Consider the following 72089-nt stretch of genomic DNA (forward strand, 5'->3'; position numbering starts at 1 on the left):
CAAGAAAATATGGCTAAGGAGAAAAATATAAATATAAATTGTATATATTATATAAATATAAAAAATATAAATTATATATATATGTATTATATATATATATGATTATATTCAGCATTGTAAAGGAAAAGGTTAACAATGAACAGGTAGTGAATCTCAGAAAAAAAAAAATGAACACTGTATAGCTGAAAGATACATTCTGAAATGAAAAACTGATTAGATGACCATAAAAATATACAAGAAGATAAGATGAACTTGAGGGCAGATTAGAAACTCCAAACTGAAAGCACAGAGGTAAAAGGATTTAAGAAACCAACAGACCTAATAACATAGGATAAATAACAAGGGGCCTAACATGTACAGCTGGAATCCAGAAGGAGAAGAGAGACTAGGGCAGAAAAATACATGTGGAGTAATGAAAAATGTCCAAATTTGATTTCAAAAAAAAAAAAAAAAAAAAAAAAAAAGCACAGATCCAAGAAACTCAAACCGCAAACAAGACAAAGGAAATCTCACCTATGCATATCACTATCAAACTGCTGGAAAACAGAGTGGAAATTTTAAAAGCAGACAGGAAAAGACTCATTAACAATTACAACAAACAACTGACCAGAAAAAACGTACTGAAGACAGTGGAGCAGTGTCTTTATAGTGCGTAAGTAAAACCCTGTGGAGCTTTATCTACATAAAATTCTAGATCCTTTAAATTTTATGAAAGCTTAGAAAATTTGACTTCAGAAGACCTGCACTACACAAAATATTAAGTGAAGTTCTTCACATTGGAGGCACATGAGATCTGATGAAACATGTATCTTCATGAAGGATAAAAGAGTGCCAGAAATAATTTAGGCCCCAGAAAAATAATTTTTATTTATTTAAAATCCAATTAACTGTTTGTTGAATGTCATAGTGTATAACCAGAAACAATAGAAAGCAAATTTAAGATTTAGGACATGGATTAGTAAAATATAATTACACCATAAATAATGGGATAGGTGGAAGTACATATTTAAAACACACATTATACAGGCATAAATGGTATGTTAAATTAAAATTTTTTTAAGGTTTACTTTTCAGAGACAGAGCATGAGTGGGGGAGGGGCAGAGAGAGAGGGAGACACAGAATCTGAAGCAGGCTCCAGGCTCTGAGCAGTCAGCACAGAGCCCAACGCGGGGCCCGAACTCATGGACCATGAGATCATGACCTGAGCTGATGTCAGACACTTAACCAGCTGAGCCACCCAGGCGCCCCATAAATGGTATGTTATTTAAGGTAGGCAGAAATAAGTGTATAACCTTACAACAGTAACCTTACAACTGTAAGAATCAGTACAGAATTAGACACACCCTAATGCTCTTGTCTCAAGTCTCTCCCTGAAAGAAGCCTATTTGCGTATTATAAAAAGCTGTAGCCTAAGGGTCAGGCTTCTAATTTATCTTGCACCTAGGGAGAGACTGCCATCCTGCTTAGAGACTAGGGAAGCCAGCAGACACCATGCCTGCATTCTCCCTGTAGCCCAACCCAAATCACTAACCTCACTAGAAGGAGCTTGTGTTCAGGGGTCACACAGGATTGTAGCTAAGAAGAAACAATTCTTAACTAGCTACTCCTCTCTACGTTCAGCACAAAAAAAGACAAACATCCAGCTCACAGGTCCATGAAAGCCAGCCACTTGAATACTTTAAAATACTTCTGAGGGTCCAGCTTCTAAACAGCCTGCATCCAGATGCTAAGATTCTCCTCTTTAGGACACTTACAGAACTTGGCACACCCTCAACTATGTTATCTAATACACAGAAATCAACACAGAGTTCAGGAAAATGAAGAAATATAGAAATATGTTCCACATAGAATAACAAGATAAAAATTCAGAAGCAGACCTTGGAGATTAGTAATTTATCTGATAAAGAGTTAAGATAATGGTCACAGAGATGCTGACCAAGTCAGAACAATATGTGCAAAAAATGATTATTTCAACAAAGAAAAAAACATCACAGGGCTGAAGAAGACAAAACTGAACTGAAAAATTCAACAGAGGGGTTCAAAAGAGACTAGAATAAACAGAAGAAAAAGTGAACTTAAAGATAGGACAGGGAATTAATCTAATTAGAGGGGAAAAAAAAAAGAATGAAAAAGAATGTAGACAACTTATGGGACTCATGGGACCAAGATCTGCATTATAGAGATCTCACAAGAAGAGCTAAGGAGACAGAAAGCTTATTCAAAGAAAAAAATATCTGAAAATATCCCTAACCTGAGGAAAGAAACTGGCATCCAGATCTAGGAAAACCAAAAAGTTCTTTAAAAAAAAAAAAAAAAAAAAAAAAAAAAAAAAAATGTCATTTAGAGAAAGAGACAGCATGAGCAGGGGAGGGACAGAGAAAGGGGAGACACAGAATCCCAAGCAGGTTCTGTGCTGTCAATGCAGAGCCTGTTACGGGGTTCGATCTCGTAATTGTGAGATCATGACCTGAGCTGAAACCAAGACTTGGATGCTTAACTGACTGAGCCACCCAGGCACCCCAAAAAGTTCTAATTAGAAGAAGCTCAAAACACCCACAAGAACACATTAAATAACTGAAGAGTCAAAAGTTGAAGTAAGAATCATAGGATGCCAGGATGGCTCAGTTGGTTGAGTGTCTGACTTTTGACTTCAGCTCAGGTCATGATCCCAGGGTTGTGGGATTGAGCCCCTGTGTCAGGCTCTGCGCTGAGCATGGGGCCTGCTTAAGACTCTCTCTCTCAAAAAAAAAAAAAAAAAAAAAAAAAAAGACAATCTTAAAAGCAGAATGACAAAAGTCATTTGTTACTTACAAGGCAACCCCCTACAAGATTATGAGAATTATTCATCAGAAATATGACAGGCCAGAAGGGAGTAGAAAGACAGATTTAAACTGCTAAAAGAAAAAAAAAAAAGTGCCAATCAGGAATAGCCTACCCAGCAAAGTTGTCCTTCAGAATTGATGGAGAGATGGAGTTTTCCAGATACAAAAACTGAAGTTTATGGTCACTCAACTAGCTTTACAAGAAATGTTAAAGGGACTTCTTCAATCTGAAAAGAAAGAATGGTAATTAGTAACAGAAAATAAAAATCTCACTGGTAAAGGTAAATACATAAATTGAAAATAATGTTGTAATGGTGATAGGTAAATCACTTATAAATCTAGCACGAATGTTTAAAGACAAAAGCAGGGATGCCTGGGTGGCTCAGTTGGTTAAACATCTGAAACTTGATTTCAGCTCAGGTCATGATCTCACCATTCTTGAGTTCAAGCCCCTTGTTGGGCTCTGCCCTGAAAGCATGGAGCCTGCTTGGAATTCTCTCTCTCTCCTCCCTCTCTCTCTGCCCCTCCCCTGCTCTCTAAATAAACATTTAAAAAAAGATGAAGGATTTTGTAAAAAAAAAAAAAAAAAAAAAAAAAAAAAAAAAGTAAAAAAATAGGTACAATTTGTTAATAGTTACACAAGGTAAAAATATGTAAATTGTGACATCAGAAACAGCATAGAGGAAGAGTAAAAATGCAGAGTTTCAGTATGCATTCAACTTTAAGTTTTTATCAGTTTTAAATATACTGTGTGTCTATAAGGTATTTTATTTAAGCCTCATGGTTTACACAAAGCCAAGAATCTACATTAGATGTGAAAAAGATAAAAGGAAAGGAATCTAAATATACCACTACAGAAAATTATCAAACCACAAAGGAAGAGAGCAAGAAGAAAGGAATAAAGGAAATATAAAACAATTTACAGAAATTAGCCAGGTAACAGCCAAATGACAATAAGTTCACACGTATCCATAATTACTTTAAATGTACATGGTCTAAATCCTTCAATGAAAAGACATAGAGTGGCTCAATGGATTAAAACAAAAGAAAACAAACAAGACCCAACTACATGCTGCTTATAAGAGACTCCTGTCAACTTTAGGGACATACACACTCTGAACATGAAGGGACAGGAAAAGCTATTCCATGCCGATGGAAACAAACAAAAAAAGCAGTAGCTATACTTAGATAAAATAGAGTTATATCCTGAGTATAAAAAAGCAAAAGATCATTATATAGTATTAATGATCAATCCAATAATAACACATAACAGATGTAAATACTTATGTACCCAACATAGAAGTAGGATATATATAGGCTATAAATATATCCTATAATATATAGGATACATTTAATAGACTTGAAGGAAGAAATGGAAAGCAATACAGTAACACTAGGGGACTTCAATGTAATCGATAGATTTGACAGAAAATCAATCACAGAATATGGAGCTGAGGTGATGCATGAGATTAGATGAATTTAAACAGACATTTACAGAACATTCCATCCAACAGCAGCAGAATATATATTCTTCTCAAGCACACATGAATATTCTACAGGGTAGATCATATATGTTAGACCACAAAGCAAGTCTTAAAATTTTTAAGATTGAAATTCTTGTATTCAATCAAGATTGAAATTCTTGTATTCAAAATCTTGAATCAAGAATGTATTCACATTCTTATCACAATGTGAAACTAACATTCAATTACAAGAAGAAAATTGGAAAACTCACAAATAGGTGGAGATAAGGCAGCACACTACTGAACAACCAATGGATCAAAGAAGATATCAAGAGAAATGAAAGTACCTTGAGACAAATTAAAGCATAAAGAAAGCATACCAAAACTTATGGGATGCATTCTAAGAAGGAAGTTCATTATCAGTAACTGCCTGCACCAAGAAACAATAAAGATCTCAAACAACCTAAATTTATACCTCAAGGAAACAAAAAAATAACTAAGCCTAAAGTTAGTAGAAGGAAGGAAACAAAGATCAGAGCAGAAATAAATGAGACAGAAATACAAAAGATCAATGAAACTAAGGTTTTTTTTTTTTAAGGATTAACAAAACTTTAGCTAGACTTAAAAAAAAAGACACAAAAAAGTTACATTAGAAATCAAAGAGAAGACATTCCAACTGATACCATGTAAATATAAAGGATCATAACAGAATATAATAATGATAGGCCAAAAAACTGTAGAATTTAGCAAGAGTGGGTAAAATTCCAGGACTATACAATCTAAATATGCAATCATAAAGAAACAAAATATCTGAATAGATTAAGTATTACTAAGGAGATTGAATCAGTAATCAAACATCTCCCCAAAAAGAAAAGCCCAGGACCAGGTGGTTTTACTGGTGAATTCTAGAGAACATTTAGAGGAATTAAAACTAATCCTTCTCAAACTCTTCCAAAACACAAGAGCGGAAAAAACACTCATTATTGAGGCTAGCATTATTCTGATGGCAAAAGCAGAAAATTACACTACAAGAAAATACAATTACAGGCCAGTATCTCTGATGAACATAGATGCAAAAGTCTTCAATAAAATATTAGCAAACCAAATTCAACAATACATTAAAAAGATCATACACCATGACCAGGGATGCAAGGATGGTTCAACATTGGCAAATAACTCAATGTGATACTTACCTTTAAGAAAATCAAGAATACGAGAAAAAAAAAAAAAAAAAAAGAAGAAAATGAAGAATACAAACCAGTCATCTGAATAGATGCAGAAAAACTATTTGACAAAATTCAATATTCATTCATAATAAAAACTCAACAAAGTAGGTATAGAGGGAACATACCTCCACATAATAAAGCCATTCATGACAAGCCCACAGCTAACATCACACTCACTGGTGAAAAGCTGAAAGTTTTCCCTCTAAGATCAGGAGCAAGACAAGGGTGTTCACTCTCACTATCCTATTCAACATACTATTAGAAGTGCTAGTTAGAGCAATCAGGCAAGAAAAAGAAATGAAAGGTTTCAGAATTGGGAAGAAGTAAAATGGACTCTATATGCAGAAACATGATTTTATTTAAAAATACTAAAGACTCAACAAAAAAATTGTTGTATCAGTGAATTCAGTAAAATTACAGGATACAAAACAAAATTAACTTACAAAATCAGTAGCATTCTGAAAAAATAAGTAGATCCCATTTGAAATGGCACCAAAAACAAAATACTTAGGAACATTAACTAAGGAACATTAACTTAGGAACATTAACTAACATTATCTACTCTTAAAACTACAAAATACTGATGACAGAAACTGAAGATACAAATAGAAACGTATCCTTTGTGGAGTGAAGAATTAGTATTGTTAAAAGTGTCAATACTACTAAAAGGCATCTAAAGATTCAGTGCAATTCCTATTAAAATTCCAATGGTATCTTTAGGATACCATTGTAGGAGTATTGTAGAAGAAAAAGCACTCCTACAATTTATATGGAACCACAAAAGACCCCAAATAGCCTCCCCCCAAAAAAATCCTAAGAAGAACAAAACGTTAGGCAACACATTCCCTTATTTCAAGCTAGATTATAAAACTATAATCAGTACAACAGTATGGTACTGATATAAAAATAAATACATCAAGACAAATATAGAATCAAGATCCCCAAAATAAACCTAAGTATATATGGCCAACTAGTATTTGCCAAGGGAGCCAAAAACAGTCAATGGAGAGGGGTCTCTTCAATAAAGAGACTGTTATAATTGTTATAATTGGATATTCACATGTCAAAGAAGAAAGCTTGGACCCATACTAAAACTCTGAACAGCCAAAGCAGTCGTGAGAGGGAACAAAGCTGGAGGCATACTTCCTGATCTCAAAGTATATTACAAAGCTATATTAATCAAAATTATTTGCTATTGGCATAAAAAGACACGTGGATCAATCAAAAATGATAGACCAGAAATAAATGCATTTATGCTCAATTTTTGATGAAGGATCCATGAATATATAACAGGGAAAAGATAGTCTCTTCATAAATGATTATAGGAAAACTGAACAGCCACATGCCAAAGAATGAAACTGGACTACTATCTCGCTCCATACACAAAAATCAACTAAAAATGGATTAAAGACTTAAATGTAAGACCTGAAACCATGAAAACTCCTAGAAGAAAACATAGGAGTTAATAAGCTTCTTTGTATTAATCATGACAATGATAAGTGCAATTAATTACATCAACCTAAAAAGCTTCATCAAAAGCAGCCATCAACCAAACAAAAAGGCAACTTATGGAATGGGAGAAAATATATGCAAGTCATATATCTGATAAGGGGTTAATATCCTATATAAAGAATTCCAACTCAACAGCAAAAAACAATCCAATCTAAAAAACAAGCAGAGGAGCTGAATAGACCTTTTTTCAAAGAATATATACAAATGGCCAACAAGTACATGAAAAGGTGGTCAACATCAATAATCTTCCATGAGGATCTAGCAATAGTACATTTATTCTTTTTATTTTGATGGGGGGGGGGCAGCAGGAAACAGGCAGAGAGGGAGAAAGAATTCTAAGCAGGCTCTGCACCAGTAGTACTGAGCCCAATACAGAGCTTGAACCCACGAACCATGAGATCATGACCTGAACCAAAACCAAGAGTTAGACACTTAACCGACTGAGCCACCCAGGCACCCCAAGGCTATTACAATTCTAATGTACAAGGTTGTCTTTATACAAAATTTGAAAAAAGGCATTTTTTTCTGTCTCCCTTTAACATGGAAGACAATCTTATCACTTACCCTTTGCAGATAGGAAAACTAGGACTCTAAGAAGCTCAAAACAGAGGTACACCCAGCTCAGTAAGATCACCAAGTAAGTCTTCCCATTATACAAGCTTGAAGAAGTCTTCCATATTGTCTTTTCTAGTACTAGAATGATATGTGGTGACATCTTCATCACAGAAATCCATTTCATTTGGGTCACTTCAGCTCAAGGAAGGCTATGGTATAGTGGGCGGGGGGGGGGGGGGGGAAGTATGCTCTGATACGTGTATGATCTTCCAATCTATTCAGCAAGGTGCAGAACAGTGTATATATTATGCTATCATTTTTGTAGGAAATTACTGAAAATAATATGCATAAAAATTTTAATAGGAAATCTCCAGAAAGACTCATAAGAAAGAAGGATCATAGTTGTTTTTTGTTTTTTTTTTTTTTTTTTGAGGGGAACCAAGTAGCTAGACCAGTCGTAGAAGGGAGACTTTAATTTCTTATCCTTTTATAGTTTTAGCATTTTGAATTGTGACTATGTTAAGTATTCAATAAGTAAACAACCACGTTTAAAAATGAAAAAATTACCATAAGACATGAGATGACAAAGACTGGAAACTGAATAATACTGTCACACACAAAAGAAATGGGAATTCTGTGCATTTTATTCAACAAATCTAGGGCCTAAAACATTTGTAATTTAAATCTCTTCTATGTACTTTACGTATATATCCTAGAGGAAAAGGACATAAATGCTTGATGGAAATGTTTTCCTGTGACTTCTTCATAAAATCCTCAGTTATCTTCTCCTCCTTACATTAGGATTGTATCTGCAAAGAAAAAAATAAAGTTAAAGGATTAGATAAATGATGGCATTTCTTTCACTTTTAAAGTTAAAGAGCTTTCAAAATATAGTTACACTCTGGCAAACAATGAGCATGCCAATTTTATCCTTAGGATCATACATTAAGCACTGATATTTTTACTTTCTTTTATCCTTTTGATGTTGGTTGGATGAATATTTGGTAAAAATAAAACATCATCAACAATAACAAAAAGTCCTGTAAAAGCATTAAAATAATTAATGAAAACAGTTTAAAACTAAGTATGTTTCCACCTTTCCCAGTATGGCTTCAGACTCCTCCAACTCCCAACTAAAGTATAACATCTGCATAAGAGAGTATAATGAGCCAAAAGTAAGACTTATTTATAAAATTTTCTCCTACAGTATTTCAACAAATTTAGCTGGCAACCATATATTCTCCTTTACTTAAAAATCAGCACCATATGTCACCATTTTCACCAATGATATATACTGTTAATAATAAAATTAAAGAATCAAATTGGCTGCAAAACAAACTCTGAGACAGTACTTCTCGGTTCTGCCTTTAAGTAAATTTGGGAAAATGTTATTCTCCCCTAGCCAGTATCTACCTAGCAGTAGGAAAAGTAATTTTATCTTATACTATTTGTGAGTATTTGAGAGCTAATTATTATAAGGTTTCCGGCCTGCAGGAATGCTGAAAATGTGTTAAGTCAGAATTAAATTATAATCATCCATTATAAAGCCTCTAAACCTCCCACAAAAACCTGATTTGAAACTCTAATCCAGCCTCTTGTTTTTATGCTTGTGCCAACTAAAACTAAACAAATGCTCTGGTATTTTGTCTTAACTCAAAACCCATTCATTCATAATTCTACTCAGAGCTGAAAATCTCACAAATGTATCCAGCCAAATTCACCCAGTGCGGGACCCTTCTTTTGCATGAATGCCCCCATACAAATTTTAAATATCATGTGATACAGGTTCAACTGAATCAACCCCAAACCTCAAAGACATATCTAGCAAACCTAATTAAGAGGTGCTCAAAGTAAAAATACATACATTAAAAACAAAACATTATTTAGGTGAAGGGACTAAACGTCTATTTCTAAAGTCAGAAGAAATGAAAATTTAATCTCTGAGTAAAATGGTATTTTATATACATCTCAAAGATTCAAGAGAAAACAAATTAAACTTTACCTAAAGAGATCATCAGCAAGTGACTCTTCTTTTGCATGTTGATTTTGTACCTGTCAAAATTGACACAATATCAAACATTTGTTTAACGACAAATGTATGGTTCATCAACTGCTATATACTGGGTAGTCACAGTTATCTTTGAGATTTCAATATCCATAAGGTCACCAGGTTTACGAGTTCTTGCCTCTACCAGTATCTCCCCCATTCACCAGATCCTCTCCATTTTCACTTCCTGCCAAAAATTCTGCAAATGTCCTCTAATTAAACAGCATATTCCAGTTAATCCCTTCCCAAAGGCAACCGACATAAGTATATATTGCTAGCTTATTGAGTTTTTAAATATTTTTTTCCAACAAAATGCTTTAAACAAATTAAGTGTTTTGCGGTCACAGGACTACTGAAGGGGCTGAGATGGCAAAATCTACCCCCATCTTCAACCAGAGCAGCCTCCAGCTGCAATGGTTTTCTTCCCCAAGGTCCCAAGTCAGACTCTGAGGCTGATGCTTAGTTACTTTACTGACAAAAAAGTATTTTCAACATAAGCTTGCCAAACTTCTAATGAACCGCTGAGAGGCAGGAACAGAAAAACTCTGTGCTGGGTACCTCTTTCTAAAGTGTAGCTATGATCCTACCATGTGCCATTCAAAACCCTTCAGTGACTTCTTCCACCTACCAAAGGAAACACAAACTCTTGAGTTTGACCCCTAAAATGGGAAAAGACCTTCATAATCTGGCTCCATTCTACATTCTCAGTCATTTCTTACCTCCCTCTTCATAAACCCTGTATGTCTGTTAAAACTCAATCACAAAACAACCAACCAACCAGACTCACCTCCCAACAAATATCTCATCCCTCTCTGCTTTTGTTCATATTTTTCTCTCTGCCCAGAAGATTACCTCTTTTCTTTCCCTCTTCCCATATCTGACAATCTTTCAGTGTGCATTCATTCAATAATAATTTAGGGCCTACTATGTGCCCAGGAACATGTTCACCTCTTTACCAATGATTATCCAATCCTCTTCATTTAAAAATAACGTCTGCTATGAAGAACCCCCATAAAACTTCAGCTCTACAACTCAGATTTGTCGTATCAATTTCCACCCTGTATCATATCTTCCCTAAAAGACCAGAAGTTCCTTGAATGTACATACTGTTTATTTTTATGTTAATAACTTACATTTGTGTATTTCCAGACACTATCTTAAAAGTCTTTATAAAAAAAATCTCATTTAATCTTCATATAACTTCATTACTACTATTAGACTATTATCCTAGTTTTAACCAATAAGGGAACAAAGAGTTAGGTTAAGTAACTTAAGGTTGTCGTATGAAGAACAGGATTTGACCAGGTCTTCGTAAGTAAGAAGAGCACCACCAAGTCTTAACAGGCTATTACAGAGCTTCTGAATCTGTGGAAAGGGCCTAGATGAAGGACTTGCAGGGATTCTTCCAGAATGGTTTTCTATTCATAGAGGGAAATATCAAAACGAAATTACATCTTTCCACATTTTCTAATAGGTATAGCAGCACATAAATGGGAAGATAATGATTTTTATCAAGGAGCTGTCAAAAAAGTGGATAGTATCATTATCATAATTATCCTTAAAGGCTTCCCGGCAGGGATGCTAATTTTAAAGTTATAATAAAGAACAATTGTAAAGAAAAATCAGCTTTATTTCATGTGTCTTAGTAGAAACATTAAGTAAAATAGTATTAAGAAATAGAAATCCTCATATTACTGACATTTTTTTAAAGGTTTGGGAGAATGACATCTCCAGTCTTTCAAAATTCCAATCAGGTTGGATAATGTCTCAAAGAATTATTATGTTTAATGCACAGAATGAAAATATCCTAAACTGAAGAACACTTCAGGAACAGATTCAGTGATTATGAAAACAAAGACTGGTCTACAGCAGAAGCACCAAAGGAAGAACTGACAAAGAATGAAAGAAAGGCAAAAGATACTTAAGAACAGTGGCTGGGACCAGCCTGGGGAAGTATGATGTCAAAGCAGTAACATACTTCTATACAGACAGTGTAGTTGCACAACAAAGTCAACTCTATTATCTTAAAGAGTGAATCCAACCTAGTTCACCTAAAATTGTTCTAGCAAAGAGAGATTTGGTGGAATAAATCTGGAACACAGACTCTACTAATTCTAATCAAATAAACAAAAGACCGAAAAAAGTCAGCAGCTACACTGTCATTCTCTCAACCCTCCCCGTCCAAGAACAAGTTAAAACCTTACAGCCATAATAATCAAGGAGCCACAGGCTTGAAAAAAGTGGCCTGCAAAGAACCAAAAGATTGATGCAGATGTTTCTAACACTGCCCCAGCACATGAAACAATGCCACAGAACTAAAACCAACCTGAGAATGCTTACCAATACTCCAATTTTGGGAAAAAGCAGCCTGAGCAGGCAAAAGAAAACACCGCTGGTGGGCTGCTGGGAAGGGACAAATGGCACGGGGAAGTGAGTGGTACTAACACTGACCAGGCACAGGCTCCACACATCCCTGACAAATTAGGTAAACAACCTAAAATGGCAGGTGATTGTCTTCTGGGAGAAGATACACTCCCTGGTACACATTTAATTCCAACCCCAGGAAAGCGATGCACAGGTCCAGCTGAGCCTTTCCTTTCCTGGATTCAAAGTCTCCAGGCAACAGAAACCAGATGCGACATGCACTGCAGCCCCAAGCACACTGCCACACTGACGGTACAGAGGCACGAGGGTCATTCCGTTCTCCACCAGAAAGCTAAGAGCTCGGGTAGGAGTAATTTCAACTACATTCACTTTTTGCCTCACAAACTGTCTTTAGATTGTAATCCCTGCATAAAATAGCACAGGATGCTTCGCAAAGCAAACAGTATCTGGACAGGGTATTTCACTCCAAACAGCTGCCAAGATCATAGAAAACCACAAACTGCTCCACATACCAAAGGGGAAACAAAGGACAGCAACTGGAAGAGAACATGCAAAATAAATGAAGAACTTAGTCTGCAAGAAATAACAATCCAAGGATCAAAAAATAAAGTTAATAACAACATGAAAGCAATAAAAGGAGAACCAAAAAGTGAGATGACAAAACACAATGACAATGAGAAGGGAACAAATGCTAAAACACTGAGACCTATTAATAACACCATTTCAGAATCAAATAAATTAGAAATAGCTAACACTGACTCTTTCCATGGTTATAAATGCTTTATAAATAGCATCTTACTTAATCCTCACAAAAATTCTGTGAAACGGAGGTACTATTATTATTCCCATTCTACACAGGAAGAAACACAAGCATAAAGTAATCAAGTAATCCACTCAGGATCATATAGCTGACAAAGAATAACACAGACACAACTGAAATTTGAATTTTTGACACAGTGAAAGAGCTTAAGAAAACCACAGGGAGTGCGGAAGAAATGGGTATAGAGAGTAAAGGTGATCTAATAAAAGGATGGTTACGTCTTAAATATACAGAACCCAGCAAATAGAAAAATGCTTTCAAAGATGTAACAGAAGAGTTCCTTGAAATAAAAAGAAATGCATCTGCAGATCAAAATAACATACTGTATTTCAGGGAAAACAAATGGAGAACTGGGCAACACCAAGGCACATTCTCACTGCTTCTGACTTGCAAGTGCAAATCACCTTTAAAAGGGAGGTAAGAAAGGACTGTCAGAAGATGGGCGGGGGCGGGGAGAATGGAGGAAGTACAATCTCCTCACTGTTGACAGCAGGGAGCCAAAAACCATCTAAAATCAAATAGGCAGTTTGAAACAAATACTGATTCTAATCTGATAGTGGTTTTTTTTTCGTATCTATCACCCCTTGGTCTTAGACGCATCTCAGAAAACAAAATATCTTGAGAAGAAACATTTGCACAAATTCAGCAATGCTTTCAGCTTTACTTTCTTCTATCGATCCTCCCCTTCTCTTGCACGCTGTCCCAGCTATTACTCCTCCTCAATAAAGAGACATCTGGAATAGTTTACTGAATTTACATGGGTTATTTCTGGACTTCAGGATTGTAACCTCATCATTCTTTTGGGCAGTACCATAATTCTTTGAAATGCACATTTTAAATAGTAAGGCCATTTATTCTTTCAAAAAAGAAAGGAGGAAAGATGTCATTTTCATTCTTCCATTTTTTGACACTACATATCCTGAGTGACCTTAAACCACCTCCATTTTGTGGTGACCTTTGTAACAATTTTTTAATTAAAAAGCATTTTTAAAAACAAATTGCTAAAGACATTAAACCCACAATGAAGAAGAATAAAAACCCTGAGAAGTTAACAACACAGCCAGCTTTTGCCCTCCTCTGTGGGTATCCACAAACCATAAAAAAACTGGGCTCTGCCTTTGATGTCTGCATGGGTGATGAGTGATATGAAAGAAAATCAAAGATGAGGAATCTAAGAAAAGACTCCAGCATTTAAGGGAGAAAGAGGAGTAAAGTCTACAACACAAAAGAAGGTAAGAGAGAAACTTGTCTGCCCTGACCCTAGCACAGGGTGAAGGAAAGAAAAAAACTATCAAGTTTATAATGACAAGCTGGCCTTCACTCAGGTTTCTGAGTACTTTAGGTGATCCTAGGAATTAACTACCTAGGTAATCCAAGAAAATCACCAGTTGAGGCTAAAGTGGTTTCCTAGTAGTAGAACAAGACTGGCAGACACAACATATCTTTTCTGGAGGATTAGAACTCAAGGAATTCCCACAGATCAAACTACAAGGAAAATGAGTGGTTCACATAAAAAGATCACAAAATATGTACTTGGAAACAAGGCTCCATAGGAGATGATTAGCACAAACATAAATAGCAACAAGCATTTTAGGCACAGAAAACAAAAGAAGAGCTTACAAATATCAGCAGGGAACAAGAAGATTTAGAAATGAATGAAACAGACATCCAAAATTGAAAAAATACAATAGGCTAAGTGAAAACTTAATAAATGGGTGGGCATACCAACTAGACAGAGTGGAAGGGAAAAGTACCAAACTGGAAGACAATGTGGAGAAGTTACCAAGAAATAAATTTCAGAGAGGAAAAAAAAAAAAAGATAAAATATATATAAAATAAGATAAAGAAAGGGATATAAAATTGTAGAGTTCAGGGAAGAGTTATTATCCTCACCCCTCAATTACCAAGTGGCCCTACTTCAAATAGCCTGCTGAGACAACTTATCTGGAGCCCACCTTTGGGTTCCAGGAGCACTGGACAATCAGGCAATACAAAGACTAAGAAGAAAACATTCTAACCCTAGAGGAGGCCTTTGATTATCTCTCAATTCAATAGTCCTATGTTTCTGAAATCTTAACTTCCATGCAGTAACTTCCTCTATAGCAGAAGTTGTCCACTTTACTTAATTTTATTAAATTCTCCAGTTAAAAAAAAAGTCAGGGGTTGAAAGAATTATGAATCAGGTAGATGGTCTTTTTACATAATATCCACTAGGACTCAAAACACCTAGGAAGAAAGTAAAAAAAAGAGAAGCACAGGGGACCCTGAGGGGGCTCAGTCGGTTGAGCGTCTGTCTGACTCTTTATTTCAGCTCAGGTCATGATCTCACAGTTCGTGAGATCAAGCCCCATGGGACTCAGCAATGACAGCATAGAGCCTGCTTGGCATTCTTTCTCTCCCTCTCTCTCTGCCCCTCTCCCACCCCCATGCACACGTGCTCTCTTAGAAAATTTGAAAGAAAAGAGAAGCTTATTTTTTTAATCTTTCCTGTGAGTTCTCATTATAGCAGTATATAAATATATACAGCTGTTATGTGTAAACAGTGAGTTCTTGAAAATCACATTCTAACATGGAGAGCTGTAAAGCAGTTTATATTTTCCCAAAAGAGCAATGTCATAACTGAGATTTGGTTTCCTGAGACTTAGGCAACATATTAGTTGTAGATATGATTGAAGACATGCCATAAGGCAAGTATGCGAAATTATAAAACTTTAAAGCAATTTCAAGTATCAAAATTATGCTGCTGATCCTAGTTTAGGGTTTTGAACATGAATTGATTATATTAAGTACCCTACTGTAAAGTGATAGGAAGACACACTCTGACATAATATGTGCTTGATCAGAAATCTGTATGTTTGAACATATAAATAAAAATGAAATGAAAAATGATTGGGATTTGCTTTAAAATATTCCAGAAAGAAAAATACTCCAGAAAGAAAAAAAAGTTGAGAAAGGCAACAGATGAAGCAAGATGTGCAAATCCTGATATCTGTTGAACCTGTGTTTGAGGTTTGTTTCATTCCTCTCTTTGTGTATGTTTGAAAACTTTTCATAATTAAAAGTTTTAAGAATATGAACTAAATGTAAATAATTACTACTTAATAATCAACCAACATTATTTAATGATTTCTCTTACCTTCTTAAAACTTAGACTCTGGGGAAAAATGAGATGGATCAGTAACAACTGCCCATGGGAGGAGGCATTAAGGCAAGGTTCTCACAGCAAACAGTTGTCAATAGTATAACTGGCTTGAGATTCCCCCACTTCACCATCGAGATGGTATGTTCATGTATCATTGAACCAAAGTGTGAAAGTGTAACTAGAGAGAATGAAGTTGGACTCTAACCTTACACCCCTTATGAAAATTAACTCAAAATCAAAGATCTAAATATAAGGGCTAAACTATAATACTCTTAGAAGAAAAAAGGGAAAAACATCCTGACATTTGATTTGGGAACGATTTCTTGGATATAATACCAAAAGCACAGGTAAGCAACAACAAAACTGATAAACTGAACTACATCAAAATTTAAAATTTCTGTGCATCAAAATACAAAATCAACAGAGTGAAAAGGCAACCCAGAGAAAGGGAAAATACTTGCAAATCATATATGTGATAATAGGGACTAATATCCAAAATATACAAAGAACACCCATAATTCAAAAACAACAAAAGATAAACAATCTGATAATCAGAAGAGATTTTTGAATACATATTTCTCCAAACAAGATACACAAATGGCCAATAAGCATATGAGAAGATGCTCAACATCATTAATCATTAGCAAAGTGCAAATCAAAACCACATTGAGATTCACACCAGTTAAATGTGCATTATCAAAAAAAAAAAACTAAATGAAGTGCTAGAGAGGCTGTGGAGAAACCGGAACCCTTGCACATATTAGTGGGAATGCAAAATGGTGAAGTTGCTATGGAAAAATTATGGCAATTCCTTAAAAAATTAATATACAAGAAAAAAGAGATACAATAGAAAAACAGGAACAAGGTAATACTAAAATAAGGACTGAGAAATTCTCAGAACTGCTGAAAGATAATTCCAGATTTGGAAAGCCCAGTTCACTCACATACTATATAACTGATATTACTTGTAATATCCCCCGTATGACTGTACAACCATCTTTTAACAGTTATCTTTTAGTATTCTTTTATTTTTTGCTGGTTAAATCTCTTTTCTCCCCTTTACATTAGGATGTAAACTTAACTCATTTGTCTGGGTTCCATCTTTTTTAACTAATAAATCTAAAAGTCTCTAAAGAAGCATTATGTAAAGATACAAATTAACCTTAATGCTCTGTAACTCAGGAATTTTCCTTAATGAATGACCTTAGGCCAATTATCTTAAGTTTGGTTTTACGAAGGATGTGCTCTAAAGAAACCACAAGGGACCAGAATGTAAACCAAGCAAGTTACTAGGCCTCACTTCCTACTAACCTCCATTTCCTGCTTTAACCACTCTTCTAATTCTGTATTCTTCCGAGCATGATGAGCTATTAGATCTGATCCTCCAATGATGTGTGGAAGTTTTCCTGCTCCAGGAAATATGACCTGTTAAAAAAAGTAAAAGTAGTAAGATTAGGGGCAACTGTGTGGCTCAGTCAGTTAAGCGTCCAACTCTTGATTTTGGCTCGGATCATGATCTCACAGCTATGAGACTGAGCGCTGAGTCGAGCTCAGTGTGGAGCTTCGAGCCTCTTGGGATTCTCTCTCTCTCCCTTGCTCTTTGCCTCTCCCCCATTCACCCCCCTTCAAAATAAACTTCAAAAAATTTTTTTAATAAAATAAAATTTTTCCAGACTGCTTTCCAGAAGTTTGTACTACTTTATAGCTCTTGGCCATCCCTGGGCCAACAGGCATTGCTTTATCTTTGGTAACTTCATTAATAAAAAAATATGTATCAGGGGTGCCTGGGTGGCTCAGTCGGTTAAGTGTTTGACTCTGTGATTTTAGCTCAGGTCATGATGTCACAGCTTGTGGGTTTGAGCCCTGCGTCGGCTCTGCATTAATGGCACGGAGCCTGCTTGGGATTCTTTCTCTCTCTCTACCCCTTCCACGTTTGCGTGCTCTCTCTTAAAATAAATAAACTTAAAAAAAAAAAAAAAAAGGTATGTCTTTTGAATTTTGATTCAACAATGAGACTTGGTAACATGACACTGAACATGAAATAACCATGCGGTTAAGAATAAATAACCCTGTGGTATTCATGTGCTACACCTGTGGGATGGAAAAGAATTAAGTGGGTGCTATCTAACGGGAGGTATTTCCATCTTCCACTCTAAGTAGAAGAGAGGGGAGTTCAGAACCTTTTACACATTGTCATAGTAGGCAAAAAAATTAACAAATGTTAATAGTAGCTCACATTAGAGAGAAAAAGCTACAAAATACCTCATAGCCACAGCAAGAATCAAACAGATCATATTCTAGTGAAAGGCAGTCTTCCACAGAAACCACTTTTGAAAAAATTAACTGTATTCTGATTAATTGCTTAAGCAAAAGGTAGTAGTAAGTAGTAGGTATGGATCAAGAAGCAAATATCCCAGCAACAGACAACAAAATACAGACTGGATCGGAAATATCCTTTCAGTCATATTGACAAACTAAATACCTTATCAGTTCCTTAAAAAGAAGAAACTCTGGGCTGATGGTAACACTCAGGTACATATTTATATTTTTTGTATATACACATAACAGTAAAATGCCTACTTTTCATTATTTAATGTGCTCAGTTATTTTAAACAGATCTATTATCTTCATAAAGTCCTGAGTTAAGGACTTTCAGGTAGCCAGAGATCATTATTATAAGTAGAAGAACCCTTTCAATATAGCCCAAAGCCTGCCCCTTAAGGTGGAGAAGACCAGGTAAACAGCACCCTTTAAAGAATTCAGTCTCAATGAAATTTGTTTCCATGTATTCTTTATATACTCAACATATATTTTTTCACATATTCATTAACTGTCAGTTTTATGTTCTTACTAGAATAATTTTAACTGTTTTAAGCAGAAGAAATAGTATCAGTTTTCAACATGAACTGCTTTTACTATTTAGCATCAACAGTATTTCTAAAAACATTTCAAACGCTGCCCTCTGGTGATATTGTAGTTAAAGGAATACCGTACCTTTTTGAATTTCTTGAAATTCTTTAATTGACCATAATCACTATTTACACAGGATGTATTTCTGGAGGTAAAGTTACTAACCACCAGTGATCTAAATTCAGTCAGTAACACCTTCCTTGGAAACATATCACCATCACCCTGAAGCTCATCTTTGATCTTAAACGGGGTTACGACGGATACATAAGCAGAAAAGATAAGGAAAAGAAAATTACTTGTTTGGGCATCTACAGAAAAAGTTCAAATACCTGAGAAAAAAACAAAACAAAACAGTAAAAAAGGTTTATTTCTGGCACCCAAACTCTGTATTTGGAAATCAAATCATAACTACTTCAAAACCAGAATATTACTTACTCAAATACTCTATACACTCATCTATGACAGAAGACTAAAACTATCTAGCATTTTTAATTTAGTAGCTTATTCCAATGAATATCATCTCAATACTTCATATTCTATATATTTTCTCAGCAAGGAATCTGTTTTGTCTACTTCTTATCATAAAAACCATGAACTAACATTAGTGTAACAATCTGTTCTACAAGTTCTCATCTATTATATTTAACCTTCCTTGGATTTTCAGTAACATTATTTTTCACATCTCCAAAAATCATTAGTTCTGGACACACTCATTACTCATTAACTGAAAGCCATTTTTTAATTGCAAATTGACAGTATTAAATCAGCCTGAAGATTCCTTCCTGTTACTGGATGAGATTCTTTAGGTCATTTTCTATTAACCAACTAGTTACATATCAACATCGTCAGAGCAACTCAAGACTGACCATCTAAGTTTTTTACTCTTTTACTGCCTATTCAAATGGAAGTTGCTAACAGGACTAAAATAAAGACAGGGAGAGAAAGAAAAAAAGTGGAAAGTCAAAAGACAAGGTTCATCTATTAGTGACAGAATGTAATTAGGAACTCTAATAAATTAACAATGACTTAATACTTTTGTAAATGTGTTTTAGCATTTAGAAATAATTCACATCCATTCCTCTATCTGATATAAATGATCACCCTGTTGGAAAAGTGCTGACCTGATTTTATAAAGACCTGAGGTCCATAACTGTGAAAGTGACTTTTTCAGGATCACACATTTATGCAGAAGGCAGGGAATTATACTCAGGCTTTTTTCTATCCTCTTTTTGCTATATCATGATTATAATATGATCAAATTATTCCTAGAGTAAGCGTAACTATGAAATAGATCAAAATTACACAAAGGGAAATAATGAATCCTAAGAACGTAAACTAATAGTAATTGATCAGATGTTGGTCATGAAGTCAAATCTTTATAAAAATTAAAGAAAAATTTCCTTACAGATAGTTCTTCTTTAGTTGACCACAGTGTATCTTTCTTGAACTCACATTTCTTTCCAATTTCATTTTCTTGCTAAAGAAATAAAAAATACTGTTCATAGAAATTATAAAATGGCAACTTTAAAAATATTCATGTTCTTGACCCAGTTATTTGATTTTCAAGTATCTTTCCTAGAAAAGCTGAGATGAGAATAGAAATCTATGTAAAAAAAGACACTGCAGTAGGAATTACAAGAGCAAAGAGGACACAATCGAAGTTCATACCAGTTATTTTACAATGAGAAGTGACCATAGTATAAATGAAAAAAATGGCTATGAAATTACATTAACAGTTGATTCTAAGTTTGCAGAATAAGAATAAATAAAATACAATATTATCGATGGTTATCTACAGATGGTAGGTAGGATTATCAACAAATTGTTGTTTTGATTTTCTATATTTCTACATAGCTATGTACTACTTTTATACTCTAAAATAAAAACATTTTTAAAGGATTCTATCTAAATTTACACTTAGTATTTAATTTTAAATTGCCCTTAATCCAGGAAAAAGGAAATAGGGTTACGTTAATTACACAAGATATATGTCTGCAATTAAGTGCAAACTGCCTTGTAGTTTCCTTCACATCCAATATCCAGACCAGGTTCCAGACAAGAGCATATTACATAGATGGCTTTCTGACGCTGTCAGTAAAAACTATAATCCCTTGGGTACACTAGGGGAGCATACGATTTTACATCAAATTTTCAATGATTCAATATTAAATCCAGAAAAACTGTAATAAAAAGTTGGAAAGAAAGGACAGAAAAACAAATGTACATTACTTTGTTTTTGCTTAGGGACTAAAAAGAATTAATACTTTTATCAATAGTAAGGTTAAAAATTTATACTAAGCCTACCATGTGCCCTTTCACTACTTTCATATACATCACCCACTGCAAGTTAATCACAATCAGAACATTTTACACCCCCGCCCTTTCTCCCTTATACTGCCCCACTCCTTCAAACTTGCTCACCCTCTTGAGCAGTTATTTCCCATCCCAGAGAATCATGTTACAACCCACCCAAGCACTCAAACTCTAAACTTGGGAATTACCCTATATTCTTTTCTTCTCTCTCCATTTCTCATGCTGAATCAATCACCAAGTCTTGGAGATTCTTTTTTTTTTTTAATTAATTTATTTATTTTGAAAAGGAAACAGAGTACAAGTTGGGGAGGGACAGACAGAGAGAGAGAGGAGAGAATCCCAAGTAGGCACTGCACCATCAGTGCAGAGCCCAACACGGGTCTCACACCCACAAACATGAGATCATGACCTGAGCCAAAATCAAGAGTTGGATGCGTAACCGACTGAGCCACCCAGGCGTCCCTGGAGATTCTACCTTTTAAAGGCCTATCAAACTTATCCTCTCAGACAGCCTTTCATGTTAGCATGCCCGATGCCTGGAGTAACTGGATAAATGAATGTCATTCTAAGAAAGCTGATAAAAGGAATTGCCAGAAGAGCAGAGTAGCCCTACGTTTTCGTCCCAGTTCAAAACCTAGCTAAGCAACCTTGCCAAGTTACTTAATACCTTACTGTCAATTTCCTAATCAGTTCAATGTGTATAGTACTGCTTCACTGCAGAATTGCTATAAACAGAATGATGATATCCAGTAAGTGGTAGGTATTACTGCTAGGTTTTGGAAGATACTGTAGTTAAGAGAAGTGGAAACCTTAATTTAGAACAGGAGGGTAGAATGAGGTGAAGAAAAGATGCTCTGCACTCAGTGGGTGCTATTAAGAAGAGGAAATGTTAAGAAGGATGAGTCATGTTTGCATTTTGTGAGACTACGAAACTGTAAGGCCACGACACAGGCACAGCTGTCATATATGTAAGGATAAACTTCTAGCAGGAATATCTAGTCAAAAGTTTTCTATTTCAGCTTATAAAAAGTATTATAAATGTGCTAGAACCTATATTTAAATCCCAAAATAGAAAGAGTGGTTCTATCATCAACAGATTTTAGAAATCTAAGGAATCCAATGTCAAAGAGATGTTTCACATTTTTGCCTTAAAATTGCATTAAGTTTTTTAAATGAAAGGATTAAGAATTTTTTTCCTGATAATCACTTCCACAGCTAAAAAAATTAAGTGCAATTCCTTTATTCCATGAACATCTCATCTACAAGGACTTTCCAACAACAAATTCTTAAAACAATAAAAGTGAAAAAATTAAAAATAATCTCCCATTGTTTAAGGTTGATGAACTGCATCAATGTCAACTTCCTGGTTGTGATATTGTACTGTAATTATACAAGATGTTACAATTAGGGGAAACAGGATGAAAGGTATACTGGATCTCTCTATATAATTTCTTACAACTGCATGTGAATCAACAATTATCTCAAAATAAGAAGTTGTCAAAAATTACCTTACACTGAAAGCAAAATAACAGGCTCTTACTAAATATGTACAGTGTTAGAATACAGTGACTGAACTTTTAATGTACCCAAAAGTATATCACAATCAAATCACTATTTACTCTCCAGAAGATTTCTGTAATTTTATTTAGAATGTTATGAATTCTAAAGTAGTCAAGTAAGGACAGAGGAAATTATGCTACAGAACCACAGAACAAAATAAAGTAACTGTATGCCCTAGTATCAATATACAGCACGTAAAGCTCAGCTATTAAATGAAAGGTCTTTTCAGATACACAAAAGACTGTTTACTAAATCCCGTATCACTTCCTGTCTCTCCCACTCTAGGATCAAATGCCCAACCCTGAGTGACCATGAACCCTGGGAGAATGTGCAGTCAATGCAGAGTATTTCAGAATATTAACAGCCATACAGGAGGGCCAAAGAGTTCTGCTATTAAAACCATAACCATTTTCACACAGAGCTGTAGCCACTGTGAACAGTGGACCAATCTGGGATAGAAGAAAAAAAAAAGGCTATTAAAAAAATGAAAGCATGTAATAGCACAAGACTAGAGAAAGAAAATAAGAACATACCAGAAAAAACTAAAAACGAATACAGGAGGAAAGATACACTGCAAGGGAAATGCATTTCCACAGTGTAATGAAAATAATATAAATAGAGTCTAACTTTCTAAAGATTAAATGCTTATAGTATTAAGTAGTCTGAACACAAATTTTGGAATAGCCTGGAGCTAAAATAACATTGTAAATTCATAATACAAATAAACATACCTTTATAAAGAGATATAAATTTATTAAATGTAGTTAGGAAATCATCCCTTGGACTTCACCAATACCACATGAAACCAACGTGAAGTTCCACTCTAGTGGAAATTGCTAAGCAAGTAACTTACAGAATACATAAACCACTTGGTTCAAGTAACCTCTTCTGTAAAGTGACAGCTAATCTTTGATAATAAAGAACCTCCCTTTCTCTGAATTTCTCAATTTGGCTAAATGGGATCTCACTGTCTATTCTCTCTTCCTTACTTATCTAATGCTAAATTTGTTAGGGACAGCAATGTGTCAAGCTTAAAACATTTCCCATACTCTCTTGTAGACTAAAGGTGAGGGAGAGGGAGTCATGCAGACCATTACTAAATTCTGGCTAATAACCAAAGTTATAAAGTGAGGTTTCTGAAAGAGCTCCTTAGAATGTGAGGAGGAACTTAGGTGGAGAGGCCTTTTTACCCTGTCCCCTCCTCCACCTTGTTCTTCCTCCCTGGAAAGTTGACATGATGGCTAGAGGTGCCACCTAGTAGAGAGAAAAAGAGACACCTAAGAAATTAATACCACGGAACTTCCAAGCAGCTTTGGTTACCTACTTCTGGGCTTATTTTATTATTTTTAAAAATTTACATCCAAGTTAGTTAGCATATAGTGCGACAATGATTTCAGGAGTAGATTCCTTAATGTCCCTTACCCATTTAGCCCAACCCCCTTGCCACAACCTCTCCAGTAACCCTCAGTTTGTTCTTCATATTTAAGAATCTCTTATGTTTTGTCCCCCTGGGCTTCTTTTATAGGAACAAAAGAACCCTATCTTATTTAAGCCACTGATTTTAGAATTTTTAAAGACAGCAAAAGGAATTCTGAACTCAAAATGAGGGAGCATTTTCTGGGAAGAAAACTGGATGTATCAGAATCTTTGGGGATTTTGGTCTGGGTATCCATATTTTTAAAAAAGCTCACCAGCTGGGGTGCCTAAGTGGCTCAGTTGGTTAAGCGTCTGACTCTTGATTTTGGCTCAGGTCATGATCTCGTGGTTTGTGAGTTCCAGCCCTGAGATGGGCTCTACTCTGCACTGATGGCATGGAGCCTGCTTGGGATTCTCTTTCTCTCTCTCTCTGTCCCCCTGCCCCTCACCACTCTCTCTGCCCCTCCCCTGCTCACATGCACCCTATTTCTCTAAAAATAAAGTTCAAAAAAAAAAAAAAGCTCACCAGCTGATTCTGATGCATCTGGTCCACAGAAAGGCATTTAAGATTCACTCAAAATAAACAAATAATGAGGATTTTCTCTCATAGGAAGATGCCAATATATAGGCTAAACAGGACACCTACTTTGTTTTCTCAACAGTAGTTATAGATTTACAGTGCTTGATACACACTAGGTTAACAAATACTTATTAAATCATTACACCTTCCAACCACTTAATCTTTATCCTTTTACTCAGTCCTGTCCTTATGCAGTAGCCATTTACAGGAGGGGAGTGACCACAACCATGAACAAGAGTAGAGCTAATCAACCTAAATGAAAGATCAGAATATTATATTTTTACTTCATAAGGTCCTTGCTCTCACCTAATGACCTAACTATTCTACGGAAGAGGGCAACTTAGGCATAAAATACAAAATAATCTGAAGACTTTTCTTAGATCAAAGTGCTAAGACAAGTTATTGACATTCATGAAAATAGGATATTAAAGACCAAAATGAAAATAAAAATTCCTACTGATGTTATACCTGATTTATCTAACAATTTATTTCATAGTTTGTTTTACTAACTTTCTTCATTTTTGTATGTCTGCTTGCTCTATTAAGGCATCTCCTATACTTACCATCAGTGCCAAAGGTCTCATATAATAGTATAGTAATAATACAGCCTGGAACTGTATTAATCATGAACAACAGTTTGTTGTCATTTATTATATACTGTCAAAGAAACACTATTTTTAATATTTACCTTATCCACCAACAAATCCTTACACTTAATACTGGGTGCTGAACACATGAACTTTTTCATTTTTCAAGGAAACAGTGGATGCTTCTACTGTCTTAAATTTCTTTTTAATCTTCTAAGTTTCTGTCTGTGATACTTCTCATTAAAAAAGGTTACTTACAGATATTCTGTTACTTTCTGGTATTGCTTCATCATAATTAAAAGTGCCATTTGTTTCTATATCCAATCTTGGCCTTTTCCTAATATTGACATCTTCCTCTTGTTTTTGAACTTTCACTCCAATTTCTAACTCTGATTTTGTGTTGAGTAACTCTTCCAATATTTCATCTTCAATGGCTAAATCATCAATTTCTTTTCTTTTTTCTGATCTTAGTTTGTCTGTAGAAAGAGATTCATTGGCAGAACTTCTCACAGTGGATTTTAAATCTGTATCTGTAAGTAAGTTATCTGGTTTCTTTTCCAGAAGCTCACTCTGAGATAGAGACTGTTCCTTATTTTTCCATACTGAGGGTGGAGCAGGTTGTGTCTGTTCTAACAGAGAACAAGACATTTCTATTCTTGCTGATTTGGGTGAAAAAATTTCTTGATTTTCTTCATCTCTTTCCCTTAGATTTAAAAAAGGAGAAAAGAAAACAAAACAGAAAATGAACGCAGCTAATATCTGGCAATATTCACTTCCCCCCATTTAATGCACAATATTCTTGATTTTATTAATATTACTGGGAATAAAAAAAAAAGGACATCTGAAAAAAGTACATAATTCATATAGACTACTGCTTTCATAGGACTGCCAACCCAACAGCTAAAACAATAGGGAGAAGTCTATCTTCTCTGCTAAGGCAGCAGTAGCTAATAAATCAATGGAGAGGAAAAGGTAGGAAGATATAAAAATACAGAAGATTTGTTGCCGGGAAACAACGGCTTACTTTATAATGTAGGGAACTTGCAGGCAGGGAAAAATTACCTTGGAAATAAAACCTGATGGGTTAATGAGAGCTAATTCAAGGTAATAAGAGTAGCTCTATCCACAATACAGTACAGACTATACACTGCAAGTAATATGTGAATACATGGGGCGCCTGGGTGGCTCAGTTGGTCAAGCGTCCAACTTCGGCTCAGGTCATGATCTCACAGTTCATGGGTCGAGCCCTGCATTGAACTCTGTGCTGACAGCTTGGATCCTGAAGCCTGCTTTGGATTCTGTGTCTCCCTCTCTCTGCCCCTCCCCAACTTAGTGCTCTCTGTCTCTCAAAAATAAACATTAAAATTTTTTTAAAAAAGTGACTATAAGAGTTTTCTATACAATACTGTTTAAGTACTGAATAGTTTATTCATTTATATACTGTACTTCTAACATCCACAGGGAACATAAAAATGTGGATCTCTGCTTCCCAAAAGTTTACTGAATTCATGCTAATTTGGAATAATCAAGGTGATATTTTAATAACACAAATATAGTATCAGGGTACTGGACAGATTTATCAAGAGGTTTCTGCAATAATTTAAGTAGTCAGAGTTTAAATCAGAGAGCTGGCAATACAAACAGATGAAAAAGGAGGAATTTAGGAAGCAATGAAAATAAGAATTACAATACTGTTTTGGGGGGGTAGAATAGAGAGTCAAAGATTTTGACAAAGTGAACTACTAATAGAAAAAATACATAATCGATGACAGAGGAGGAAAGATTTAGGTGAATTATTTGGGAAAACAGCAGAAAATTCCTGTGGGAAAGCAGAAGTGAGGTTTAAAGGTTAAGGCCAAATATATTGATCATCTGTAATAAAGTCATGAAACTCTGAAGGTACCACATACAACACATAAAAAGCAGTAGTATGAAAATGAAAGAAGTCCTCAAAGGGGGCAGAGAAGCAAAACAACCAGAAGCTACTACTACTTCCGAGAAGACACTGTAAGGAGAATAAAGATTCAAGAGTTGAGTATACCAAAGGCCACTAGAGCTAGCAACTGTGTCAATGGTTACTTTTCAAGGACATCATGTCAAGATGAAATATTGCTGGTTAAGAATTATTTCATACAGCAATGGGAGCAGTAACAGTAATATCTTTTTTTGAGAAGTTTAATAGTGATTGTGAAAGACAAAAGGCATTTGCTAGAGGAAAGAACCAAGTCAAGGGAAGGTTTCAAAAAATAAAAGGGACAGATAGCTTTTGAAAAGAGAAGGACCTAGAATAATTAAAGGCACTGGAAACTGAGAAACTAACTGAGAGCATGGTCTTAGAGGAGGTAAGAGAAGTTGAAAGAATGAGGTGTGGGAAAGCTCTTTTTCAAAAGAAGCGTGGTAAAATGAAATGACAGGTAAGCTAAGCTATCTAGGAAAAAAGAATCTATCTACAATGACCTTAGTGAAGGAGGAGATTTGGACATTTCTGAAAGGGCATGAGGTCAAAGAGTCAGTTTTCCACAGAAGCATTTTCAAGCAGAACACAGACTAAATGCCATTCTATAATCATATAACAGATATTAATATTTTTCAGAGACACAGAGGCATTATTTTAAAATATACCGTTTTTTGGTAGACGGCTGAAAGTAGTTTTTGATGGAGTTGGTCTGCTGCTGAGAAGCCCGATCTCTACTTTTATTTACACCTGAGAATTTATTTGGTGAAAGCTGATAGGTTGGGATTTTCATCCTAACCAGAGTATTTGATACTGTATTATTATCATTAGAGCTTATTTTGTGGGGTTCCTTCGCAGCGGATATTTCTTGTGAAGACATTCTGAATTTCTGTTCCACTCTGGAGATTTTGATTTCTTTAGGTCTTTCACTCAAATCCATGCTGTAGCAAAAGAAAAGAATGCAAGGTAAACAAGTGGATTTACAGCAATTTTTATCTAGAAACAAAGTCCTCTAAATAGTACTAATGTGATACAGCTTCAGAACATAATTATCTTTAGACAATAATTAAATGAATATATTTCACTACCTCAAGAAAGTCACTCCTTTTTCATCAAACCTCCCTAAAGACAAATGATAACTTTCTCTTCTTCATTCCTTACAGCACACAATGTCCGGCATACTCTATTATAAAAAACTACCATACACACATGAGTATCACCCTAGTATTCTATTAAAAATTAAACTAGGTGATAACCTAGGTAATTATTACTTTAAAATTTCAGAATTATTTTCATGCAAAAAAATTAATTAAAAAAAGGAAAATCAGAAATCCTACAATTTCAGAATCATCTATAAGGAGATATTTAGATCGCCTTTAGAACTAAATTAGATAAATTTAGATTCACATGAAATGATATGGCTATATTCTACCCAGATGGCAAGAATATAGATGAACTAATAATGGTTATATTCCATCCAGATGGTAGTCCCTAGAATAGAACTCTATTCTCTACCAGAAAAATATTGAAAACACACACATGGTTCTACAATGTATGGTTAAACATATACTGCCTTTAATACTCTTATTTCACACACACACAAATATTCTTATTTCACAAAAAACAACTAAAGTGGTCATACAGATGACTTTCAAAACATTAATAGTTTCTCTTTAAAAAGTTACATCTAGGCTGGGGCACCTGGGTGGCTCAGTCGGTTAAGTGTCCGACTTCGGCTCAGGTCATGATCTCACGGTTCATGGGTTCAAGCCCTGCGTTGGGCTCTGTCCTGACAGCCTGGAGCCTGCTTCGGATTCTGTCCCTCTCTCTCTCTGCTCCTCCCCTGCTAATGCTCTGTCTCTCAAGAATGAATAAACGTTTAAGGAAAAAAAAAAAAAAAAAGCAAGTTACATATGGGGCGCCTGGGTGGCTCAGTCGGTTAAGCATCCAACTTCGGCCCAGGTCATGACCTCATGGTTCATGGATTCTAGCCCCATGTGGGGCTCTGTGCTGACAGCTCAGAGCCTGGAGCCAATTTCAGATTCTGTGTCTCCCTCTCTGCCCCTCCCATGCTTGCGCTCTCTCTCTCAAAACTAAACAAACATTAAAAAAAATTTCTAAAGTTATATCTGACCTCAATATAACAAAAGGATATATTAAAGTTTTAAATATGATCCAATATAGTGATATCACAAATATCTTTCAATATGAATAGTTTATTATGGATTATTTAAAATATACTATCTTAAATGAAAAATACCGAAGAATATATATAAGTTGCCCTTGCTCAAAAAAAACCCCAAAGAACAAAAAAGGTCTCTTCAAATAGAGAACTACCAGAAAACTGTCTTTACGAACAAATATTAATTGTTTAGATAGCCAGGTAGAAACATAGAAAGGATCTCCAAGGGGCGGCTGGGTGGCTCAGTCGGTTAAGTGTCCGACTTCAGCCTAGGTCATGATCTTGCTGTTCCCGAGTTCGAGCCCCACATCGGGCTCTGTGCTGACAGCTCAGAGCCTGGAGCCTGTTTCAGATTCTGCATCTCCTTCTCTCTCTCTGCCCCTTCCCCACTCACACTCTGTCTCTCTCAAAAACAAACATTAAAAAAAAAAAAAAAGTATCTCCAAAGTTGTAATATTCAGATAAAGGCAACATTATACAGTACACATTTATTTCAAAGTTATTTCACCAGTCACAAAAAAAGTACATAATTCTTTTTGGTCTTCCATGTACATTTCTAAGAAACAACAACAAAAAAACTTTGTAAGACAGTGGTTAGCAATCTATGGCTTACGGACCAAATCTGGCCTCCCACTTATTTTTGTAAATTAAATTTTATTGGAACACAACCACACACATTCATTTACATGTTGTCCAAGGCTGTTTTCATGCTACAATGGCAAAGCTAAATAGATGTGACAGAGATCAATGACCCACAAAGCCAAAAATATTTACTCTCTGGTCCTTTATAGAAAGTTCACCAATCTTGCCCTAAAACATGACATCCCATTCTCCCATACTTTATCTCCTAAGAACTAATCTGCTAATGGCACTGACTTTACTTCTTAAATATACTATTAACTCACTGATAGAATTGTCTGTTAACAATGAAGCTTTACCATGTATCTGCTTGCTCTGATTCCGTATCAGCTACATATGTTGTAGTATTCACTGGGGCACTTAGCATTAGTTTTTCATTGACAGACAAGCCTTGAGAAAAGCTTGGCCCTGGAGTCATCTTCGATGCTGTAAATCACACAAGCAAAAGGAAGAATCATAACTGCTAGACACAAGATGAACATTTTGTCACTTAAAATGGTTAGACTGTTCCATGCCGAGGGAAGTAAGTTGGTAACAGAACAGTTATCTTCAGTCAGTGGAGCCAACAAATACTTAACGAAATAGCCTAAAAGCAGCCTGTTGGCATTTGTAATGGGCTTATCTGCATCAAATCATTTTAAAGCTACACCAAATCCTTCATGAAGTATTATAATCTTAAATAAAAATAAAACCAACAAATTATAATTCAAATTATGCTTTAAGTCAGTAGGCCAAAAAATTGCATTTCTTCCCCACAGAAAGAATATCGACCCTACTTGGTCTACACAAATCAAAATTAAAGTGAGTTTCACTTTCTGAAGGAATACTATCTGAAAAAAAAGACATAAATAGTTTTAGGCACAAATTTTGTGGTCACTCCAGAAAACCATAATGATTACTTCATCTTTTCATTAATTAGAACAACAACTTAATTCAAGTGCCACTTTTCCAGCATACTTTTCTGAACCTCCCACACTGAATTAGGTAGCCTTCATTTCAGCTCCCATACCACCCTTTACATCACACTGTTAACTTTTTGCACACTTACCATCAGCTACACGACCTGCATTAAATTATTTAACCTCTCTATGCCTTAGTTTCCTCATTCATTAAATCTGGATCATTTTGTTTTGAGGCACAATGAATTGATACATGGAGAGCACTTAAAAAAATGCGTGGAAACAGTAAGTACTATGCAAGTACTGTATTGTATTAGCTGTTATCATCACTTTATATTACGCTTGTTTACTTGTTACTTTCCATTAGACTTGGAATCTCGAGAGTAGGAACTGGCTGTTGTTCATATCTAAATCTTTGGTACCTGAGCAACGTTTCAGATACGGTGCATATAAATAAGTTAATGGAATTAAATTATTAACAGAAAATTTTAAAAAGTTGACATCTACTAAGTAAGTTAAATTATCACTTGTTAGGTCCTCATGACATAGGATGTGCTAAATAAATGTTTATTGCTGATTCCAAATTCAGGTATATAAATGACTTGTCACTTTCCTTATATGACCTCCTTAAAAGCTCATTGGCATCTCCTTAAACACACATATCCTTAGAATACATGTCAGCGTGCACTTCAGTTTGTAAAAAATAATAATTACAAATACTTACATTATTACCAAAAGAAACTGTAAGTAGAATGTAAAGATCCCAAATAAGTGATGTTTGTCAAAAAAAGATTTATAATGTTCTCCTTGCTAAAAATACTATATAGGAAGGAATCTGATTGGCTCACCTCTTTATTCCAAGTGATTAGATTATAGGTATATTACAAATATTCAATAAATATCTGAATTAATAAATGAAAAAATATGGAAGGAAGAAAGTAAGGAGGGGAGAAAGGGAAAGATACATGATTTTGTCTATTCCCCCACAACGGGTTATGGTGTAAAATTGTTTATAAGTCAGATGTCTAGGACTTGGAATCTATATAGACCCACCTATGTGTATTTGCAAGAAGTAATACTACTGATTGTAATGTTGATTTTTACTCCTTATGACCCTGTTTCTATATGAAATGATACAATAGAAAAGGTACTAGTCTAAGTGTTCAAAACACCCAAACTTTAGGATTGGGCTGAACATGAAGTATTTACGGAACCTTATCTTTTCTCAGCCTTGAGAGCTCTCTTACCTTTTGAAAGTAAGACAGATTAGATGATCTCTAAGGCCCTTTTGGCCATAACACATTTCCAACAGTGGATGATAAAACTTTGTTGCTCCACACTGGCAAAGATAATCCTGTGTACCAACAATTTAGTTCAATTAAGGAAATATTCATACCTGGTACAAACAAGTACTATGCGTGGTGCTGTCAGGGAATCCAAAATTAGTAACAGATAATTAATCTAGTGGCTGAAAGAGGCATGGAAACTGGTTACATTTCAAAGTAAGAAGAAACGCTAACTGGAATGCAAAAAAGTTACGGTACAGAAGACACAATAATTCTGATTTGGAGAGTTATGGGAGACACAACAACTTAGAAAAACTTCATGAAGTAGGTAAGCATTTGTGGAATGAATCAAATTTTGAAGAGCAGTATTGACATTCTAGAACAGGGACCATGATGAGCAAGATCAAGGAGTGTGGAAACTATAAATAATATGACACATATATACTGTAGCGAGATGTATTTTTAAAAAGATGAGGATGGGAGAAAGGCTTTATCAGCTAAACTGCTGAGGGCTCAGAACTCTTGATGAAGGGCTCAGGGTTTTACTTCATAAATAATGAGCTAGTAAAAGGTTTTAAGAAAAGGTAAGCTGATTCTATTGGCAAAGTGAAATGTTAACTGTAGAGAGGACTATGGAGACAGGACCATCATTGGTGCAATCACAACAGCCCTCAGGAAAATCAGACAACAGAAGGTTCAAATGGGGCACTGGCTGTTGAGAAGGAATGGCAGCAGACCTCGTGAGTAGAAGTTACAGAGAGAAAATTTCAGGTCCTGTTTTAGCTTTCTCTTTATGCTTGGCCTTACATGAACTTGTCCCATGTGTTTGTTTATTAACTGAATCTTGACCTTTAGAATATAAAGTTCACAAGAACAGGTATCTTGTTTTACTTTATTCACCACTGTATCCTCAGCACTTAGAAACAGTGCCCAGTACACGGTAGCTACAAATATTTATCAAATAAATAAACGGATAGAGGAGTGTTAAAAGATGGTGAAAATGGTCATCCCTGACAAGTACAGAGTAATATGCATACAGTGTATCATCAAGTTATGAATAAAGATGTTATAGAATCAAGAAAATAATGCTTTAATTACCTGTATTTGGCTGGCCGTGAGGATCACAGTAATTCTCTGTAGTCATGAAAATGACTGCCAATCCAATTTCTGCTTCAGGAATAGGTCTAAGACCCTGCCTGTGAAAATAAAACAGATTAAATATGATAGTATACTGAAACTAACAACTCTTATTAAAGTGGTATCAAGTTGAATCTTTTTATTCCTTCCTTAAAGAGGTATCACAATTTTACAGTATGGAGAAAATTTCAAATACACTGAGTACTGGCCTACTAAATTGGGGCAATGCTACACTGGGCAAGCCCACCACCTTTTAGTAACTCGGTTATTTCATCTGGAAATAAAGACCTAGAATAAAGGATATAGAGACTTCCAGTTCTGAAATTCTGTAATTTTTAGAATTAAAAACAAAACAAATAAAAAACAGTAATGCCCCAATGAAGCAATAAATTATTCTTTAATTTTTAACATTTATTTATTTTTGAGAGAGACAGAGAGACAGAGAGAGAGAGACAGAGCACAAAGAGGAGAGGAAGACAAGAATCCGAAGCAGGCTCCAGGCTCTGTCAGCATAGAGCCCGATGCGGGGCTTGAACTCACAAACTGCAAGATCATGACCTGAGCCGAAGTTGGTCACTCAACTGACTGAGCCACCCGGGAGCCCCTAAAAGAAATTTTTATAAGCAAACCTAATACTAGGATCCAAAGATAAACTTGAGAGACAGAAGACGGTAGACAGGGAAGGAGAGAGAAAACTACAAAGAACTATCATAAGCTGAATGTATACATGTTTTATAATTTAAAGTTTAGTAAATAAAATCATTTTACCAAATTTACATGTATTAAGCAAACTTATTAAAGAATCATACAGTGAACGGTACGTACCTTCTGTTTTCTGTGAATGAAACAGTAACTACCATATAGAAACTCTACCTCAGACTTTAAGAACTATAAAACTCCTTTAAATGCTTATTGTAAAGATGTTTTAAGTGGTTGTAGTTTAAAAAGTCTTTTTCTAAATTTTTTTTTCAACGTTTTATTTATTTTTGGGACAGAGAGAGACAGAGCATGAACGGAGGAGGGACAGAGAGAGAGGGAGACACAGAATAGGAAACAGGCTCCAGGCTCTGAGCCATCAGCCCAGAGCCCGACGCGGGGCTCGAACTCACGGACCGCGAGATCGTGACCTGGCTGAAGTCGGACGCTTAACCGACTGCGCCACCCAGGCGCCCCTAAAAAGTCTTTTTCAAATGCTAAACATTTTGTTTACGTCCTAGGTTTATGTAAATAAAATTCAACCGTATGTGCAATTATGACAATACCATATTAAAATATATTTTTAAAGCAGAATAGGGGCGTCTGGGTGGCTCAGTCAGTTAAGAATCTGACTCTTGATTTCGGCTCAGGTCATGATGTCATGGTTCGTGAGACTGAGTTCTGTGCTGGGCTCTGTGCTGACAGTGTGGAGCCTGCTTAGGAGTCTCTCTCTGCCCCTCCTCTGTGTGCACACGCTCTCTTTCTCAAAATAATAAAACCATTTTTTGAAAACAAAAAAAATTTATGGGGCTCCTGGGTGGCTCAGTTAGTTGGGTGCCCGACTTCGGCTCAGGTCTGATCTCACCGTTTGTGAGTTTGAGCCCCACATCGGGCTCTGTGCTGACAGCTCAGAGCCTGGAGCCTGCTTCGGATTCTGTGTCTCCTGCTCTCTCTGACCCTTCCCAGACTCATACTCTGAGTCTCTCTCCCTCAAAAATAAAAAAACATTCAAAAAATATTTTAAAAATATTTAAAAAATAAAGTATTATAACCAAGTGATCACATATCTACTTATAATTCAGGTAATTCAAAATTGATATTTTATTACCCTTTTTTGAAACTGTAAATTATGTAAATTAGTTATAAAGTTTAGCTCCATAAAATAAAAACATTTTTTTTTAATTTTTTTTTTAACGTTTTATTATTTATTTTTGAGACAGAGAGAGACAGAGCATGAACAGGGGAGGGGCAGAGAGAGAGGGAGACACAGAATTGGAAGCAGGCCCCAGGCTCTGAGCCATCAGCCCAGAGCCCGACGCGGGGCTTGAACTCACAGACCGCGAGATCGTGACCTGAGCTGAAGTCGGATGCTTAACCGACTGAGCCACCCAGGCGCCCCAAAACATTTTTAACATATAATTAAAAATGCTATACAGATACTACGTCATCCTAAATGGGGAAACACAATCCTTTTAAAGTCAATAGTGAGATAAATGTGGCTACTAACACTAATTCAACACTACTTTAGAGGTTCCAGTAGGTATGAACAGAGAAAGATAGAAAAGGAGAGAAGTATCAGAGGTATAAGGCTCTAAAAAAAAGGACAAAAACTTTACTTATAGATGAGGATTTCTACAAAAAAAAAAAAAAAAAAAAAAAAAGGACCACAAATACATTAGAGATAAAGGGGAGGCTAACAAAGGTAACAGGATATGAGTAATATCTAAATGTCTACTGAATTTATATTAGAAAACGTAATTAGAAATAACATATTTATGTTCTACTTCCCAGACATATAATATCTACCAAAAAATATGTAGTACTGAGGAATAAATCTAATAAAAGGTACTCATGATGTCTATAGGGAAATTATAAAAATTGTTAATTCTCCCCAAATTGATTTGTAAATTCAATGGCATTCCTAATCAAAATCCCAGCAAGGTTTTTGAAGATGACTCAAAATGTATATGGAAAAATACAGAGCAAAGAATGGACAGGACGATTCTAAAGAAGAGCAGAAAGATTTACCATAGTAGATTATGAGGACTTAATGGATGTTATAGTAATTAAAACAATGTAGTAAATGTGGTGTTGGTACAAGAACAGACATACTGACCAATGGAATAAAGCCAAAAGCATCCCTATGCATGTATGGAACTTCGGTATAAAACAGAATCAATTCCAGATACATTAAAAATAAATTTCAAAAACAAAATATCAAAACACTAGCAACAAATTAGTAAAAAGCATAGGCGAATATCTTTTTAATCTAAGAACAGAAAGATTTCTTAAGTTTTTTTTTTTTTTTAACATTTATTTATTTTTGAGAGACAGAGAGAGGCAGAGCACAAGTGGGGAAGGGACAGAGAGAGAGGAAGACACAGAATCCGAAGCAGGCTCCAGGCTGTCAGCATAGAACCTGATGCGGGGCTCGAACTCAAAAACTGTGACATCATGACCTGAGGTGAAGTCAGACGCTTAACTGACTGAGCTACCCAGGCACCCCTAGAAAGATTTCTTAAAATACAAAAAGCACTAAGAAAGAAAAGGTTATTTAATGTTAATTTTTAGTATATTAAAATTAAGGGCTTTCATGTATCACCAGTAAAACGCTAATGACAAAGTGGTAAAAGATTTTGCAATACATACAAGTGAAAAAAGGAATAATATTGAGAAATATATAGAACTTATACAAATAAAAAAGGAGAGCATACAAATATGCAATTACCACATGATCCAGGAATTGCACTCTTGGGCATTTATCCCGAAGAAATAAAAACTTATATTCAAAAGAAACTTGTACATGTATGGTTATAGAGGTTTCATTTTTGACAAAAACTGGAAAAATGCAGATATCCTTCAATAGGAGAATGACTCAACAAACCGTAGTATATACATATATTTATACTTAACACTAATAAGCAAGAAGAAAGGATGAATGACTGATACGCATAACTTAGGTGAATCTCCAAGGAATTATGCTAAATAAGAAACCCAGTCCTAAGGAGTATATGCTATAGGATTTCATTTATACAACATTCTTTTAAAAGACAAAATTTTAGAAGTGGAGAATAAGTTAGTGGTTTGCCCAGATTTGGGAACATGGAGTGGGAAGTGAGGACGGAGAGAGGAAGGGAGGGAAGTGGGTGTGGCTACAAAAGAACAACAGGAGGGATCCCTGTGGTGATGGAACTGTTCTGTGTCTTGACTAAGGTGGTGAATATATGAACCTACAAATGTGATAAAATTGTATAGAACTAAAACACATTCATACACACACACAACTGAAAAATCCATATTTAAAAAAATATAACAATTACACCACTAGAAAATGAGGTCAAACACATGAACAGCTATTTCAGAACAGGAAAGACAGATGTCCAATAAACATCAGAAAGAAATGTTTCTCACTGGTGATGAGAAAAACAGAAATCAAAATCATAAGACATGAATATACATCCATTCAGTTAACAAAAATGGTAAGTCTAAAAATATCAAGTGTTGAAAACAATGTGCATCTACTTGATCTTTTATATACTGTGGGTGGAAGTATAAAGCGGAAAAGAGTTTGATACCACCTCCGGAGGTTGAGTGTTCACATAACCCATGACCCAGCAGTACTAACTCTAAGAATATTCTCCAAAGAAAATCTTGCATTAAGGACAACCAGGAAATATAAAAAATGATCTTAATAGCAATGTTTACAATAATAAAACCAGAAATAAGGTATTTTTCAATGTGGAATAAATGAATGAACTGTGGTCTATTCGCACAATGAAACATATTTTACCATCAAAACAAATTACAGCAACATGCAACAAAATGGATGAATTCTTATTAGCAATGTATCAAGTGAAAAAAATCCCCAAAGATTACATGTAGTATGAGGACCAGGTTATCAAGTTAAATCAACTAAAACATACATACCCATATTTTAGGAATATATTAAAAAACAATAAATCTGTATATAAAATGATAAGCAAAGGATTCAGGAAGATAGTTATCCCACGTAGGGGGGACAGTGGGCTAGGAGTATCCTATTTTAGAGGTAGGTTATTTTCAAGTACCTAGCTTGTATTTTGCAGAGCAGATTCTCAAATATTTATTATATAATTTAAGGGGCGCCTGGGTGGTGCAGTCGGTTAAGCGTCCGACTTCAGCCAGGTCACGATCTCACGGTCCGTGAGTTCGAGCCCCACGTCAGGCTCTGGGCTGATGGCTCGGAGCCTGGAGCCTGTTTCCGATTCTGTGTCTCCCTCTCTCTCTGCCCCTCCCCCGTTCATGCTCTGTCTCTCTCTGTCCCAAAAATAAATAAAAAACGTTGAAAAAAAAAAATTTAAAATACTACTGGGGTGCCTGGGTGGTTCAGTCAGTTAAGTTTCTTGACTTCAGCTCAGGTCATAATCTCACGGTTTGTGGGTTTGAGCCCTGTGTCGGGCTCTGTACTGACCACTCAAAGCCTGGAGCCTGATTTAGATTCTGTGTCTTCTACTCTCTCTCAAAAATAAACATTAAAAAATAAAAAAATAAATAACTACTTAACTAGTGAACAAAATTAAGGTGTATTAGTTATGATTCCATGATGACAGTGTATCATGAACCAAGGATTATGACTCATCCAATTTTGTGCAAAGCTGTGCAACAGGTGAAGAGAGGAAAAGGCAAAGAGGAGGAAAGGATAAAGAGAAGATAACTAAATTAGTAACAGGAAGAGTTCCCAAATTTGAGCTAAGATACTGGGAATATACCTTAGCAAGGACAAAAATCATTTCCCTTAGACTTTGAAATTTTCTTCACAAGGTATTTAATTTTAACCACTGATGTCCAATACCCACTTTTTACAACTAATCAATATAACTATGGCAGTAGCCAATCCCAGTGTTGCCTTGTTGTCTGAAATTCAGTTAATAGCTGGCTTTACTGGCCACCTGCCTGATCTAACTGCACGTTCAATGACTATCAGTGGCTTGGACTAAGTGGACACATGTTACCTTAAGTGTCGGTCTTTCTCAAATTATAAAACTGCCTTCCCTCCAAAACCAAATTGTAATGGGGCCAAATGTCACCATATGATGAAGGCACCAGCCTCTGATCAACTTTGTACTCTAGCTACTTTCTTACCTCGGGGTCACGGTACATGCTGAGAAGCAGTGAGATGTAATGGTGAAGAGCATGGACTCTGTATCCAGGCTGCCTGGGTTCACATCCCGGCTTTTGCTCACTCCCTGTGTTCTACCCCTTTTGTCTTATCTATACAATGGGTACCATAACAGTAAATAATACACAGAGTTGTGTGAGGATTAAATGTCTTTATATACGTTAAAACTCTTAGGACAGGATCTGCTATACAGTATTCTGTAAGCATAGCTTTCACTACTGCTATTTTGCCTGGCTTTCAAAGACTGGTCATAGGTAAAGTATTGTCTAAAAGAGGCCTTCTCTTCTTTATGCTATTTAAAATAAACTTCTTCCCCTTGCCTTGTTATTCCACTTCCTTTATACACATTTGTAATTATCTGGTTACTCGTCTTAATCTGTCTTTCCCTCTAGACAGTAAGCTCCAATGGTGGCAGGGACCACAGCCACCTTGTTTACCACTATATTCCCAGTGCCTAAAACATATGAGAACAATAGTAAATTCTGGATGTAGTAGCAAGATATCACCGTTTTTATACAAGTATTTTCTTTTTGTAGCAGTTACTACATCTCCATTAAATAAAATATTTATGGGACAGATGACTGAAATATTAACTTTTGTTTCAGCAAACATATAAATAAAAGCAATCTCCATGGTTAGAAGGACTGTTGGGACAGGAAAAATGAGTATTGTAGGGAATAGCTATGGACTTTTTAGATATATTAAATACCCTACGTCGTAACTACTTTTTGGTAGGTGAATAGAAATTTGGTCAGATTGCCAAGCCTGACATTTTTACAATACTTTTAAGCTTCAACAATGCTAAGATCATTAATATCAATAAAAAGTTTACGAAAAAAACCCTTTGTTTATCTCTTTCGCACCCTCTCTCCCCACTACAAATCCTATTATTGAATATATAGCATTTTTTCTTGCTTTTGCATGGTAGCCTATATGACAGGACTTAAGATTTTTATATGCACTGACCAAAGAACAAATACATTTCAGTTCTAGGCAATTTCAGGAAAAAAACTTAACATTTGTGTTATAAAGATATTCTATTTCTAGCATACTAAGTTACAATAAATTTTCAGTTATAGATAAAATTGCTTTTTTTTTTAAAATAAAGAATCATTCTGTACCTTTGGAGCATATCCATAATTGAGTGAATCCATGTTTTCTGAGAGTCAGGAATTAGAGTTTGTGAATTTGTTACTCCAACATCAACAACACAAATTCCAGGAGCTGAAAAGAAACTGTCTTCTTCTTCATTTTCTTCTGTTATCAACCTAGCATCTCCTCCTCCAAAAATAACTGCTGAACTTAACTTTTTATGCTAAAAATGGAAACAAAAAGTAATGAAATAGCCCCAATTTGTTGAGTACATTCTTTTTTTAAATTTATTTTAATTCTAGTATAGTGAACAGTGTTATATCAGTTTCAGGTGTACAACATAGTGATCCACACATCGCCCAGTGCTCATCATGACAAGTGTACTCCTTAGTCCTCTATCACCTATTTCACCCCCACCTCCTCCCCTCTAGTGACCATCAGTTTGTGCTCTACAGTTAAGAATCTGTTCCTTGGTTTGTCTTTTTCATTTGCTCATTTGTTTTGTTTCTTAAACTTCACATATGAATGAAATGATATTGTATTTGTCTTTCTCTGACTTATTTTGCTTAGCATTATACTCTAGACCCATCCATGTTGTTGCAAATGGCAAGATTTCATTCTTTGTTTTACAGCTTAGTAATGTGTATGTACACATACACACACACATATGTAGGTATGTGTACATGTATGTACACACATCTTCTTTATCCATTCATCTCTATTAGGAAGTAACATAAAAGTACAATTGATTCTATTTTTTGAGAAGACAATCTGAGCTTCTACTCAGAAAATCCCTAGTTCACCAGGTATCTCTTCAGCTGTGGAACTGTTACGCTGTTTGCACTTCTTTATCATAATTCACAGTGCTCTGTGGGTTTGCCTGCATTTTTGCACCTACAACTTAAACTCCTTGAATGCCCATTTTGGCACACATAAGACATTCAACAGCTGTTTACTAACTGACCAAGTAAGGACTTAAATCAGTTTTCTGTCCCCACTCCCCCACTTATATATTAACATAGTCTTAATTATCCAATTAACATATGTCAAGAAATACCATAATCATATACATCAGCAATGGGAAAGTTCTGGTGTCTGGGCAGTTTATTTCACTTTGCGCTTCTATACAAAATCTCAAAAAAAAACATTTACTACTGTTAATGTCATTAATTTATCCTAGTTTATAACATCTTCTTTAGGAAAATTTAGCCCATTACCTGTTTGGCATTTAGAAATACAAATGTTTTCCCTTTGAAGATTTGCTTTCTCTCCTGTCGTCCTGACAGATCAATGTTTTTATTTCCAATAACTGGTTCATCAATAGGTGGGTAAAAGCTGTAAAAAAAAAAAAAATTAAAGAATATTCTAATTATATACTATTCTGTATGTGTACTGTTAAATTTGTAAGCAGAGTAGCTATCTAGACACTAGAAAGGCTTAATTTCCATAACACCATGAAAAAACATTTTTTTTTTTTAAGTTTTATCTGGGACAAAAAGGCAAAAAGCATCTAGAAAAATTGTGACACATGCCACATAAAATAGCAGAACTTTTCTCTATTTTCTGAAATAATATAATCCAAGGGTAGACAATCATAAAATACAATTTAATAAACATGAATCAAACAAGTTATGTGAATTACAAAAGGTTGAAAAAGACAATGTCCATAAAGATCAAATTCTACTGCCATCTCGGGTTTCCTGGGAACCAATGTGTGTTAATGTTCACATCTAATTCTGTGAACTACTATTGTGTTTTATTATAAGTCCATTGGAGAAGCTCAGGAAATTTTAAAACTTATTTTTGTCAGTTTAAATAAAACTTCCAAAGTGAGATTAAAAAACACAATCTTTTAGCTCTTTAACATAATGCTGTAAGAACACCTTAATCATCCATGAAAATGGGGGAAAAGAAGAAAATACAGAAGCAAAATCAACAGATAATTCTTAAGCCTTCCACAGTTCCAACTTTCTACATAATCAAATTTTTGCTACAACAATTCATAACGGACCAGCCTTTCAACTTATCCACTTTCAAGTAAAAATTAATTACTAATATTCATGAATAAGAAGACTCAATATTGTCAAGATATTAGTTCTTCCCGACTTGATCTATAGATTAAACATAATCCCAATAAAATTTCCAGCAAGTTACTTTGTGGATACTCACAAACTGATTCTAAAATTTACATGGAGAGGCAAAAGATCCAGAAGGCCCAGCACAATATTAAGGAAGAACAAAGTACGAATACTACCCAAATTCATGATTTATTATAAAATTACAGTAATCAAGACAGTCTGGTATAATGAAAAAATAGACAAAAGAGACTAGAGAGCCCAGAAACAAACTCACATAAATATACTCAACCGATCTTTGACAAAGGAACAAAGACAATACAGGAGTTCAGTCTTTCCTTTTTTTTTTTTTAAAGGTTGTTTTTTTTTTTTTTTTTTTTTTTTTTTTTTTTTAAGAGAGAGAGGGAGAGAGAATGAGCATGGGAGGGGCAGAGAGAGAGGGAGACATGGAATCTGAAGCAGGCTCCAGGCTCTGAGCTGTCAGCACAGAGCCCAATGCGGAGCTTGAACTCATGAACCCCCAAGATCATGACCTGAGCTGAAGTTGGATGCTTAACTGACAGAGCCACTTAGGAGTCCCGAGATCAGTGTTTTCAACAATGATGATACTGGACATTCACATGCAAAAAAAAAAAAAAAAAAAACCCCAAAAAAACCAAAAAACAAAAAAACAAATCTAGACTCAGGCCCTGCAGTCTTCACAAAAATTAACTCAAAATGAATCATAGACCTAAATATAAAAATAAAACTCCTAGAAGATAACATAGGAGAAAATACAGATGGCCTTGGTTATGGCAATGACTTTTTAGATACAACATCAAACATGATCTATGAATGAAATATCTGGTAAGCTAGACTTCATTAAAATTTAAATTTTCTGCTCTCTGAAAGGCGATGTCAAGAAAATGGATGACAAACCAGCGACTGGGAGAAAATATTTGCATAAGACATATTTGATAAAGGAATGTTATACAATATATACAAAGAACTCTCAAAAGCTCAACAGTAAGAAAACAACCTGATTAACAAATGGGCCAAAATCTTAACAGCTACCTCACCAAAGAAATACAGATAGCAAATAATCATGAGATGCTCAACATCATGTTATCAGGGAAATGCAAATCAGAACAACGAGATACTGCTACACACATAAGAGAATGGCCAAAATCCAGAACACAGACACCACCAGAAGCTCGTGAGAACATGGCATGACAGGAACTTTAATTCATTGCTGGTGGGAATGTAAAAAGGCAAAGTCACTTTGAAAGACAGTTTGGTACTTTCTGACAAAAACTAAACCCATCCTTACTGTACAATGCAGCAATCACACTCCCTCGTATTTATCCAAAAGAGCTGAAAACTTATGCCCATACAAAAACCCACACATGGATGTCAACAGCAGCTTTATTCCTTGTTTTTAAGTTCACTTATTTTGAGAGAGCGCGCGAGAGCGCACAAGTTGGGTAGGGGCAGAGAACAGAGAGAGAATCCCAAGCAGGCTCTGCACTGTCAGCACAGATCCCAATGTGGAGCTTAAACTTACAAACCACGAGATTGTGACCTGAGCCGAAACCAGGAGGTGGACGCTTAACCAAATGAGCCACCCAGGTGCCCCGACAGCAGCTACATTCTTAATTGCCATAACTTGGAAGCAACCAAGATGTGCTTCAGTAGGTGAATGGATGAATAACTGTAGTACATTCAAACAATGGAGTATTATTCAGCACTAAACAGAAATGAGCAATCTAGCTATGAAAAGACATGGTCAAACTTTCAATGCATATTACTAAGTGAAAAAAGCCATTCTAAAAAGGCTACCTACTGTATCATTCCAACTATATATGACATGCTGTAAAAGGCAGAGATAGTAAAAGATCAGTGGTAGCTGGAAGCTGGGGGAGTGGGAACAATGAGGGTTTTCAGGGCAATGTAAATACTACAGTAATATAATGATGAATATGTATCATTACACATTTATCAAAACCCACCACATGTACAACACCAAGAGTAAACCCTAACGTAAACTATGAACTTTGGGTGATTATGATGTGTCAATGTAGGCTTGTCAACTTTAACACGTGCCACTTTGATGGAGAATACCCTTAATGGGGCAGGCAATTCATGTGTAGAAATGAGAGGTACATGGGAAACCTCTGTACCTTCCTCTCAATTTTGTTATGAACCTAAAACTGTTCTAAATAAAAATAAAACCTTAAATAAAAATAATTTACTAACACAGCAAGGTGATGATGAGGAGACAATGCAGGACAGGGGAAATTCACAACCTGGACAATTAGTCACTAAAAAATCAAGAATTAACCATCTGCAGAGAGCAAACAGTCAATGTAGTAAAAATATTTTGGTCATGAGGATCACCATCCCACATTAAAAAAAATTTTTTTTGAATGTTTATTTTTGAGAGAGTATGAGCAGAGGAAGGGCAGAGAGAGGGAGACAGAATCACGAGCAGGCTCCAGGGTCTAAGCTGACAGCACAGAGCCCAATACAGGGCTCATACTCACGAACTGTGAGATTATGACTTGGGCTGAGTCGGATGCTTAACTGCTGAACCACCCAGGTGCCCCTCACCATCCCACATTTTAGAACTAATTTCTTTATGTATTTTTTCTTCCCTTAGAGTCTTCCTTGGCCACATACATATTTCACAAAGTCAGCTAAGTCATGATTAAACAATTTTTTAAAAATTCTGATAACTGATTGAAACCACAAATGTACATGTTTCAACCTGCTACAACAGATGTTCTAAAATTATGATTCCTAGAACTTGCAATCTCAAATGAGCTATCTGCGGGGAACAGCTGACTTAGCCAACAGGATGAAATGCAACCCACTGCATTACTCTGATTTTTCTAGATAAGTGACTTTAAAATTCTATTTACTTTTTTTTTTTTAACGTTTATTTATTTTTGAGACAGAGAGAGACAGAGTATGAATGGGAGAGGGTCAGAGAGAGGGAGACACAGAATCTGAAACAGGCTCCAGGCTCTGAGCTGTCAGCACAGAGCCCGACGCAGGGCTTGAACTCATGGATCGCGAGATCATGACCTGAGCCGAAGTCGGCTGCTTAACCAACTGAGCCACCCAGGCGCCCCTTTATTTACTTTTAAAGTTACACAGAGAAAAGTGAAAACAATTTTAAGTGTTAAATTTTTCTTTCTTTTTTTTTTTTTTTTTAAAAAAGGGCATTAAGCCCAACACGCTTGAAATCAGACCCTGAGATTAAGACCTGAGCTGAGACCAAGAGTCAGAAGCTTAACCGACTGAGCCCCAGGCGCCCCTAAGATAAATTTTTAATATGCCTTTTATCCTCTCCTTTTTAACAAGAATTCTTCCATATTTCACTCTTCTTTCAGCGCGAAAGGCAATTAACACTTCACTTACACACAGGGCTAGTTTATGAAATTAGCGTACCCAGTAATGTTAACTGGAGGATGGAGCCATACCCATGCAAAAATGGTACGCACGTTCAACACATACACATGACTAAAGAGATGTGAGAGTCTTACTGCTTTCCAATGACATAAAATGATTTTTAAATTATCTACATACACCATTGTGTTATTCATACTTTCTTAATTCTGCCACAAATAGTGGTTTATTGTACCCAAAGATCAGTTAACTGTACTTTAGTTCAATAAAGAGTGAACATTTGTTGGAGCACCTGGGTGGCTCAGTCTGTTAAGTATCCAACTCTTGGTTTTGGCTCAGGTCATGATCTCACAGTTATGAGTTCGAGCCTCCTGTGGGGTTCTGCGCTGACAGGGTGGAGCCTGCTTGGGATTCTTTCTCTCCCTCTCTCACTGCCCCTCCTCTGCTCACGCTCTCTCTCTCTCAAAAATAAACATTAAACGAACAAAAAAGAAGCGAACATTTGTTAAACCTTGAGCCAGGCTCCTAAAGACGGGAGCGTGATACACCCTTTGTTTTCCTTGATGGCACTACCAGAGTCCTAACTTTAATGTGTGTCATTTTTCAATATCTGGCTCTTCTACCAAGTGCCATAAAGACAAACTGTAATGCTTTTTGGCTCATCACTATATCCTCAGGTCTATCTTGCTTAATTCATGGTAGGCATTCAGAAATATTTGTTAATAAATAAACTGATACTACAAAATATAAATTAAAAACTCATCTAATAAATTAAAAGTATAAACATCCCTCAATTTCCTCAATATATAAATTTGACCATTAAAACTCTGAGACTGGACAAAAACATAAAAGACTCTTAAATATGGAGAACAAACAGGGTTGCTGGAGGGGTTGTGGGAGGGGGAATGGGCTAAATGGATAAGGGGCACTAAGGAATCTTCTCCTGAAATCATTGTTGCACTATATGCTAACTAACTTGGATGTCAATTTAAAAATAAAATTTAAAAAAGTAATAAAATAAAAATAAAAATAAAATAAAATTAAATTAAATTAAATTAAATTTCTGGAACTGAAGGGGTGCCTGGGTGACTTGGTCAGTTGGGTATCTGACTATGGCCCAGTTCATGGTCTCATGGTTTGTAGGTTCAAACCCTGTGTCGGGCTCTGTGCTGATGGCAGAGACTGCTTTGGATTCTGCGTCCCTCCCATCTCTGCCCCTCCCTCACCTGTACTCTCTCTCTCAAAAATAAACGTTAATAAAAAACTAAAAAATTCTGGTACTGAAAAAATGTATTTTAGTTTTCTTTTAAAAACACTGGTAAATTAGAGCCACTCAGTAAGACTGATCTTAAAAAAAATACATCACTGTATTGTGAAGAATCTAACCAAATGTTGGAGTCATGTACAATACATATATATGTATGCATATGATGTATAGAAACAATTGATAATATAGTGATAAATAATACATATGTTCTGAACTTTACATACCTAGACAAGTCTTTTTCTCTTTAATAGTGTATGGATGAGAACAAGAAAGGAAACTAATAACAAATGTGAGAAAACTTGGGGTGGCTGTGTGGCTCAGTCCGTTAAGCGTCGGCTTCAGTTCAGGTCATGATCTCAGTTCGTGAGTTCGAGCCCCGCAACGGGCTCTGTGCTGACTGCTCAGAGGCTGGAGCCTGCTTCAGTTCTGTGTCTCCCTCTCGCTCTCTGCCCCTCTCCCACTCGCACTGTCTCTGTCCCTCAAAAATAAATAAACACTAAAAAAATTGAAAGAAACATAAAGTGAGAAATCACTACTAAAAATCAGTATTTCTGAAGCAATACATTCTAGAAGTTTTAAAGCGTTTCTGAGACTACAGTGATTTGATAGCTAGTAAAAAGTTTGGAAAAGAGTAAATTAACTTGGGAGAGATCAAGGTCTCTGAATACTAGGTTACCACAAATATAATCTAATCTCCATTTTCTATAATGAAAAAATTAAAACAATTTGGCCCACTTCTATAGAAGCTTCAAGAGCTACAAATAGTTATGTTTTATTATATAGTAACTACTACATATAATTCACAAATTCTATAAAGTATTAATCTAGAAATCCTGACTTTCCCTATGTACATTTTATGACTTTTTAAATCCTTTACATCATCTTCAATAAATTTCATCTAACTCAAAGCACATCATCTTCATTTTTGTCTCAAGATTATCCAAATACAGAATTTTTCTCAATTCACATACAATTCTGGCCAAAGATACTGTATCTCAAGCCACAATGTTCATTTGCCCAACATCTGGATGGCTCTTTATTTCATTAGTCCCATAGGCATATGTTCATGATTTGTATAAGAACTTACTATTCAGCTTTCTTTTGGTGATCTTTAAAAGGCTTGAATTACACTGACATACACAACTTGTAAATGTGAGGTTTTATCGCCAGTAAAAAATTTCTGCTATATGTTAAATTTCTTTGCCTTGAATTTTGATTGATTACATATAGTCAACTCCATAAACTTCCTAAACTAAGACTGTTTCAGACTAACATGTTTCTTGGGTCTGATATTTGATTACAAGCCAACAGCCTGTTCCTGTTTCTTGGGTGTGGGCAGAAGACACAAGACTGCTGGGTCAGAGACAAAGTGAGCAGCAAGCCTCAGCGTATTTGTAGCATATCTCCTCTCAGACCAGTCCTGTGGGTACAGTATAAAAGGCACAAACAGTAGATTGCGTTACAGGAGAGAGGAACACTGAACTTAAGAATCCACTGAGTTTCACAGCAAGCTCTAAGGAGACCTGTTCTTTGTGCCTGGAGGGACATTACTTCTTCCCTCAAGGCTTCTCACTGCAAACCATGAGAAATGGTCTGGGTATAGAGGGTGGTCAGGGCCTTGTATTCTTGGCACATTCAGCAAGTTGCATATGAATGCATATACTAATTTTCTCCCAACAGTGTTTTCCCAAACACAATGCTTGTTATTTGAAATATAGTAACTGAGAGGGCACTCCACAATATGAGAGACTAAAAATTAAAACAAAAGGTAACTCCTTCTCTTTTCTAAGGGGTCATTTCTTAACATTCACAAAATATACAATATTTTAATGAGCTTCCTTTAATAAAGTATAAATAATCAAAATTCAGTACTTTTAAATGGAGTCTTCTAAAAATGACTTCATCAGCATTGGTATTTTGATGACAATACAGGCAAGTAAGATCTCACAAATCATGTCAGGTACATGAAGCTTAAACTCTGTCTTACCCTGAGTAAGTAACAGTGCCAAGATGAAGACATAACCGCACTAAATAGAATTGTACTTTTTGTTAGGTTAAAAATATACTTCTTACTCAATTTTTTTTCAAAGTTTATTTATTTAGAAAGAGAGAGGAAAGGAAAGGAAAGGAAAGTGGGGCAGGGACAAAGAGAGGGAGAGAAAGAGAATCCCAAAGCAAGCTCTGTGCTGTCAGTGCAGAGCCCAATGTAGGTCTCAAACTCACAAACCATGAGATCATGACCTGAGCCAAGACGGAAAGTCAGATGCTTAACCAAATGAGCCACTCAGATACCCCAAAACTATACTCTTATTTTAAATCCAGTGATAATGATGTTTCAGAACTAAGAGGTAGTTACATTTTATTAAAGAGCCACCACAATTTCATAAACCTTTTGTAACCCATCCTATTTAATATTTAAATTTAATCCTTTTTCTATTTGATAGCTGAGTATATAGTCAAATAAGACTTCAACAAGGATATCAGAATGGATCCCAATAGGTACACAAATCTAGTAAGGCAAAAAACTACATATTTTAAAACAATATTAAAATTTGATCAGTTGCCATTATCAAACATGGCTAATGTAAATGCTTTTCATGGTTAACAATGAATTAGAAATTACTGAATAACCTTATAGCTGAGAAGTTTTATTATAATCATCTAAGTTAATACAGTCACAAATTAAAGCCAGAAAAACTTATGACGAACCTAAATTCAAAAACAGATCCAGGTTAAACACACCTAAGTGAGTCTGAACAATAAGTAGAAATCAATGACTACACCTAAAAACTTCAAGACCATAAAACATGTATTATCAGTAGTAGAAACCTATCAGACCCCTCCAATCCCAAGTAATACAGAATTAATAATTGTTTATTATCTGTAGCAAAGATCATTACTTAAAGGATTTATTGGGTTCCCCAGGGAGGATCACAAATAGGCTTCAGGAAAAAATGTGATTCTGTTGAAATACTTTGCAAGTTGGTAGTATGTAAGTGAAGTTTCTAGAGGAAAGACTAGTGTTTTGTTGCTCTCAGAGGGGTCTAGGATTCAAAAAAGGTTTTAGAATCATCTATTTTAATACCTAAGGACCTCTTTCTAGAGTCCAAAAACAATACATTATCAGTTAACCTCAATATAAAAGAAACCTTCCAAGGGAAAAATAAAAACAAGGAGAAATGTCTTTCAGTTACTTTTAAAAGCAGATACACAAAAAAAATAAAGCAGACACATATTATCAGGTATAAATAGTCCCTAAAACACACACACACACACACACACACACACACACACACACACACACACACAAAACCTGTGTTGGGCAAAATAGTTTATGTAACGATATTTTACAAATACTAATACAATTCTTAACTTGCATAACATTTCAGATTTTTAAAGCCTCAAATACTCAAAGTTATCCTATAGAGATTCAGATGAGTTTATAAAGTATACCTATTATGTCTAAACGCTATAATCTAGAGACATATATTTTAACCAAGCATGTTCATGTGCTAGGTTGACTAAAAACACCTACTCATTTTTACAGTCACCAGCAATTCAACCATGCAATCTGAAAATAAAAATCCAAACATCTTTCCTCCTCAACTGTAGCTTTATATTACTTCAAAGCATCAGAAAAACAATATATACGGTAGATAGATCCTTTAGTCGGGTGGTTCACAAATTTAGCAGTTATCTAAAATCATCATCACCAGCAGCATCATCATCATAAAAGTTACTACGGATCCTACCAGATATTATTGCAATTAGGAACATTTCTTTTAACAAGCACCTATCGTGGTGCCAGGCAACATCCTCAGACTCTGTATACTCTATTACTTAAAATAATACCACTCCTAAATACTTAAATACAGGACAAATATTAACCTCATTTTTCAAAGGAGATAACTGATGCTCAGAAGAAATAAGCTCATTACCAAAGCCACAGTGCTATTAATAGTCTAGCCCAGGACTATGTGACTCCACAGAATGACACTGCTGCACCACACAGTTCCAGGGGTCCTGCATGCATGATGCCAAGCACTGGAACATGTGGCCTCTGGACTGTACCTCTGTGCCATTTGCTGTCCTTCAACTATTTTGTTTAAATACTGGCATATATGGGAATGCAAGCTGGTGCAGCCACTCTGGAAAACAGCATGGAGGTTCTTCAAAAAACTAAAAATAGAACTATCCTACGACCCAGCAACTGCACTACTAGGTATTTATCCAAGGGATACAGGTGTGCTGTTTCGAAGGGACACATGCACCCCCATGTTTATAGCAGCACTCTCAACAAGAGCCAAAGTATGGAAAGAGCCCAAATGTCCATTGATGGATGAATGCATAAAGAAGATGTGGTATATATATACAATGGACTATTACTCGGCAATCAAAAAGAATGACATCTTGCCATTTGCAGCTACGTGGATGGAACTGGAGAGTATTACGCTAAGTGAAATTAGAGAAAGACAAAACTCATATGAATTCACTCATATGAGGACTTTAAGGGACAAAACAGATTAACATAAGGGAAACAAAAATAATATAAAAACAGGGAGGGGGGCAAAGCATAAGAGACTCATAAATACGGAGAACAGAGGGTTACTGGAGGGGGTGTGGGAGGAGGAGATGGGCTAAATGGGTAAGGGGCATTAAGGAATCTACTCCTGAAATCATTGTTGCACTATAGGCTAATTTGGATGTAAATTAAAAAAAAATTAAATTAAAAAATAAAATACTGGCATATATGTCACATTTGTTTCACTCACTGAGATTGAAGACAACAAACCGTTATTTACATACTAACAAAAAAAACTTTGTAAAATTGAACGCTATATCCTGAAACAGTCTTCAAGAGTTTTTATGTTTTACATTTATATGTTTTATAATTTATGTTAAGACTACATAAAATCAGTGCTATCACATTCTGTACATATTACATTTAAAATGCACAATACAGGAATTTCCAGGTTGGTGAACACATGAAGGTACAGGGAGGGTGGTGCACCTGGAGAGGGCGTGCAAGCTCCTTGCCCTTTCCCCATACTTTGCCCTGTGCATGTCTTCATCTGGGTGTTGGTTAGCATCCTTTATCATACCCTTTAATAAACTAGTATAAGTTAAAAATATATACATAGGATATACCTTTCAATTTGTGGAGGCTGTTTATTGGTCTTAACTGCTTTAAGAAATTCAGTAAAATATTCTGGCTTTACAATCGGACGTCCACAAATGAGTGCACATATTGTCTGAAAAGAAGAAAACATATGTGAATACATATACCCATGTTCTAGCTTTTCTTTTTTTTTTTTTCCAGAAACTACAAAGGGGCTGTTCTATTATGTTTTCCCTTTCATCTCTCTAAATTTGTAAAGGAGCCACAATCTATAAAATTCAAATCAATATTTGGCCACTAACTTAGTTTTAGTAATACAAATCTCTGTAGAATGATTTGATTTTAAGAAGCCACCAATTACAATATTAATTTAAAAACTGCTTTGGGGAGGGGGTGCCTGGGTGGCTCAGTTGGTTAAGCATCCAACTTCGGCCCAGGTCATGATCTCATGGTTTTTGAGTTTGGGCCCTGCATCAGGCTCTGTGCTGACAGCTCAGAGCCAGGAGCCTGCTTCGGATTCTCTGTCTCCCTTCTCTCGGCCCGTCCCCTGCTTGCGCTCTGTCTTTCTCCCTCTCAAAAAATAAACATTAAAAAAAAATTAAAAAAAACCTTCTTTAGGGAAGGCAGAACATAAGACATAAATCAATTTTAAAATGTATTCCAATTTAAAAGACATTAAAATATTAAAAAGTAGATCATAGGACTAAGTCTATCAGGTACCCTAGAGATAAACATGAGTTTTAAGACCTTTTCTGCCTAAAAAAATGCCTTTTGAACAGATTGTAACTATGGATTCAAGTATTTTTGAGAAAGTAAATAAAAGAGTAACAGTTTGGGGAGGGATAAAAGCTCAAAATATACAGAGATCAGGGAGGGTGGGGGTGGAGAAACCGCAAATAGCAAGTGAACTAAACTATCAACATCAAATATATCAAAACCTGAAAAAGATTAGAAAATACCACTGAATATAAAAATCAAGATTCATCATAACTTTAGGAAATAAAACAACTGAAAAATTTCTAAATATGTTTCTAATAACAAGAGGTAGTACTTAAATATGAGCAAGCAGCTTAGGGTGTCTCTCAAGAATGAAATCTGAACACACCAACCTCAAATGTGAGTGAAATAACTGACTTCTGGCAGGAAGCAGTGATGTGCAACTCAACACTGGACTGAGTAAGCTCTGATACATGTGATCCTGGGCAAAGGATTTAATTGGTCACGCCTTAGTTTCTTCTTCAGGAAATAAAAATTGAACTGAATGTTCCTTAAGTTTCCTTTGGGTTCTGACATTTAATGATTTTAAAAATATAAGATAACTTGTACTTTTGGATAATTTACCCCAAAAAGAATACAACAACTAGGTTTTCTTTTTTGGCACATGACTGATCAAAAGTATCTGAAAAAGGACTGCTCTACAAGTCAATGATGGTGTATATCCAGTGACTCTCTAATAACCGCTGCCATTAGTATCCCACTCACTGGAATAGTGTGTACTCTGGTGAATGAATGCTAGTTCCAGGTCTGTCACAGACTCAGTAAATCTCTCTCAAGACCTTCCAACTGCCTTTGCTCTTATTTCATAACCACCAAGTGAAAGCATGACTACCTAAGTTTCACTTCTCAGGTACCTTAATACCTTCAAGGGAAGTCCACACATAAATACGTGGTCACTATAAAGGTGCATCCTTACGGTAAGCTAATAAATGGACATTTTGATTTACTAGCATAAATTGGTTAATCACTCTGAATTTATAAATCTATTTCATAAACTTGCAAATATGGAATGATCCTTGATCAGAGATAACCCCACCAACATAAAAGTTTAACCTGAGGTTCAATCTAAGCAGCAAGTCTTTCTCTATGATACCTGTTTAGCTAAAATACTTATATTCTAATTACATTAAATATTAATGGATTTTTGCATCTAATAAAGGAATCTAAATATTTTTTGCTTTTCACTATAGATACTAACCTAAAACAATCTCACATTATCTATAGTCAACCTGTTTAAAAGGAGACAAATCACCTCCCAATGTCATTCTTCAATTAGCTTTGGATACGACCAAATCTGATGAAGATGCAAAATCTGAAAACACACCAAAATATATCACTGCTTTAATGAAGAGTTGGCACCTTCTAATGGTGTGTACCTACATACATGTCTCTAGATTGTGAAGATAATATTAACTGGTAAGAACTTAGAAAGTCTGTGATTAGGGCATTATAGAAAATAGAAACTAAGTAAGAGAGCATGAGACCATGAGATGAGCTGGAGGAAGACAATCTGATAGAAGAGACTAGAGATGCTAACTTCGGAGACTGGCAGTTGACTTCCATCACTTTGCTTTTAGACTGAAGATATCAACTATAAACTTATTGGTGAAAAGTATACCATAAGTCATTTTTAAAATGCTAAATCAAAACCTGAAATATAATTTTATGTGCTTTTGCTTGTCTCAAATAATAAGAGTTACCTCAAATAATAAGAGTAACTTTTCAAGTTACCTGAAAAGTCATTCTAGCCTATATGGTATACAAACGCATGGATTAACATATATAAATCCACAACGAACAGCCCTGATAATTGTAAAGTAAATGGCTTGTGTATAGTGGGAGAGTAAGCTTAAATTCAAGAACTTATTTTAACATAATAACAAGGCATTCAACCTACTTTAATGGTAACTTTGACTGATATCATGACAAGATGAGTACATTCTTCTGTCCAATTGTTTACAGTAAGTCCTCCAAGTTGCAATATAGCTTGATTTAAAGCAGTTTTCCCAGAAGCATCTAAACAAGAAGAGCATGCAACCAAAGCCTCATATTCTACTCTGTAAATGAGAATAAGTTACATACAGTTGTATTATCATAGCTCCAGAGAGGGCAACTTATAGTACTGTAAACTTTAAGCTCATGTCACATTCTGTTATTTTAACTTTTACGTGTTATTAAACTTCCTAATTTATTAAATTATCACTTCCTAAGTCTTAAGTTGCACTTAGGAAAAACAATGATCAAAGTTAACATTATGCTTTCATTGATGTGGAATCAAACAAACGTAGCTCCCATTAAGGTCCTCAGAGACCAATCACACTCTTATTCACCCTTGGCACTACCTATGATTGGCAAAGAGCACTAACCACACACGATGCAAAGTTCACTAACATGCTAAGAAGGAACTAAATTAGACGGTTTTCAATTTATTATCTATAAATAACGTGTCCTTTAAAATTTTAGTGCAAAGCAAAGCCATCCATTTTTAGTATCAATTAAAAAAATCCTTACCTGAATTTACTTTCAAACACTCCAAAAGTAACTCTGTCCCCGGTCTTCAAAGCTTGGGAAAAGCCATTCTGCATTTTTTCCTCATTAACAAAGGTACCATACTTAGAATTATCTTTTATTGTCAATACAGGAGTTTCATCTGTTTGACTCTGGGGGAAAAAAAAAAATCAATACCTAATTTAAAGTCTTTTACCACTCAGTAAATACAATTCTCAGGGGGGGAAAGGTTTCAAAATAAAAAGCTGGTAACTTTTGAATAGGTAATTGATAGATGGCTAACTTCCTAACACATTAGGCAATAGTTATTGTTTTGGTTACCTGCATAGAATCATCACTCAGCTAGAAATTAATGGCAAATATCTTAATTCCAGGATCACCCCTCTTAGAACATGCATTTTTGTAAGTCAGTGGAGATTTTTCTGACCCCTGAATTTCACACATTTGACAATTCCTTGTTTTTGTATAGTCTGTTTCACAGCTTCGTTCCTAAGGGTTGTTTTTTTTTTTTTTTTACATTATCAAAATAACATAGTAAAAAATGGTCCAATGAGAAAAGGGTAGAGTCTCTAACCTGCAGTAACAATTTTATTTTCCCTTTAGGAATTTTAACAATAATCTTCTATACCTAAAAGAATACAGACACAAAACCTAAATATTACTGAACAGATCCAGCATTTGATAGTCTTTGCTCAAGATAATGGCTTTTCTTCTTATTATCACCAGCATTATGAGCGCATATATATATATGTATATATTTATATGTGTTACTTTCAACACCCAGAGTTGTAATTAAAACAACTAACCAACCAAAACAAACTGAAAGCCATTCAAAGGAGCTATGGGACATAAGCAACAGCTGTTTTTCCTAATAAAACAAACCAATTCCCACTGTGAAAACCTACATTATATGGGAAATGCCTATCTTCACATGGCTTACAAACTCTTTAAATAAAACAGGAGTTCTGACTTTGGCTCAGATCTCGTGGTTTGTGAGTTTGAGCCCCGTGGACCCTGGAGCCTGCTTCGGATTCTGGGTCTCCTTTCTCTGTCCCTCCCCCGACTAGTTCTCATTCTGTCTCTTTCAAAAATAAACATTTAAAAAAAAAAATTTTTTTTTAAATGTTTATTTATTTTTGAGAGAGAGAGAGAGAGACAGATCATGAATGGGGGAGGAGCAGAGAGAGAGACAGAGAGGGAGACACAGAATCCGAAGCAGGCTCCAGGCTCTGAGCTGTCAGCACAGAGCCCGATGCGGGGCTTGAACTCACGGACCGTGAGATCATGACCTGAGCCGAAGTCGGGTGCTTAACCGACTGAGCCACCCAGGCGCCCCCCTCCCCCCAAAAATTTTAAATAAAGCAGGAGTGTGACAGTCTGTCACTGCTTCACTGCCAGGCTTGGCACATTGATGGACACACAGTAAACACGTAATGTTCATCAAGTAAGTATAAATGTGTTCTACTTCCTTTGACTTTCTAAATTACTACAACAGAGTAAAACATGGGAACAGAAACTTCAAATATCAAACTAAACGAGTATCATTTGTACGACTACCAAAATGTTAAGTATTTAACATTTAAAGAACACCTTTATGAAATTAAAAATCCTACAAACTCTCTCACATACCCACCAAAGTAATCCTGTAATTTCAACTCCCTTACTATATAAACTAGTGAAATAAAATTAGTAACATACCGGCATGGTTACTGAAAAGTTAGCAGTTAACACAGCATGATTTCGACTGATTGACTGATCACCTTCAATTAGAATGCCACAGTTTTTCCTTCCAACAACGTATTCAACACCAGTCAACAGTCTGAATGGTTCTATTAAAAAAAAAAAAAAAAATGTATAGACACACATCCAGATACACATATATATGCAGGCAAATACTTCAATATTCTTATTTTACTATTTAAATGTTAATAATCAACTTTATATAAATCAAACTTGGGTTTTCTGGTAAAGTCTCACTGAAGAATGCAAAAGATTAGATAAATGGAAAACTCTAGAATTTTGTAAAGAGAAAACAATATTAAGCAGTGTCAATGCTTGCCCAAATTAACTTACACATTTCATACATTACCCAACAAAAATCACAATACTACGTCTGGAACCTGATAAATAGATTCAAAAATCCACTGGGAAATAAATGTAAAAAACTGTCAAGAAAAATATGAATATTACAGAACCTCCCCTACCAGATGGTAAGCTATGTCATAAAGCTATAGTAATTAAAATGTATGGTATCAGGAAGAAACAACATAGATCAATGCAAAATTCAGCCCTGATTTAAGTGTGTATTTGGGGAGAATTTTGTTTTTACGTTAAAGATAGCATTTCAAACAAGCGGGAAAATGTTATTAGTTTTGTTTTGTTTTGTTAATGTTGCAATCACAAATTATGGGTTGCAAAAGCATTTTGTTGGAAGCTAAGTAGAGTTTTTGTATGCGAACCCAGGAGTCCATTACCGGAGTGGTAGGGTAATTAAGGCAGATAAACTCGCCTAAAAGTCAAGAATGCTGGCCATTGACGATAGAGGCATTTTTGTACTGCTACCTACCTTGGCTACAGGAACTCTGAGAGCCAGCCACAGGGCACGGCTGTTCTTGGAAAGCAACTGAATCGTACTCGCCCACCAACAGCTTACGTTCTACCTCAGCACGGCTCCAAGTCCACGGTGATGCCTTCATCTTTAGTCTTTATAGTACTTACTTTCCTAACCATTCGTTTTGGCCTTCCTCACACACTGTCAGTAAACTGAGGTAGGTCTTTGGCCCATCATAATGTTGCCTAAGGGCGACACCTAATCATAGGCTACAGCCGCTCAACAAGGACTCGGACACACCAGGCAACCAATTAACGGGACATAACCACCTGCCATGGCTGAAAATACACGGCAGAAAAAAACATCTACTTTGTCAGTTCTGATGACAAAAAGGGCCCTAAAACAAAACTGAAATTACGCTTTCCTGTGGTTGCCACTTACCCGAGTCATGGCCGGTTTTTCGCAAGATTGAACAATGCGCTCGAGACAAAGTCATCTGTTGCCATCACGCGGTCTAGCCTGCGTTAACTTCATTCTCGTGTTTCGCCAAAAGCTCGAAACACTAGAGGACGCAACAAGTGGCCGGCCAAGGCTCAATTCGGCAGGGCCTGCAAGCCGGGTCACAGCCCGTCCCAACCCCCGACCACTAGGCGGTAGGCCGGGTGAGGGATGCCGCCGCCCCTGACAGGTCCTGAGCCCAACGCCCCCTCCACCGAGCACGCAAAAGCCGCGTTCAAAAGCACCGCGCCGCCCGGGAAGACACCGCGGTCCCCACACCCCGCTTCCGCAGCCTCCCGGGGCGGGAACGAAAGCGGCGCCGGAAGGCGGGGAGAAGGCCAAGAAGAACCGGAAGCATTGCTCCTCGGGGCCCCTCTCCCCACGGCAACTGCTCCCGGGAAAACAGTCCCGGGGGAATCGCTCTTCCGCCCTTACCTCGGGCCGGGCCCGCCACGGGGACCAGCTTCCACATGGGTCCGGGTCTTCTGGGGGGATGGACGACGTGCTGAAGCGTAACAGCAGCTGACCGACGTGCGCGGCCACAGCTCCCGCAATCGGCGTGGACTCCTGGACGTGCGCGCTCCCGGGAGCCGGTCCGCCTAGGAAGAGGAGGGATAACCAGGAGTGCGACGTGGGCTGCTAGTCGCCACCTGGTGGTGAAGGGATTGAACAGCGCAATCTGTATCGAAATGTGCTGTGTTAGGTTACGAAGTATGGATCCCATTGTAAATAAGATTATCTAACCTTTTGTGATTGTGAATGGAAATAATTTTAAAAATTAGCTACAAAGCAACCTTGACATAGTAACCAATCATGTAATTTCATGCATTTGCGATTTCTTAGATTGCAGTCATTCCTTTGTATGGATCCAAACGATGATGATAATTACAATGAAGATAAAGATTTTACCCCGCGTCAACTCATTATTTTTGCTCTTATCCAAGCCTTAATCAACTTCTCCTAACTTCTCTACTTCACAACATTACCCTTCCATCTAATCGGGAGCTAAACACTGGGGAGTCTATGCTTCCTTTTCATTTCTACTTGAACCAAACTGGTCCAAGCTCTTCTCTTAATACTCCAGTAGCCCCCTAATTCTTCACCACCCATCTCCTGCATAAATCCATTCTATATCCTGTACACTACAAAATAAACATCCTAAAGCACGCTTAGGATCATATAATTTCTGGTTTTCTAAAGCATTTGTAATGAGAAGGAAAAAAATGTTACTTTAAGAGGCTGGTTTATCAATCTCCATTATAAACATAGATGCAAAAATCATAAACACAAAATCAGCAAATTTAATCAGGTGGTATATAAAAAGGATAATCATGACTTAGTGGGGCTTATTCCAGAAGTGGAAGGATGGGTATTTGGGGGAAAGTCCAATATAACTCATCAGAATAACTGGGGGGGAAAAAAAAGAAAATTCATATGATCATCTTGGTAGTTGTGGAAAAAAGAATTTGATAAAATTAAACATTTGCTCATGATAAAGACTCTCAGAAAAATAGGAATAGAGGGAACATCCTTGATCTGATAAAGGGCATCTATGAAAAACTACAGCTTATGTTATACTTAAATCATTGAATGTTTCCCCCTGATGTAAGCAATGAAACAAGGACATATTTGCTATTACCACTTGTTTTTAACTTGTTATTGGATGCTCCAGCCAATGCAATAAAGGAGAAAAATAAAAGGCATATAGATCAGAAAGGAAGAAATTACACTGTCATTCATAAGACATATGACTATATACAGTTAAAATCTAAAAGAATCTATCAGCAACTTAAATTAGTAAGTGAATTTAATAAGGTCACTGGATACAATGACTATATACAAAATTTAATTGTATTCCAGAGAATAAATAGAAAATGACACATAAAATATACAATCATAATAGTACCCAAAGTCATCAAATACCTAGTAATAAATCTATAAAAAGATGTGATACAAAACATTACTGGCTGCAAAACATTGACAGAAATTAAAATAAATACTAAATAAATGCAGCTATATCCATATTTATGGATTAAAATGTCATTTCTCCTAAAACTTATCTATAGATTCAAAGCAATTTCAGTAATGTTCCAGAAGATTGTTTGAAAGGAAATTGATAAGCAGATTCTAAAATACATATGGAAATTCAGAGGCAGAGAATATCCAAGGTAATTTCAAAAAAAAACAAAAAACAAAAACAAAAACGGGAGTACTTTCACTGCCAGATATTAAGACCTATTAAAAGGTTATAGTTATTAAATCAGTGTTCTATTGGCACAAAGATAGAAAATAGGCAAATGGTCAAGAGAGAGAGAGACCTAAAAAAGATGCACACATGAAAGGTAATTTGACTTTTCAAAGGTGATACTGCAGAGCAACGTAGGAAGTTGTTTTTGCAGAGGGAGGGGTTCAATAAAAGAACTTGGGGATATTTATTAACACTACAGAAGAAATGAAGGCTGACCACCTTCCTTACCAACAAAATACAAAAAAAAAATCAATTCCAGATGGATCATAAGTCTAAATATGAAAGTAAAATAGTAAATATTTTTATAAGAAAACATGACTGAGAAATAGACAAATATTTCTTTTTTTAATTTTTTAAATGTTTTTATTTATTTTTGAGAGGGGGGAGGGGCAGAGAGAGAGAGGGAGACACAGAATCTAAAGCAGGCTCCAGGCTCTGAGCTGTCAGCACTGAGCCTGATGTGGGCCCTGAACTCACAAGCTGTGACCTGAGCCAAAGTCGGACACTTAAGTGACTGAGCCACCCAGGCACCCCATGGCAGATATTTCTTAAACAGGACACAAAAAAGTATTCTCTGGAACCCATAATTCTTAAATTTTACTGATTTGGTGGATCCCCAACAATTCGTAGGGTTTTTCTTCTTATTCTTGTGGAGTAAACATGTTTCACCAAGGCCTCCAATTTTTATCAATCTAACTCGATTAGCATAATACCATCAATGCGGTAGACCAGTGTTGTGTTTTGTGAGATATCCAAACATTTCAAGTCTCTTAGGACTATATTATGACAGAGGGTAGAAAAGACAACATAGCCCTGGGGGAAGACTATCAATATTTTCTATTATTTTTTCTAAGTGAATGCAAACACCTTCTAATCTTACTTTCTGATAAGGTTGGAAAAGAACACATTCATCATATCAACCACTTCAAGCCAGTTCCCTGAGGTCATGTTGCTCTGTTCTTGTAAAGATACACCACATGCGGTACAGCAGCTCTAATTGTAGTTATGACTTGGGAGTTCAATTGCAGTGGTCTATTATTTATTCTCCAGGAGCTGTTGGGTCTCTGGAGGCACATGAATGGTGAATTAAATGGATATGATGGGAACCAAAAGTGGCATTAATATCTACCATTCTCCTGTATTGTTTTTATTTAATATATTGGCTGTGCAATTTCAAAGGCTCCTTGTGGCCTTTCGCACTTTCATAACCCTTATCCCATAGGCCAAGAACCAATGTGGGTGTTATACTAACTACCAAATATGTCCTTTCCAACTATACGTTTAGGAGTGGGGAAACAACCACCACATTGGTCCATGTGCTCAGTGGACCTGCTGTATGCCAGATCTGGGCAAAAATTCCATTCATTACCTGGCTCCTGTATACCTCTACTCTAACTGAAGGCCATAATAATATTCAGGGTTCCTAGGTATCAATAATTGTGCCCAACAGTCTTCAAAATATTTAGGCATTGTCTTTTCTTCAGTGTATGGTTTCCCAAGGGAATGGCCGTAGGTCTCTTTGGAGAAGAATTGCTGGGGGCATGGGTGCATCACTGTATATTCTCACTGTGGTGTTACAGGGTCCTCCCTCTTGGTGTTCCTAGCTCTCCTTCAACCACTAGGATCTGGAAGGATAAACTGGTTCAAGTCAAGAAACAGGGGAAGAGACTGAACCTTTTTATAGAGGCTGCCGCTCTCAGCCTTGTGTTCATCCATCCCTGACTTTTCGTTTTCATTGAGTATGCTTTCATTGGCTAGCTTCTGTCTTTCCCCTGAGGGGTGCCATGTTCTATTAATCATCTTCAGAGCTCTCTGTAGGTCAAGACCTCTGGCTTTCACTCCATTCTTGCCACGCAGTAAGACAGTTGCACCCTTCTGATGCTGCTACCTGGCCTCTATTGTTTCAAGATTCAGTTATCTTTGTTGCTATCTTTGAACCTATTTTGGTAACAGCATCTTTTATCATCAGCCATGAGGTATGGAGGAGAGCCCACCAGTGAGGTTGGTACCCCTCTCACCAGATAATTCCTAGTCACTTTCATAAATGGAGAATTTGAATCAGAACTTTGTCATCTGGTGGAGTTTCCAGCTTTACGTGCATAACCGCTCTAGCATGCCACTTTTCTGAGCATTTTGCTCCCTGCTTCCACCATCTGCCATCACAATTCTATTTCTACTTCTCTCAGCATGAGCCACCACTTTCTTCAAGCCTCTAAGAGCCATCATGGAACTATGACAGTCGTATTTTCCAGGGTCCTTTCCAGGGCATTCATTTGTCTCTTCCTGGTGAGTGCTCCCAAATCGATAAACTCTCCCTTATCCAAATTTATTTTCCATTTGCCCCTTGTTCAGGATCCTCAGAATATAGTCCCAAAGGTACTCTCCTTGCTCCCACTGACACGTTGATGGCCTTGCAGCTCCTTTTACTGTAAAGTCACATCTTCTCTTATCAGGCCATGTCCTTCCCCAGCTGGGTTACACTATAACTTAGCTCTATTTATTTTCTGATTGCCAGGAGGGGTCACGGGGCAATGTTAAAGTGATAAAGGAAAATTTATCTGTCACTTGGCAACTGCACAAGACTGATGATCAGAGCTTAGAATTTTTTTTTAAGTCTTTTTTGTATTTAAAAAAAATTTTTTTTAACATTTATGCATTTTTGAGACAAGGAGAGAGACAGAGCATGAGTGGGGGAGGGTCAGAGAGAGAGAGGGAGACACAGAATCTGAAGCAGGCTCCAGGCTCTGTCCTGTCCGCAGAGAGCCCAATGCAGGGCTCAAACCCACAGATGGTGAGATCACGACCTGAGCTGAAGTCGGACACTCAACCAACTAAGCAACCCAGGCGCCCTCTTTTTTGTATTTAAAAAATTTTTAATTCATTCATTTATTTTTTTTATTTTGGTGGGGGCAGGGAGAGAATCTGAGGCAGGCTCCAGCCCCAGCATCAAGACCTACTTGGGGCTCCATCCCATGACCGTGAGCTCATGACCTAAGCTGAAATCAAGAGTCCAATGCTCAACCTACTGAGCCACCCAGGTGCCCCTAGAGCTTAAGAAAAATTTTAAAGGGGGAGACAATGCAAATAGAGTTTAAATTGGTAGCAGATTGGTCTGCTTACTATTCCAGGCCCCCTGCTTTGTGTAGCTTGCTGACATCTGCTGTAAGCAAACACTGCTAGACCTTTTAAGTCTTCATGAAAACTTTCCTCTATGTCCTGCCTTAAGTGAAACATGGCTCTCACCCTAGATCAGTTTTTCTCAACCAGTTCTGGGATAATTGCTCCAAAGCCTCTCCCATATTTACTGACCAGTAGGCTATCCACCATATTTATTGGCCAGGAGGATTACTATTTCCACCTAAACCTACACCTTCACTTTCCATTTTAGTGTATTACTCTTCCCTGCCCTGCAAAATCTCTCCTAGGTTCGAATCATTTTGTGTGAATACACACTCTTTATAAATTCTGTTACTGTTACCTATTGGAGGTATACCCATGTCACTTGTCCATATTCGTTGAGGACATCGCCACCTACAGGAGAGTTTTCTGCTCCATCCCAACTCTTGCCAGTATTTTCAAGTAACTGTAAGACACAAATGGAAAACTCATTCTACCCATTTCTCCGACTTTCTCAAATCCTAGGACTTTCACCTCTACTCCCCACACACAACCTCTTCAGGGGCCACCCCTTAGATCATTTCATCACCAGGACCTTCCCCATCTTTAACATGCTACTTTCTGACAAGCTGCCTGGCCTTCTAGGTTTCTTACATGCTCACTCCATTACACCTGCTTTCAGCTTCCTCCAGGTCTCTGGCACTTGGTCCCTCCACTTTACCCAGGTGATCAGACTCCTTTTATCCTCCATCATATCCTGGTAAGGCTGGTTACCAGGATCGTAGCTTGAACTACTTTTACTCACAGCTCTGCTTTCAGTGCTGGGAGCAGCTCTCAGCACTACTTTTATTCTCAGAGTCTCTGTAGCTCACTTGTCTAGGAGCCTTAACTAACCCCAATCATGAGCCAATTATACAACCACCTTCTATACTGAAGCTTCTGGGTTAAATCTGCCTATCTTTGAAAATGTGAAACCAATGAAAATTCACAAGCTCTAATATCAGTTGAATTATAGAACAGGACTCATTAGTTCCACCTCTTGCTTTAAAAAAAAAACAAAAAATCCATTCTTGAGGCACCTGGGTGGCTCAGTCGGTCTAGCATCTGACTCTTGATTTCGGCTCAGGTTGTGATCTCATGGTAGTGAGATTGAACCCCAAGTCTGGCTCTGCACTGACAGCATGGAGCCTGCTTGGGATTCTCTCTCTCTCTCTCTCTCTCTCTCTCTCTCTCTCTCTCTCAAAATAAACATTAAAAAAACCCTCCATTCTCTGAAACCCTGAACAACTATTCTATACCTTTGCCAGTCTCCTCAGATATGACCATCTCCTGTCCTTCCAAAAATAGTGTTTCACATCTTACAGAGAAAATTTTTATAAGGATTTATTTACCATTTCTGCCGAACTCTGCTTTTATCCCTATCATAAGATAAACTTCTTTTCTTTTCTTTTTTTAAATGTTTATTTATTTTTGAGACAGAGAGAGACAGAGCATGAGTGGGGGAGGGGTAGAGAAAGAGGGAGACACAGAATCCAAAGCAGGCTCCAGGCTCTGAGCTGTCAGCACAGAGCCGGATGTGGGGCTCCAACTCGTCAACTCCAAGATGATGACCTGAGTCATCCTGAGTCGTCCTGAGTTGGACGCTCAACTGACTGAGCCACCCAGGCACCCCGACAAACTTCTTTTCTTTTTTCCTTTTTAAAAAATTTTTATTTATTTTTGAGAGAGAGAGAGAGAGAGAGAGAGAGAGAGAGGATGAGTAGGGGAGGGGCAGACAGAGAGGGAGATGCAGAATCTGAAACATGCTCCAGGCTCTTAGTTGTCAGAGCCTGATGCAGGGCTTGAACTGTGAACTGTGAGATCATGACCTGAGCTGAAGCTGGACACTTAACTGACTCAGCCATCCAGATGCCCCTACACTTCTTTTCTTTTAAAATCTATACTTACACTTCATCCTTACCTTCTTATCTCTGGTTTCCAGGTATGATTTGACCCTTCAGCTTGAGATCAATTCTTCCATTTGTGCTCAACTTAAACCTGTCTTCTCTCATTTCTCCCAAGGCTTTGCGTTATCAGTTACCTCCTTCTCCTACGTATTTTCAATTTCTCTCTGTTTCCTTCACCTTATCTTAAAAACATTTAAAAGATCATCTTGCGCATAGATCAATGTAACAGAACAGAAAACCTAGAAATGAACCCACAACTATATGGACAATTAATCTTCAAAAGAGCAGAAGAGAATACCCGATGAAAAAATTCTCTTCAACGAATGGTGCTGGGAGAACTGAACAGCAACGTGCAAAAGAATGAAGCTGGACTACATTCTTACACCATACTCAAAAATAAATTCAAAACAGATGAAAGACTGAAGTGTGACACAGGAAACCATTAAAATCCTAGAGGAGAACACAGGCAGCAACCTCTTTGACCTCAGCCATAGCAACTTCTTACCAGATATGTCTCCTGAGGCAGGAGAAACAAAAGCAAAAATAAACTGCTAGAACTTCATCAAAATAAAAACTTCTGCACAGCAAAAGAAACAATCAACAAAACTAAAAAGCAACCTATGGAATGGGAGATGATATTTTCAAATGACATATCTGAGAAAGGGTTAGTATCCAAAATATATAAAGAGCTTATAAAACTCAACACCCAAAAATCAAATAATCCAGTTAAAAAATGGCAGAAGAATGAATAGACATTTTTCCAAAGAAGACATACATATGGCAACAGATACATGAAAAGATGCTCAACATCACTCAGCATCAGGGAAATGCAAATCAAAACTACGATAAGATATCACTTCACACCTGTCAGAATGGCTAAAATGGACAACAGAGAAAACAATAGGTGTTGGCGAGAATGTGGAGAAAGGGGACCCTCTTACTTTTGGTGAGAATGCAAACTGGTGCAGCCACCTGGGAAAACAGTATGAAGGGTCCTCAGAAAGTTAAAAATAAAACTACACTAAAACCCAGCAATTGCACTACTAGGCATTTATCCACAGAACACAAAAAAACTGATTCGAAGGGGCACATGTACCTTGATGTTTATAGCAGCATATCAACAATAGCCAAATTATGGAAAGAGCCCAAATGTCCCTTGACTGATGAATGATAAGCAACATGTGGTATATATATATGTGGAATATATGCCACATATATATACACACACACAATAGAATACATATATATATGTATATACATACATACAATGGAATTACTCATCCATAACAAAGAATGAAATCTTGCCATTTGCAATGATATGGATGGAGCTAGAGTGTATTATGCTAAGCTGAATAAACCCAAGAGGGCAAATACCATATAATTTCACTCATATGTGGACTTTAAGAAACAAAATAAATGAATACGGGAGGAAAAAGAGAGGTAAATCAAGAAACAGACTCAACTCTAGAGAGCAAACTGATGGTTACCAGAGAGGAGATGGGTAGGGGGATGGGCTAAGTAGGTGATGGGGATTAAGGAAGGCACTTGCTGTGATGAGCACTGGGTGATGTATGGAATTGATGAATCGCTAAATTCTACACATGAAACTAATAATAACATAGCTGTATGTTAGCTAACTGGAATTTAAATAAAAACTTGGGGGAAAAAAAGATAAATAAAAAGACAATCTGGGGCACCTGGGTGGCTCTGTCGGTAAAGTGTCCGGCTTCAGCTCAGGTCATGATCTCACAGTTTGTGAGTTCCAACCCTGCGTCGGGCTCTGTGCTGACAGCTCAGAGCCTGGAGCCTGCTTCAGATCCTGTGTCTCCCTCTCACTCTGTTCCTCCCCTGCTTGTGCTGTCTCTCAAAATAAATAAATGTTAAAAAAAATTAAAAAAAAAAGACAATCTTGTCATCCTCTAAAATTTCATTAACTTGGTCATCAACTTCTAATTTAAGCTAAAGCATAGGTTTAACAGGGCTAGGATTTCATTGTCTCAGGATAACACACAAGTACCAATAAAGGTAGCTTAGCCTCCCTTTACATATAGGTGGGCTTAAATTATATCTACCTTGCAATATTGTTGTTAGTATTAAATGAGATACTACACTATACATCATGGGTATCAAACAAATATTGAGTTCCTTTCCTTCCTTTCTAGTTCCTTAAGGGTAGGGGCTGCATCTAAATCATATTTGGGTCCCTACTATCTAAATCACTTTTGTATATCTAATATTTACCATAGTGATGGATACCTGATGTAACTGTTTATTAAATTGAACTACTCATCGAAACTTTTTTACACTTGTTTCCAATATTTATGTTGAACTGTGAAAGCAGGTGCAGTTTGGGGAAATGAGAAGCATGTGGAAAACCAGTGTTGACCCAAAGTGTACCTTTTTTATTATGAAGATTATCTGAGAGTAAGGAACAAGTGAGTTCTATTTTTATAGCTCGACCCTAGTTTCATTTTGCTAGAATTATTTTACTGCAATAATTCTATTGTATATTTTACTAGAATAAAAAATTTAACTTCTGTGTCTTAATTGTTTTATCTTTATATGGGAGTATACAGTATATATCAAGTTAGTCTGTGAATTATTAGTAGAGTTACCCAAACATCAGTGGATTAGTTGAATTAAATTGGCTGTTTAACTTTTATTTATTTATTTATTTATTTATTTATTAATGTTTGTTTATTTTTGAGAGAGAGAGAGAGACACCGAGCGTGAGTGGGGGAGGGGCAGAGAGAGAGAGACACAGAATCCAAAGCAGACTCCAGGCTCCAAGCTGTCAGCGCAGAACCTGACACAGGGCTCGAACTCACAGACTATGAGACCATGACCTGAGCCAAAGTCGGACACTTTACCGACTGAGTCACGCAGTCACCCTGTATAATTTTTTTTTTTAATTGGAAGATAAAAGGACTTCAGACCCCCAAATTGCAAAGTGTAAGCCTTGCCTCTATAGCACAAGAACAAATAAGCCTTTGTTTGGGATCATGGGCAAACCTCCCTTCCAGAGGTCATTCAAGAAGCTAATTGAGATTGCTAAGCACTTTGAAAATATGAAGTTTAATAGTCACCTAAAATGTGTAAAATTAGATGAGGTACTCAAGCACCAGAGAAGCATAAGAGCTAATATTCTGAAGGAAGAATATTATCTACCAGGTTTTTAAAAGTCTTAATAGCATTTCACAATGACCTTCTTAGTACCTCACCAGGTGGCCTATAATAACTCTGCCAAATCTAATTTATTTGCAAAATCACAGATTTTTAGAACTACTAAAACTAGAACAGAAGTGATTTTAGAGATAATTTACATCAACACCCCAGTTTTATGATGAGGAAAATAAAGCTGGTAAAAGTTTACTTGCCCGGTAGCTGAAAGCCAATCTGTAGTGGAGTCAGGACACAAACAAGATAAGCAGATCTTGTGCTTCTCAGTGCAATCTCTTTGAAGATTTTTTCTTAATGTTTTTATTTATTTTTGAAGGAGAGAGAGAGAGCATGGGGGGGGGGGGGACAGAGAAAGAGGGAGACACAGAATTAAAAGCAGGCTCCAGGCTCTAAGCTGTCAGCACAGAGCCCGATGCAGAGCTCGAACCCACAAAGTGTGAGATCATGACCTGAGCCGAAGTCGGACACTTAACCGACTGAGCCACCCAGGCGCCCCTCAGTGCAATCTCTTTAGATCCCTGCAACAGCAGCCTGGACCAAGTCCTCTGAGCACTCCTGTGCACTAACACTGCAGTAGGTGAATGATGTCAGCCTCCTGTGACCCTTTCAAGTGACCTCAAGAAGAAATGAAAAACAAGAAGAACCAGTAAACCAGATAAGTGGAGGCATGCATGCAATATTTTTTATCAGACATGATAGAAACATAATGAATGTATTAAGATGAGCTGAGGGTCTTCAACGTGTCTATGTGGAAATTAATAAACATTGGTTTTTACAACTGATCGAATTATATCTTGTGACGGGCAGACCTTGGGGAACTGCTTACAGATACCACTACCCTTTAACCTTTTAATATATAATGCTCTGGAAACTGACATGCTTTGGAGCAGTTCTTTCAGAGCAATGTGAAATACTGTCCCCTGGACTATCGTCCTCAGTAAGATGATGAATCAAGCATTTACTAACCTATTTTGAGGTCGGCTTTTCTTTTCAGTTCACGCTACTGTTTAGCAATCCCCATACTATGCAGTCAGGAGTGAATGAATGCTGGATCGAAAATGGAGGTGGGAGCATTTTCAATTGTTGTTCCCTTTTCTCAGAATCATACTTCTACCTTTAAGGATGTTACTGATCCCATGGCCAGCGCCTCCCACCTAAAGTACTCAAGAATTCCCCTTTCAGGTGGGCTTTCTTCCAATTGTTCAGTAGTGAAACAAATCGGTCAAAGGATTTCTCATGCCGTCTCCCAGACAATGCTAAACAACTCTCTGGCCTTTTCTGGAAGACATGTTTTTTTTTTATTTCCCTGGCAGTGAGGCCTGAGGCCAGTGTAACTATGTGACGTTAGCGCTGGGCACTAAGGGGTTTGAAGTTCATTGCCATTGGGGAAACATAGTTAAAACAGAATCTTCTGGCATACCAGAAACCCTTTCCACAAATATAGAAGGGAAAGGGAACTGTTTTATTATCGAATAAGCATAAGCCAGAATTCCAGACAATCTACTCAAAAGATCGCTGAGAGAAATCTCACCCTTTTATATAGGCAAGCAGATAAAACTCATTCCATAACATGTTCTCCAGATAAACAATGGCTAGTCCTTGAATAAGAGGACTTGACAGCCTCATTTGTCACACATAGCTCATCTTAGGTTCACCTGGCAATTAGAGTAACCATTGTGTTAGCTAATTGCCTTTATCCAGAAGACAAACTCATATCTTTTTTTTAAAGTTTATTTATTTTTGAGAGAGAGCATGAGTGGGGGAGGGGCAGAGAGAGAGGGAGACACAGAATCTGAAGTAGGCTCCAGGCTCTGAGATGTCAGCATAGAGCCCAAAGCGGGGCTCAAACTCACCAACTACAAGATGACCTGGGCAGAAGCCTGATGCTTAACTGACTGAGCCACCCAGGTGCCCTGAAAAACCCATATCTTTATGAAAAGAGATAGTTTTACAGGTTGAACTAGGAAATGGGGTCTATCTTTCTTGATTGTTACATTTCAAAGAGATGGCCCCCTGGTCCTTGAGAGAGATTACTGGGTTGTAAAGGTAGCAGAGTTTTATTTAACCTTTTAAAAAGGATCTACATACATTTCAGAGGCCACGGAAGAATTTACAATGACAAGTTTTCTGAAGTAAATGCTCGAAAACAAAGGGGAGTCATTTCCCCTATTTTCAACTGAGAATTGTCTTCATATTAATTCATATTCCCACTTGTTAGATCAAAAAAGATGTGACCACCAGTTGACCCATGAGATGGACCAGGGCACTTCAAAGGCACTTCACCCCTGCTCCTGCCCTTGGAATGTGGGTTCAACTTGTCTTTCCTGCTCCCAGAGGCTGCTCCAAGGACACAGCCTTGAGATGGTGATGTGATGTTGAAAACACCTGCACAGTATGCATGACTGAGCCCACTTAGGGCCTCTTTATAAGCTTTTAAGATTTGGAGGGCGGGTGCAGGGGTCGATTCATCTTGCCAATCAAGACAAGCCTCATATGTAAGTTCCTTTGCTATTATTAAAATTGCCACCTACCAACATGGAGAGGGCTGTCTCTTTCTTCAGTCTCTCCCCGCCTCTGCATAAGGGGGCTGGGTTCCCATTCCACCACTACAGCTCCCAGGGGGGATGAGAACATACACCACTTAAATTGCCAAACTGATCGAAACTGATCACCTTCTTCAATCTCTTCCCCAGGGACAGAAGCTGTGAGCCTTGATTTCATCCAAACACAACTTTGTTTACTTATTTTGGACACTTCATGTTAGGTGTCTATAGAACAGCAATGATTGCAATTTCTAGACAACACAAGAACAAGGCATTTTGTAGGCTTTTCCCTTTTTTTTCTTCTTCCCTGGGGTAGTTTATCTTCTGGATAATAATCTTGTTGAACTTGCTAAATAGTCATAGCCTGTGGTTCCATGAGAAAAATAAAAACACATTATATAGTGATTTCAGGGGTTTCCCTTAACTCTGGGCTACCTACTGCTCAGTCTCTAAGTACATGATCATAATGAGTGTTTACTGTTCTGTAT

The 72089-nt window shown here is 36.6% G+C and overlaps 1 protein-coding gene across 4 annotated transcripts; it reads right to left on the reverse strand.

The window, feature by feature from the left end:
- Positions 1 to 8205: 8205 nt before the first annotated feature.
- NBN (nibrin) lies at positions 8206 to 59125 on the reverse strand. 4 transcript variants are annotated; one of them, XM_042972747.1, is made up of 17 exons: positions 59003 to 59067; positions 58511 to 58631; positions 57217 to 57347; positions 55522 to 55670; positions 54908 to 55067; positions 52263 to 52366; positions 41600 to 41717; positions 40412 to 40605; positions 33398 to 33495; positions 30414 to 30540; positions 27962 to 28234; positions 25598 to 26042; positions 20289 to 20360; positions 18968 to 19123; positions 17285 to 17398; positions 9582 to 9631; positions 8206 to 8388 (listed from the first exon to the last, which is right to left on the reverse strand). In XM_042972747.1, the coding sequence occupies exons 2-17, from the start codon at positions 58563 to 58565 to the stop codon at positions 8358 to 8360; spliced, it is 2277 nt and encodes a 758-aa protein (XP_042828681.1). In that variant the 5' UTR covers positions 58566 to 58631; positions 59003 to 59067; the 3' UTR covers positions 8206 to 8357. The 4 variants fall into 4 exon arrangements, with proteins under 4 accessions (XP_042828681.1, XP_007084388.3, XP_042828680.1 ...); XM_007084326.3 differs by lacking the exon at positions 58511 to 58631 and having other exon boundaries at positions 59003 to 59125; XM_042972746.1 differs by lacking the exon at positions 59003 to 59067 and having other exon boundaries at positions 58511 to 58975.
- Between the last annotated feature and the right edge of the window lie 12964 nt (positions 59126 to 72089).

This window comes from Panthera tigris, chromosome F2 (genome assembly GCF_018350195.1).
Source record: "Panthera tigris isolate Pti1 chromosome F2, P.tigris_Pti1_mat1.1, whole genome shotgun sequence".
Lineage (NCBI taxonomy): Eukaryota > Metazoa > Chordata > Mammalia > Carnivora > Felidae > Panthera > Panthera tigris.

What these genes read in the sequence shown, in the direction of transcription:
- NBN (XM_007084327.3), bottom strand. Translation starts at nt 58,214, where the DNA reads ATGAAGGCATCACCGTGGACTTGGAGCCGTGCTGAGGTAGAACGTAAG. An exon ending in GTGTTTGAAAGTAAATTCAG is followed by an intron (nt 55,068 to 55,521) that starts GTAAGGATTTTT and finishes TCTCATTTACAG; the next exon opens with AGTAGAATATGAGGCTTTGG. An exon ending in CAGCCTCCACAAATTGAAAG is followed by an intron (nt 41,718 to 52,262) that starts GTATATCCTATG and finishes TTTTTTTTACAG; the next exon opens with CTTTTACCCACCTATTGATG.